General features: G+C 34.5%; 2 protein-coding genes across 2 annotated transcripts; one reads left to right on the top strand and one right to left on the bottom strand.

The window, feature by feature from the left end:
• Positions 1-21,343: 21,343 nt before the first annotated feature.
• LOC131858983 (leucine-rich repeat extensin-like protein 5) lies at positions 21,344-46,169 on the bottom strand. Its single transcript, XM_059212485.1, has 3 exons — positions 46,049-46,169; positions 44,019-44,550; positions 21,344-21,695 (listed from the first exon to the last, which is right to left on the bottom strand). Exons 1-3 carry the CDS (start codon positions 46,167-46,169, stop codon positions 21,344-21,346), a joined length of 1,005 nt encoding a protein of 334 aa, XP_059068468.1.
• Positions 46,170-46,202: 33 nt separating this feature from the next.
• On the top strand, positions 46,203-46,911 carry LOC131051689 (histone H3.2). Its single transcript, XM_057986289.2, has one exon. The coding sequence runs from the start codon at positions 46,267-46,269 to the stop codon at positions 46,675-46,677; it is 411 nt and encodes a 136-aa protein (XP_057842272.1). The 5' UTR covers positions 46,203-46,266; the 3' UTR covers positions 46,678-46,911.
• Positions 46,912-72,089: the final 25,178 nt, after the last annotated feature.

Below are 72,089 nucleotides of genomic sequence, written 5' to 3'. Positions count from 1 at the left end.
TTATTTGAAATAGAATTAATTTAATTTCCTTGTTTGTTTGTTTTTTAAATAGAAAGGTTGATTTTAATTATTTAAGAAAATCAATTTTAATTAGAAAAGCGAGTTTAGTATATTTTGGATATAGCTTTGAAAGAATGAAAGTGGGGATTTTATTTTAATTAAAAATATTTTACCCTCATTAATATTTTGGAATATAAAGGTTAATTTTATTAAAATTGAGAAAATTAGAAATTAAATGATGAAGAGGCATTTTGATTTTTTCCCAAATTAGAATTAAATTGTGTAAAAGTATTTTTTAATTAGAAATGAGATTTTTGGTCAAAAACTTTGCCATTTAACCTAGGGTTGGAAAAATATTTTGGGAGAAATGATTTTTGGAAAAATATGGCGGGGAGACATTTTGGGAAGATGTTTCTGGATAAATTTTGGGGAAAATATTTTGGAGAAGGATTGCTTGAGCTACAGGTTGGGCTCTTCATCAAATCTTGTCAGGAATGCTAAATGAGGTAGGTTTCTGGTTCAACTCTTTGATTTCTTTGTTTAATGAAGATTGTTTGGTTTTTTGGAAGAAATCTAGTTGTGTTGTTGAAAAATCTCATTTATTTGGGGAAAATGAAAGAGTTATAGTTTAATCTCCAATTCAAACACTCTTTGCTTCTCTTCCAAACCTCAGATTACATTTTTTTTTTTTTGTTCTAATTGGTTTTCAAAATCAAAAAAATTGGGTTGACTGTTTACAATAAAAAATTGTTAAAATTCCAAATAAATGCTTTCAAATCCAGGTTTTAATTTGAGAAATCTGTTTGTTCTTGGTTAAATGGAAATGGAGAATGATTTCCTTGATGTTTTCTGAGTTATCTTGTTGATTTGAGGATTTGTCCTCTCCTTTAAAAAAAAATATAAATAAAAATCATAGAAACCTCTATGTTCCTGTAAATCTTTTCTTTTCTTTTTTCCAAAGAAATGCTTTCAAATTCAGGTTTTAATCTGAGAAATCTGTTTGTGTTTGGTTAAATGGAAATGGAGAATGATTTCCTGGTGTTTTCTGAGTTATCTTGTTGATTTGAGGATTTGTCTTCGCTTTTAAAAAAAAAAAAAAAAAAAATCATAAAAACTTGTATGTTTCTGTAAATCTTTTCTTTTCTTTTTTAGAAATTTCTCAGAAAATTTTGAGTTTGAGGTAGCAAGACTTGGTGTTTTCCATTTCATATAAAAATAAAATTAAAATTAAATGGAAACAAAATGATAGCAACAATTTTTAATTATAGAGGGGGTTGTCGGGGAGACCATGGGCCTCGACCCATGGTTGGGGAGAGTCGTGGCTTCCCCAAACCATGGGAGGGGCCATGGTTGTGGAGACCATGGCGTGGTCTCCACACAGCCCAATTTGTGGGGAGACCACGTCATGGTCCCCACAACAGCCATCCCTTTGAAAGGGAAGCCCACGTGGGGAACCACGTGGGTGGTCTTCCTTATTTTATTTTATTTTTAAAACAAAAAATATATAAATATAAATGTATTTATGATTATATTTTATTTAAAAGTTTTTTATATATATATTAATTTTTTTACAAAAAAGTTTTAATGATAACTTCTATTTATTAAATTATTAATTAATGTATGTGTATAATTAATGAGTAATATATATATATATATATATATATATATATATATATATATATATATATATATATATATATATATATATATATATATATATATATATATATATATATATATATATATATATATATATGTTTAATTTGTATTTTTTTATACATGCAAGGAAGTATCTTATTTGGGAAAAAGATAAAATAATATTTTATTTGGAAAATTTTGAAAATAAAATATATTTATTATTTGGTAAATTTTAAATAATATATTATTCAGGAGTATATTATTTGAGAAATTAAATGATGATAGGTTATCTAGAAATTTTAGAAATGAAATAATATAGTATTTGAGTAATTGGAAAATGGAATATTATATCATTGGGTATTTTGGAAGTTTAAATAATGTATTATTTGGAAATATTGGGAATTAAATAATGTGTTGTTTGGAAATATTAGGAATTAAATAATGTATCGTTTGGAAAATTGGTAAGTAAATGATATTTTCATTTAGTAAAATAAATTGTTTAATTTATATTTTTCTTTGTATTGGGAAATAGGTAAAATTGTACTATTGCAACTGTGGTATTGAATTTACCTTGTAATGGTGATTTTTCTGTTATTATATTTTAAAAACTTAGATCTTTTAGAAAACTGGATCAATTGTTGTGTGTAAACAATAGGAAAGAAGATTGTCTTTTCCAATCTATGCCTATGCATGTTTAATTTCTGTATTCGCATTTGCTTAAGAAATGGCAAGTCTTTGATTTTGTTTAGTTGGACATTGTCGTATGATTGAGTTTGGGTATCTACTTATGTCCTCGATCTCGAGTCTTGACTGTTTTCTTGTAATGGTGTTGTAACTGGTCATGTCCTTTATGTGGGTGTCGAATGTTGATTCGTGGTTGACCATAACTGGTTAGGTCTCTAGTTAGAGTACCGTCAGTCAGTGCACATCGTATGAAGTCTTGTTTGACCAAGTAGGTATTACTACTGTGTTGAACTCTGTTTGCTTGACCTTGTGTATGCCTTGGTTTAGGAGATCGTTGAGTATAGTTTAGTGTCATTTGGGAAAGTGGCTTTCGATAGGGGGTCGTGCCCAAAGTGGTTGTTGGGTAACCCATCGAAAGTGTGTCTGAATAAGTGATAACCTAATAGCATATTAGAGAGTTAGTTAAAGAATCACTAATTAAGATAGTTGTGCCTCACGTATGGGATGAGTGCTAGTACAAGCTCGACATGCAGTGAGAAGGCCTGAAATGGCAAACCATCAACCTTGTCTTCACGAAAGGTTGTGTTGGGTCCACATGAAGCTTGGACGGGCCGGAGGTTCGGAATAGATTGCCAGGGTAAACCAGTGGTGGGGTCGGAACCTATGAAGACCTGCCATGGTAACCGTACCAAGTTATGTGATGACACTTGTCCCTTATGTTCGCTAGTGTGTTGATTTGTTGTCTTTGATAGGAGCATTGGTGTGGAGTCATCCTGATGTTACTGCGCTTGTGAGAACCTAATATCATGTTAGACCTTGGGTTGCGAATAATTAGTTTCACGGATGCTCAAGTTGATCTTTTGTTATTGCTTCTTATTATGTTCAGTTGGATCCTTTCCTATTCAGGGATCATTCATGTATTTATTGACCAATGTGGTCGTATGCATTGTTGGTTATGTTCACCTTGATGGCAGGATTGTAAATGATGTGAACCTTATGTAGTATTCCCTATTATTTATCAGAGGGGTCTTGTAGTTGAGCAGACCCGGAGATGTAGCCCACCAGGGGTGAACTCCGAGATCATTTCGGTGTTATGTGGTGTTTTTACATTCTTATGTTTCCTTTTAATTTAGCATATATGGATGGCATTATGTTAGTATGTATAATGTAGATTAGATAAAGTTAATCTTAAATGCATGTAAGTAGTTATCATATTAAATGCAGAAATTTGGATCATGAAATAATGTAGATTTGTATAATGGAATGTATTCATTTATTGATAATGCAATGTAAGTATGCATGGAAAGTATTCATTAGTTTTTGATGAAGTTCAAGTACGTTATGAATTTAGATGCATGACATATGTTTAATGTAAGATTGAACGTAATGAATGGTTAAGTTATCTAAATTTTAACTCTAATGGATGAACTTCTTTAAGTTATCTATATTTTAACTCTAATGGATGAATTTCTTCATGTTATCTATGTTTTAACTTTAATTGGTGAACTTCCTCATGTTAGCTACATTATCAACCATAATGGATGAACTTGTCCTATTAGCTATAATTTTAATTTACCGAGCGAATGATATCCTTGTTTAAAGTAATAACATGTAATTAAGTTAATTTGCTTAATTGGATTAATTGTCGTGAGTTGAGTTATATGTTAAGTTAAGTAGTCACGTTGGGAAACTCTTTAGGTATTGTTTAGTCTTCCGTTGTGTCATCTGATCTCATGATAACTCATTATATCATTATGTGGTGTTTAATTTGTTTTTTTTAAATTATCAGCACTCTATTCTTGTGTTTTAGCTTAATCCTTTCGAGGTTTCTAGGTGGGGCATTACATGATTGAGCGCTTTGGAATGCATGCATAAATTAGTGGGGTCGGTTTGTCATGTTTTGTTATCCTAGGAATGATCGCCTACCTCCTAGTGATCATTTGCTTTTAGTTTCATTTCATTTGGTTAAGAATTGGGTGAGTTGTGAGTGTTTTAGTGGGAATTGGTGTTGCTGGTTTGTGTGTTTTTAGTGTGTTAGGGCTATATCAAAATTAGAGTTTTTGGTGTTTAGAGTTGGTTTTGGGGTGTGTAAGTTCATTGGTGTGAAGAGAAAGGACTTGGTTTCATTTGCAGTTGTTGGTCATGTTATTGCACTTGGTTCATCACTCTTATATATGCTATGATTCATATTGCAATGCTGGTAGTAGTACTAACAACAGTTTCTATTGTTCTTTCTTGTCCCATTACATAAGTGGAAGAGGTTGGCCTTGCCACCTATATTTGGAATAGTGATTTCCCTTAAATTGTAATCCATATTGTGCATTGTAAAGCCAGTTAGTAGTACTAGCAACTATCTAATTGGATTATTGCTCTTAGTCCCACAGCATAAGTGGAAGAGGTTGGCTTTGCCGCCTATTTTGAATATTGTAATACTATCCTCCCGCTATATAAGCGGTAGAGTTGATTGTAATTTCATTTCTAGTCCTCTCGCTGAACAAGCGGTTGAGTGATTGCATTCTTCAGTTCTTTAGCTTGTCCTTGGTTGGTTTACCGTCAAATGATTGCATTGTTTTCATTATCCCCCTGTATAAGCAGAAGGGGTTGGCTTACCTCCCAAAGATTGTAATCATTTTCAATTATTGGCATCTAACAATCCCCTTGACATTGTATTCTCTCACCCTTCCAGATTGGGCTCTCAGTGATCAAAAAGTGAAGGGTTACTTTTAGCAGCATTTGGTTTTCATTTCCTAACCATAACAAGTGTTGTGTTGAATGTAATTATGGAAAAAACTAAGGGGAATATTACAGATTGCTTCTCAGGTTGATGAGGGTTGAACCTCTCATTGTGGAAATCTGCATCTTTACTATATTCGCAAATGTCGAAGACCACCTGTTTGTCTCTGTTCAACCTTCTTAGCCATTGAAGGGACAACTAGTTGGGCATCGAGAATTTGTGTTGAGCTTTTATGTTATGTTGCCAGGGTTTTTTGGAAGGATGGGGAAGGGAGAGGGAAATGCCTGTTGGAGCTCGAAGAAAAGGGAGAATTGTCTAAATGTAAAGACGTTAATTTAGGATCTAACCCTAAACTACGCTTTATTCATAAATAAACTTAAAATTTCAATCTCTAAGCATATTTTATACAAGATATAAGCAAACATCGAATATATCATAATAATGCACATGAATGATATAATATCCAATACAAAGAAGTTCTTATTTCCTACTTAGGCTTCCAAATAGCCTTAAGAATATACAAGAAGATGCATCCGTTGATCTTTAGTCTGAGTCACTTCCTTCTGTCTTTCGAATGCAAACGAGAACAAGAATCAGGTGCTTTTTCTGCCCAACCTTGAAGCTTACGCTTCCCCAGAATTCTTGGTCAATCAAGAATACCCGACCCTACACGAATTGGTTTAACCAAAGAATTCGAAAGCAAGAGGGAATATGGTGCATGCCTAGATAATATATGCATTTTCATTTTTCCTAGTTCATTCTAAGAAACAAGCATTCGCTATCATACTAGGATGTGGTAGAGAGTATAAATAAGGAATTTCCATCTTTTTCTATGGATAATTCAAACAATAACTCGGCTGAGTATATGCCATGCATAGCAAAATAATAGCTAGAAAAAGCAACTATTCTCCCTAAAGCATCCACATTCGGCACCCGTCCCGAAAGGTAAATTTTTCCAACTCAAGCTTAACCCTAGCTTGATTCTCTCAAACACAAATTCTTTTGAGAATACAATCTTTCTTTTAAAACAAAAATAGAGATATCATTTTTGTTGCTTACTAATCATTACTTGTCTAATATATCTTTCGAAGACAATCTTTCATAAAAACAATAAACCTTTATAAGCAATAATCTTAAAATCAATCCTTCGTCTAAAATAAAGTACACACAATAGAAGGTGTTAAAAATGTATGAAATTAATCTCATATGTAAACAAAAGTACCCAAACACATTCTAAAATAGAATTAAAACTAATTATTTTTGTGCAAAATACGATATTAACAACCTCTTTTCTCTAAATTCTTTTCTTTTATTCCACAATGGTTTATAAAGCATTTCAAATATAATATTAATAATCGATACCCTTTTGGAGGTACATATCTATTATCTAAACTTCCTTTTCAACACATTTTATACCAAATTTAACAAATAAAATAAAACATAAACAAAAGATTCTAACCTCTTGGAAACTTAGAGTGGATTGTAAGCTTTTGACCTTGTCGTTCTTCGTCAAATGATTCGACTCCTTGATCGCAAGCCTCTCTTTCTCTCCAACTATTCTTATCTCTATCCAACTATCTCTCTATCGCTCAATCTCCACGATATTATCCAACTATTCTTCCTCTACATCCAACTATTCTTCTTCTATCTCAAACTATTCTTCTTCTCTATCTCAAACTATTCTTCTTCTCTATCAAACTATTCTAACTCTCTATCAATCTATTCTAACTCTCCCTTCAAGAAATTATCGCTCTTCTAATCTCGTTTGAGAAAGAATGAATAAAATGAGTGTGTGCATATGTCTATTTATTCAAATCTGTGGCTATGTTTGCTGCTATCCTCTGGGTCTTATTTACTGTTTCACTATGTGGTTGTAACTATCATCTCCACGCAGTCTTATGGATTAAATATCCTCCTTGTTAAGTGGCAAGTTCAAGTCTTTTTGTTTAAAACCTCCAGACGTTTCAGTTGGAGCTTGATTGCTGCATCAGTCAATCATGGAATCTGTCGACTTCTTATCCATCGAAGAGACATGTTGCATGCCAAGTCACCCCAAGGGGTCATGGGAGTGTTAAAGTTTCCATCGTGCTCTAGTCTACGTAATTGTTTTAACAGCGACCACCATGGATGGAGGGAGTGATTTACACATTGTTTATGTTTGATAGTGGTAGTGGTGGTAGGCGGTGGTCTCTCCCTTAAGCTACGCCCACCTAAACAACTTTGCCTCCACGTTGACCTGTGTTTAAAGTTTTAACAACAACTACCGAGGGTGGAGGAAGACTGTTAGCAAACCTATCAAAGCGGCTACCATGGGTGGAGGAGTTTGTTTACACCGACCAAAGCGGCTCTTGCTTCAAACGGTCGATCACCTTTTTCAACCCGCCACCCTATATTATTATGTTTAATATTATATTTATAATATGGTATGTTTAATAAAGTGATAATATTAAATGACTCTTCTTTTAACATTGACATTAAACTTTGTTTTTAATTAACCCTTTCGTTGATAAGGAAATATATATATATCGGATTTTCATTTCCTAAGTTAATTTCATACATACATATTCAATATTTACAAATAGATGAAATTATTATTATTAGACAAATTTCGTATGAATAGACAAAACAATTATTAGACAAATTTCGTATGAATAGACAAAACAATTTGATGAAGTCAAATTTCACGATAATTGGTTATTGATATATGTATATGATTGAACAAATTTCTCATATATATATATATATATATATCAGACTATTATTCAATTTACAAAATTTAAACTCGTAAGTACTCTTTTCATACATTTACATACCTGAACAAGAAGGACATAAAAACCTAGGGCCGATATTCGTTTTCGAATTGTCTACACATTTTATCTCTTTTAACCATAAAACATAATATTTCACAATTACTCAGACAACTTATATTTATTTCAAACACTACTCACATCATGCAATTAATGCACATATGTAAACATTTAAATCAATCTACCTCTTATTCCAAATTCATCATTTCAGTTTAAACAAACACTCCATAAGATCATTTAAATCATCCACATTTTCAAGATGCAAATTATAAATCCTAATGTGGTGTGTGAAAGATTCCCTTTTCTATCAAAGTCGTTCAGTTAAAAGCAATTCTACCTGATTCGTGTTCTCGCCTTCGACCTCCTTCACCTCATCCCGCATTACTTGCACTCAAAATTTTATCAGCATTGACAAACCCAAAAGAATATTGAATTTCATATCATTTGCAAGAGTAAAAAGCATATTATATTTCTTCATACTAGATTATGAATGATCTAATCTATTTTTAATTTCAAAATCACATTACATCTTTAAATTGCACAATATTAAATAAAACGATTCGTGACATCTTTCCTTGCAAAAGTGTCATTTCCCTACCAGTGATATCCCAGATCCTAGTTACGGAAGTTGCTCAAATGTCTTTGTAAAAATTTTGCGGACCGCAAAGGGATGTCATCCAGGAACAAAAGAGGGTTTTGAGGCTTGAATCTACAAGAACCATTTCCTTTGAAACCTTGAACCCCATTTCCTTCATGAAAACCGTTATACCAACCACCCTCTGACGTCGGTTGATCCTTCTATGAACTTTGCAAATGGTTTTTGAATTTTTTCCTCACTCGAAGTTATCTGCCTTACACAGAGCCCATAGAGATTGATGTAGCTATATAAATATGTTTTAAGTACATTTATAATTTTATATTATAAACTTAGTAATTATAATTAAAAACGTATAATAATGTTATTAATTGTAATATCTATAAGAAGTATAATATTAAAATTAATTATGATTTAATAAACAACAAAAAAGTTGTTTTAAGATTGAGGTCGCGGTTAGTGTCATGAGCAACGTTAGGTTCAAGGTTAGGACTAGATTCTGGATTAGGATTACATTTACATTTAGGGTCAGGGTCAGGGTTAGGATTATGGTTTACATCATTGTTAGGGTTATTCTTAGGGTTAGGGTTAGAGTTAGGGTTAGGATTAGGGTTACAGGTATATTTAGGGTTGGGGTTGGGGTTAGGGTTAGGGTTTATATCATGGTTAGGGTTAGGTTTGGGGTTAGAGATATAATTATTTTTAGGGTTGGTATCATCACTATTAGGTTAAGTTTAGGGTTAGGTTTTGTGTTATAGATATAATTGTGTTTAGGGTCATCATTTGGTTAGGTTTATAGTTAGAGATATAGTTTGTAATGCCCTACCAATGAACCCTAGAGGATAAGAGCTAATTTCACAAGAAATGCATGAATATATATATATATATATATATATATATATATATAGAGAGAGAGAGAGAGAGAGAGAGAGAGAGAGAGAGCTAAGAGGGGGGGCGGTGAATCAATTATCTATTAATTTCAATCCAAATATAACTTAATCAAACTTGATGCATAATGCCGGTAAACCAAACTTAATGTTAGTTGATAGTTTAACAGTTAATAACAATATCTGTGAAGCTTAATGCATGAAATAGAAAGAGAAATGATATCCACAACACATAACACAGATATTTGTATGTGGAAACCTTGGAAGGGGAAAAACCACGGTGGGAAACCTTACCTACAATCGGATGATACTGTAGAAGTTGAGAAAGCCAACTTCACAAACCCCGAAGATCACCTGCATGCAAATAACCTGTCACAGAAAGAAGAGATGGAGACAAACAAGCAAGGGTGCTCTGAAAGCTGAAAAATGTATTCATCCAAAAGAGAGATAAATTACAATGATGAATCCTTATAAAAGGATATTGTGCAACCCTAAAAGAAACCCTAATAGGTAGACATTTAATAATTAATATAATTATTAAATGTCACAAATGCAAACTAAAGTGAAATCTTAAGAGAGGAATAAAGGTAATTTAATCAACATGATTAAATTAAAACCTTTACTCTAACACCCCCCCTTAAGATGAGCAAAAGTGCAGTTACAAACATGTGCAAGAAAGCAAAGGTAACTACAATGCAAGAAAGTAAACTTGGGTCCCGGCAACAAGGCCTGATCAGGTACCCAATTACAACCAAATCTCTGTAAAGTGGAGAAATAGAGAAAACCTCATGGGAAAAACTCTACTCCAAAAAGAGATGAAAGAAATAAATGCACTAATAACAGAAGGATAGGAGGTGGATAACATGATACCCCCCATAGACAACTTCTATCATATAAGTACATATACAATGGTCTCCATAGGAGAAAAAGAAAGAGACTAGAAGCCCCCCCCACAATGAAGAAACTCCTGTCGCACATATGGATGCCTGAGGTAGAATCCAAAAAGAGATCCTGAAGCGGCATATAATATTCCTCCCCTTGGGAAGAAATGGATCCAAAGGACGAAGATGAAGAAACCCTGTGAAGAGAGAAGAATCAATCTGTCTCAAGATGTGTGCCATAATAGGATGCTGAAGAATCCCTCTGTCTGAACTGAAACAAAAGATGTCAAATCCAAACTGAACTGAAGACTCAAAAACTGCAACCTCTGAATGCACAGATGATGGTGGGCTAACAGCTGGAATATGGCTGTCAACAAAGAGGAGCTGAAAATCCTCAAAGTAATCCTCCAAGTCTGCAATATAGGACTCTACAAACAAAGACGAAATGCCTGCAAGATAAGAATCCCAAGTAGCCATGTCTGAAAGATGTATGATGTCCTGCTTAGCTGAATCAATAGGAGCCAAAGAAGAGGCAATATCAAACTGATCAGGAACAAAAAGAGATGATGTTGATACATGTATAATCTCAGTCTGAAGAGTAGGAACTGTGAGACAATCCTCTGATTCATCGGAATATGTAAGGGTGTCTAAATATTGAAGTTCCTTTAAAATATCATGATCAAAAGGTGTGTTATCTCTCCAACCAATGGGTACAAGACAATCTGAAGCAGGATCCTTTGGGAATGGAGAAAGACTGGGGTCTCCATAGATCTCCCAAAGACGTGTCCAAAGTGAGTGAGGACAATCAATGCTCGATATAGCCCACACAGTGTCAGAATCAACACTAGACAAAATAATTCCTACTATGTGATTTCTAATGATATCCCAAGCTAGTGTTCTCTCTAAAGTTGCTGGTTCAGGTATGAGATCATACAAATAAGGCAAAATATTAAGCCACCTACAGTGTGTAAGTATGCCCGTTGCCCATGACTCATAATTACCCCGTTCTAGAAATACAACTGAAGGGTGAGTAGAAAAAAACCCATGATAACTCTTCAAATTAACAAATCTGAGACTAAATGACTTTAATACTGATAAAGCAGATCAAATAAAGCCATCCCATGCAAACAAATCATTTCCAAGTCTGAAACGTCCAAGTAAGTGACAGATGTGTGAAAACAAAAAGTACTGAATAAAATGTACCTGGTGTAGATTCTGAAAAAATAAATGATAGATCTGGAAAGAGCACAGAAACCCCTTTCCAACGCCTATTCGTTTGCGAAAAACGGAGTCCGTATGCAAAAGATATGGCTCCTGGAGTGCAAAAAACTTGTTCTGACTTTGACTGACAAAAAACACTATAAAACGGCAAAATCAGAAAAAAAGATCTTCATCTTTTATATCGGGCTCGGAACCAGCTTTCCAACGTCTATTTTCATTCGAAAATCCGAGCTAAAATGCCTGAGTTATACCCAATTTAGTAAAACTGCTCCAAAAGAGCCCAAATAGGCCCTTTAAGCCCTCAAGGGCTTAAAAAAAATAAGCCCTTGGTCCTCTGGGCGACCAGGGGCGGGCGCAGGGGGCGGCGGCGTGGGGGCGGCGCAGTGGCGGCGGCGGTGGCACTTGGGCAAGGCGCGGGCTGGGCGCGGGCGGCGGAGCGCGGGTGGCGCGGCGGCTGCGGGCGTCGCCTGCGGCGTGGCGGGAGCTGCCTGGCCGCGACCGGTGGTGACCGCCGGCGGCGGCGGCCGGGCAGTGGCCGCTGGGCGGCGCTGCGTTTTAAACTAGCTGCGCCCGCCGTTAAACACAAACAGAATTTTTTTTTTTGGATTTGCCTCGGTCTGCGTGCCCTGGGCCGTACGGCCTTGGGGCATAAAAAAAATTTGCCTTCTGGTGCAACTGTGTCCAAATCGGATGAATTTTATATGGAAATAGGGGTTTTTGGGCGCTACGAGCTCAACGGTGAGGTCCGTTTGGGCTCAAAGTGCACCGAAAAAAAAATACCCCTATTCCAAAATAAAAAACAGAAGACACACAGATCTGATGCAACCAAAACCGGAAAATCAGATCTAACCCTCGTAGCTCCAAATTCTTCAGAAGACGAACAGGAAGCAGCAGGTCTGGGGCTCTGATACCATGTAGAAGTTGAGAAAGCCAACTTCACAAACCCCGAAGATCACCTGCATGCAAATAACCTGTCACAGAAAGAAGAGATGGAGACAAACAAGCAAGGGTGCTCTGAAAGCTGAAAAATGTATTCATCCAAAAGAGAGATAAATTACAATGATGAATCCTTATAAAAGGATATTGTGCAACCCTAAAAGAAACCCTAATAGGTAGACATTTAATAATTAATATAATTATTAAATGTCACAAATGCAAACTAAAGTGAAATCTTAAGAGAGGAATAAAGGTAATTTAATCAACATGATTAAATTAAAACCTTTACTCTAACAGATACTACTATAGATATAGAATATAGAATGGTTAAATCCTAGATAATGTACTGCTCAAAATAACATCTTCATATGTTGGATTCAGTACCAGTTAGGCTCAGATTATCTCCTTCATACCTTCCTTGAATCTTCAAATGATGTCTGTGTGAGTAGCTCTACTTATATTCGCATATACCTTATTACATTCCTCTACCACATAATCTCACAAATGAGATCTTACATATATACCAAAATCTAAGACCAAGTGTGTAGGTCGGCTCACTAAGAATATTACAGTTAAATCAATTATAAATAAATCAATATGTGATGCATCATGTCGGCTCAATGCATTTACAATAATAACCAATCAATAAATCATCTCCATAATGTGTTGTGCTGATCTAGAATAGATAACACATATTGGTCCATAACCTAGACCAATTTTCCGGTAACAACAAATATGCCAACTTGATTAGACCAATAACCAAATCACCAAAACCAAGTGTCCAAACCATGTCTTCAACAAAACCAAGTAATCTTCGGATGATAAAAAGTCATCCTCTATGCCAGTGAATAATATAACCTGCCGGTGAACCAGATACCGGTGACTGTGCATAAGTCACTGAACATGTCGGTGAACATAACCAAAGATCTCCAGAAAGATAGGTGTTGATAAGTGTTGACAAGTGTTTACATCGATGACAAAACCAATACAACACATCCATAATACCAACAATCTCCCCCTTTGGTATTGATGGTAACACAAGATGGAAAAACCATCTAAGTGCCAAAGCATAAATGCCAAAAAACAACAATCTCCGAAGAGATCAATTACCATAAATCAAAATACAAAATATCTCTCCCCCAATGAGTAATCTCTCCCCAAAAGATAATGTGTTTTCCATAGATATCTCTCCCCCTTTGACATCAAATGGCAAAGCAATACAAAAACCAGATACAACCAGTTCATAGAACTAATTACAAATACCAACTACTCCCCCTGAGAGGTAGCTCTCCTCCATCAAAGCTGGAAAAAGGTTTCTCTGTAAATTATGTCGGTCTGATGTCATTTTTCAACTGTCTAAGTCTCTACCGGTGAGGGTATTACCCCAAGCTGCTCTCTGAGATATTCAAAAGTTTCCTTAGACAAAGGCTTTGTAAAGATATCTGCAGTTTGCTCTTTAGTATTCACATAAAACAGTTTCACTTCTTTTGCTTCAACATTCTCTTTCAGAAAATTGAATTTGATAGAAACATGTTTAGTTTTAGAGTGAAATATCAGATTCTTAGATATATCAATTGTTGTCATATTATCATAGTAAATAATTATAGGTTCTTTGCATTTTACCTTTATGTCCTTCAACATTTGTTTAATCCATAATACCTGAGTACAATTAGTTGTTGTTGCAACATATTATGATTTTGTTGTTGATAATGATGTGCAACTTTGTTTCTTGCTCAACCATGAAATCAATCTGCTACCAAGAAAGAATGCTCCACCGATGGTGCTCTTTTTATCATCTACATCTCCTGCCCAATTAGCATCGGTGTATGCACATAAATCAAAATTTTCATCTTTAGGATACCATAAATAATATAGTAAACCTCCAATCATAGATTTATATCAGGTCTTGTTTGTGTCAAATACAGTAAACCTCCAATCATAGATTTATATCTTGTCGGATTAACAGGAGCTGAATCATCCTTCAATGATATTTTGTCAGTTGTAGTCATAGGAGTACTTACCGGTTTAGAGTTTTCCATACCAAATTTCTTTAGTAGTTCCTTCAAGTACTTATATTGACACATGAATATACCTTTATCAGTCTGTGAAATCTACAATCCTAAAAAAAAAATTATCTCCTCAATCATAGACATTTCAAACTCTTCCTGGATCTTATTAGAAAAGTCTTTACACATTCCATCTTCTCCTCCAAAAATTATATCATCAACAAAAACTTCAATAACCAAGATGTCATCATTAGTCACTTTGAAATATAAGTTATTGTCAACATTACCTTTAGTGTAACCAAGCTTCAAAAGCTATTTGTCCAATCTAGCATACCAAGCTGTAGGAGCTTGCTTTACTCCATATAAAGCTTTCCTTAACCTGTAAACCATATATTTGTCATTTGTCAAATAAAATCCATCAGGTTGCTCAATGTAAACTTCTTCTTCAATATCATCATTCATAAATGCACATTTAACATCCATTTGATATACTTTATAGTTCTTGTGTGCAGCAAATGCTAGGAATAGTCTAACTGCCTTAATTCTAGCTACCAGTGTAAAGGTTTCATTGTAATCAATTCCCTCTTTGTTTCTAATTACCTTACCATCTTCATTTAGTTTATTTCTGAATACCCATTTAGTTCCAATTACATTTTTGTTTTTAGGCCAAGGAACCAATGTCCATGTGTTATTCTTTTCAATTTGTTCCAATTCATCTTCCATAGCCTTAATCCAATGTTTATCTTCACATGCCTCATTAATTGATGCTGGTTCAATCTGAGAAATTAAACATACCTCTTCATTTGTCAGTCTTCCTCTTATCATAAATCCTTGATACTTATTCCCAATTATCTGACTTTCAGAGTGATTCAATCTTACATATCTGGGTGTATTCACTTATTGTTGTTGTTCTTCAGTCACTGTGGAATTCTCTAATGATGCCGGTGTGACTGGATCAACATTTTGTACCGGTGCATTCTATATAGGTTCATTTGTGATTATCTCAACTATCGATTCAAAGTCCATAGACCTTGAATCTCTTCTAAAGTGTTCATCAATCTTCACATTTGCATGCTCAATGATTTTCTGCAATCTTTTATTAAAACATCTATATGCCTTGCTCTTAGATGAATAACCAAGAAATATTCCTTCATCACTTCTAGGATCAAATTTACCAATATACTCATCTCTCCTAATATAACATTTGCTTCCAAATATTCTGAAATATTTAAGAGTAGGAGTATTACCAAACCATAGTTCATGAGGGGTCTTACCAGTTTCACCTTTGATGTGAACTCTGTTGAATGTGTAACTGTTGTATTCACTGCTTCTCTCCAATACACATGAGGTAGGTTTGCTTCTGATATCATGCTTCTAGTTGCATCCAAAATAGTTTTGTTCTTCCTTTCCACAACTCCATTCAGTTGGGGTGTCTGAGGTGCTAATAGTTGTCTTTTGATTCCATTCACTTCACAAAATGTATTAAATTCCTTAGATGTGAATTCACCTCCTTGATCTGATCTTAAACATTTGATTTTCTTACCGGTTTCATTCTCTACCATTGCCTTGAATAGTTTGAATTTCCCAAAAGATTTTGATTTCTTCCTGAGAAAAGTAACCCAACACATTCTAGAATAATCATCAATGATTAGCATAAAATATCTATATCCTTGTAGACTTCTAGTTCTTGCCAGACCACATAAGTCAGTATGAATTAAATCAAGAACATTATCGGATTTCTCTAGAATACTCTTGAAATTTCTTCTAACTTGCTTTCCAAGTTGACATTCCTTACATACCAGATTGTGAGGTTTTACAATCTTAGGTAAATCCCTTACTGCCTTAGTTGTATAGATCTTTACAATGCAATCAAAATTCACATGACAAAGTCTCTTATGCCATAACCAACTTTCATCAATACGTGCAATCAAGCATGTCTTCTCATTGTTATTCAAGTGAAAGATATTACCTCTAGTTTGATTACCGGTTGCAATTTCCAAACCAATTCTATTCATGATTTTGCATTTACCATTCTTGAATTGTAACTAAAATCCTTTTTCAACTAATTGACCAGCACTCAAAAGATTGTGCTTCAAAACTTCAACATAATAAATGTTGTTAGTATTGTGCTTACCATCAAAAGATATAGTGCCTTTTCCTCTGATCAAACAAGCTTTATCATCCCCAAATATTACTAGACCTCCATTGTATTCCTGAAAAGTTAAGCATTTACTTTTATCACCAGTCATATGATGTGAACATCCAGAATCAATGATCCATTCATCCTTTTCTTCAATTTTAGCTTCCAGGGCCTGCTCTACTGGTTATACAGTAGGTGTCAGTTGATCTTTTGTTATTGCAACAAAAGTCCATCCATTATCTGTCAGTTCCTCATCAAAATCATTAGTAACTCCTTCATCAACATAGTAACATGATTTGTCTCTATTCTTCTTAAATCTGTATCTCTGATATTCAGGGTTAGGCTTATATGTTCTTTTAGCTTCTTCTCTCAATCTTGCATGTCTGTCAAGACATCTAGATGCCATGTGACCAATTTTATTGCAGTTAAAACATTTAAATGGTGTTTTACCTTCATACTTACTTCCAATTAGACCTTTAGGCATTTTTCTTGCAAATAGTGCTTCAAGCTCTTCCAATTCTTCATTCTCCTTCCTGATGTCTTCAAGTTCTCTTGCATAAAGTGTTTTCCAATCAGATTTCTTAGATGATGATGATGCTATAGATGATGATGATGCTTTGAAAGCTAGATCTGTTTTAATTGTAGCAACAAGACCAAATTCCTCAAGCTCAAAAGCTAAAAGTTTTCCAACCAAGGTATCTCTAGATGCTGATGTATTAGGCATTGTTCTTAATTCATTGATAGCAGTTACTTTCATTTTCTATGTTGGTAACAATTCTCTTAAAACTTTAGAAATGATCTCATCTTCACTTAAGGATCCTCCACAACATTGTATACCCAAAACAATTTCATTAACCCTTTTCATAAAAGCATAAATTCTTTCATCTTCTTCCATTTTCAGATTTTTATACCTGACCCGGAAGCATTCCAGTTTTACAATTTTGATAGTGGTATCACCTTCATTCAATGTCTCCAATTTATCCCAAATAGCTTTAGCAGTAGATCGGTCTGATAATCCCATGATTTGTTGATCTGGCAATGCGCTCAAAAGTGCTTCTCTTGCTTTGCAATCATTCTTCTAATCTTTAGCCAAGTTTGGTGGATTAGGTTGACTCTGTGTAGGACCAACATAACCATTCTTTGTAACATCCCATATGTCTCTTCCAATGCAATTCGGACGTCTCTCCATTCTGATCTTCCATATACCATAGTTAGTTCCATCAAGTTTCAGACTGTCCTTCCTGAAATAGTTAGTTGCCATAGAATCTCCTCAAGTTGTTAAACTTCTGCAAAAAGAGAACTTAGCTCTAATACCAATTGTTAGGACCCGGAGGCAATTGAGAGGGGGGGGTGAATCAGTTGTCTATTAATTTCAACCCAAATATAACTTAATCAAACTTGATGCATAATACCGATAAACCAAACTTAATGTCGGTTGACAGTTTAAGAGTTAATAACAATACCGGTGAAGCTTAATGCATGAAACAGAAAGAGAAATGATATCCACAACACAACACAAATATTTGTAGGTGGAAACCCTAGAAGGGGAAAACCCACGGTGGGAAACCTTACCCACAATCAGATGATACTACTATAGATAGTATGTGTGTACAAATAGGGTCTGCACATGCAGAAAGGCCAACTGCCTAGAGCTCACTGCTCAATCACAAAATGAGAGTCACATTGACTACAATAGGATGGTTAAATCCTAGATAATGTACTGCTCAAAATAGTATCTTCATATGCTGGATTCAGTACCAGTTAGGCTTAGATTATCTCCTTCATACCTTCCTTGAATTTTCAAATGATATTTGCGTGAGTAGCTCTGCTTATATTCGCATATACCTTATTACATTCCTCTACCACATAATCTCACAAATGTAATCTTACATATATACCAAAAGCTAAGACCAAGTGTGTAGGTCGGCTCACTAAGAATATTGCAATTAAATCAATTATAAATAAATCAATATGTGATGCATCATGTCAGCTCAATGCATTTACAATAATAACCAATCAATAAATCATCTCCATAACATGTTGTGTTGATCTGGAATAGATAACGCATACCGGTCCATAACCTAGACCAATTTGCCAGTAACAACAAATATGCCAACTCGATTGGACCAATAACAAGATCACCAAAACCAAGTGTCCAAGCCAAGTCTTCGACATAACCAAGTAATCTCCAGATGATAACAAGTCATCCTCTGTGTCGGTGAACAATATAATCTGTCGGTGAACCAGATACCGGTGACTGTGCATAAGTCACTGAACATGCTGATGAACATAACCAAAGATCTCCAGAAAGATAGGTGTTGATAAGTGTTGACAAGTGTTGAAATCAATGACAAAACCAATGCAACACATCCATAACACCAACAATATTAAGTAACAAGTGTCATCTTGCATAACATATACAAGTGTAACGCTCAACCTCAAGGTAAAGTTAGCTAATTGATAACTCTCAAACTCCAATCGAGTTAACTCAAATCACCTATGAGAGTCCATTAACGTCACTACCAAGCAACACATCCAAAACTAGCCTAGAACTCGAGACCAACTAGGAGATGACTAAATCAACCTTCAATACTATAAGAGATACGTTTGTGTTCATTTTAAATCACCAATGGAAATGTTCCTATGGTAACAACATGAATAGAGAACGTACAAGATCGTTTTTGTGGTTGATTCCAACACTGGTCCACATAAAGATACATCAATTCTTTACAATACATTACAAATTACATTAAAATCCTCTTGGAGTGTTTAATACATATAAATCATCTATAAATACAATGCTTGATACCATATTACAATGGTTACACTTGCAAGAAATGAGAGAAGGAAAACAAAACGTTAAGGAGGAAGAACTTCTACTAGTTGCACATGATCCAAGTACTCTGATCCCCAACGATGGTTGGAAACACCTTATTGGTTCCCAAATCAACAAATCCCCAAACACTAAGGATTTAGCCACTTTCCTATCTATAGGTTCAAGGTTGGATTTGGCCAACCAACAAGATTCAGTCCCTTGAGACTGCAACCTTTTGCACTTTTGGCTCTACAAAACAAAGTTGGGTATACCTTAACAATGCCTAATAATTTTTAGACCTAGTCATGGGCTGACACTATTACATAAAAGCAGACATCTCAATGAAAATGTACCGAGGAAAAGAAAATAAACCTTCAGATTTGGCTTCAACCTCAGTTTATACCTTATATGCTTGCATTGAGATAGATGATCTAAGCTAAAACTACTCCTATTGCATAAATATAAAAGATGAAATAAGAATATAAAAGGTGAAATAAGAATGATTTTGAAAGCTAAAACTTGATCAGTGCCTTGCCTAGGGTGAACAGAGTCCAATCTGCAGAACATCAACACTCAAAATGAAACACCTTTAACACCCATTTGAACATACTATAACTTGCATAATATGTTCAAAAAACCATAACTAAATGACCAATACCTTTCAATCAAACACATATTGCATTAGTTTGAAAACAAAATTTAACTCTTTCTTTGAAAGAGACCCACATTCAACCACACATTCCTACTACAGAAAGACAAACCCATATATCATTGATATAAAAGCTCATAAAACACATGGATAGAAAATATGAGGCAATCAGGGAATGATCTTCATTCCATTAATCATCAAAATAAGAGTTTACATTCAAGTGGAAATTTGTAGAAATGAAATATTCATATATAACTTGTATTCCTTTTGGCCTATGTACATACTACTTAGCATAGTTTTCAGAATTTGAATATCAACAACCTTCACAATGGCCATGGATTCTCTCTTATAATACCAAGAGAGCAAACAAGCTTCGGGCTGATTGTGACATTTGTCAAAATCCTAACTACCATGTTTTACAAAATGCTACTAAGTAGCTCAAATCTTTCTTGCGTATCAAAACTTTAGAGTCCATTAACTGCAACTGCTTGTAGAGATCCGATATGATGCCTAGAGTCGCACTCTTAATGAAATTTGTCAAGTATCTCATCTACACTTGTATTAGTTGTAGTTAAGATAAAAAAATCTTGAAGTTGAATCTGATATACTTCAACCGGTAGGAGGTGGTCGAGCATTTATATCAGTTTGCCAAAAATACCAATCTACAAGGGGAAAAACAAAGAATGAATGCAATCTCACCTACTCTTCCTCCTCTAGTTGTTATTCCTCCAAAGAGAAATATTTATTATGCCAAATATCTACATCATTAGGTAGCCAAACAAAATATTTCAGGCCCTGCAATTTATTGATTGTTTCTTTTACTCTTGGAGAGGGCATAGTTATAATTTCCAATGAAAACTTACTATAAAGAATCTACATCAATAATTTTATCAATGATCGGGAGGTAGACATTCTCTTGATTTGGTTCGTCTACCAACCCATCCATAACCTTATTAACTGCAGTCACAAAATCCTCTCTCCACCTGGCAAGATCTTTTATTTGTCCCTCGTATGTCAGAATCAAAGGAATGTCCCACTTTTATAGACCTCTAATTGATCTAATCTTCTTTGTCAGAGCCTTCTTATCCTCTTCCACGTAGGGGAGTTATTTAATCAATAAATTAAAATTCTTCCACGTGGTTCCCACAAGTTAAGGTGCCTTAGGGTCATTTTTTATTGCTAAAATAATTTCTTTCAATTGTAGTCCTAATTGGTTGAAAGAATGAAAGAATATTGTCAACCTGTTCACACAACTGTGATGACAAAGAATAAGAGGCGTGGAACTCATCCAGGTGGCCCAGGATCTTGTTTGAAATTTGCAAAATGGTTGATTTCCTTATGTCCAAAATTTTATTTTTCAGCCTCTTCTCTTGTCTTTTGGATTTCTTCTCTCATTTTTTCCAGCTCCTCAAGCCTAGGACCTACTGCAGATGTTGAATCCTGCATAGCTAAGTCATTTTTCAACTTAGCATTTTCAATAAAAATCCTTTTATGATCAACAATTAATGCTACATGTAAAGCTTTAAGTTCATGTTGCTTCTCTTGTTCTTCCACAACTAACTTAGAAAAATGTGTAGCATGCATAGATACAGTAGCTGCCTCTGATGCAAATGTATCAGATAGAGTCCTGACTATTGCTTCACCTATTTTATGCTCCATTCCTTTCAAAACAACAGGATTGTATGTACTAGGAGCCTTAGACCTTATAGCAAATGTTGTTATGCTCAGGTTAACTCCAGACCCATGCTCTCCAAATTATTGTGCATATATTGGGTCTTCCTGCCTCATTATTTGATCTAGGACAAAAAAATTCTCAATGTCCAATCCTGGTACCAGGAGAATGCCACTATTCTTTACTAATTATCTCCCTTCTTCAGGAGTGCATTTTATGCTACTCTTATCAAAAAAATTGATTTCTACTTGAGATAGATCCTTGAGTTTCTTCCTTAGCCAAAAAGATTTAAACTCATCTGTATTAACAAAATTGTCATCTAACATGAAAATTTTAGAGGCAATAACCCTCTCATTCGTGACTTCTTCCTCAAGGATCACACTGAGGATGATTGCCCTATCCAAGTCCACTAAAACTTATGCAACTTCATCTTCTTTGAATGCATCATGAGGGGATGGTGGTGGCACATTGATGTCATCTTCTTCCATTGTGATATCAACAAAGTCAAAGATCTTTGATTTCCCCTTTTCCACCTTCCTGATTATTTTGGGATCTAGTTGCTTTGCTCCTTGTGGTCCTTGTTGTAGTGCATCATTTGAAGATTCTCCCCTCAAAACTTATTTTCCCTTATATTTCATTGAGGGATCAGATGTGGGCCTTTCCTCTTCTACCCTGCCAAGTTGTTTGGCTTGCCTCTAAGCCAACTCATCTTCAATCAATTTATCAAACATTATGACTTTGCAAGACATCCTAGCAAAGTCATTGAGGATGTTGACACAAAATCCCTGAAATTCAGGGTCCTCTTCTTTCCTCTCTCTCCAATTTGCTCAAACAATTCTATTTCCTTCTTCTCTACAATGCCTCAAAGGGGTATGCATTTTTTATCAAGCCTTCCCTCTCATAAAAATGGTGATTGAAGCCCTTCACCCTCAACTTATTTGTTCTTACATCATTTATGTAGCCTTCAGGATCATAGTGCCTTGCTTGACCCATCTTGAGTCTGTAATTATTTACCAGGAATTCCTGCACTTTATCAAGGGTGTCACACCCTACATTGAATTCAGTATGTCTTATCATTCGGGGGAGATGTTGCCCCTTATTTTTTGTTCTTACTTGTTCCTTCTCTAACCACAACATTTACCAAATAAATTCAATGAATGCCAGTCGTGGTGTGACTGTGATGGGCAATACATGAGGAGATTGGTTGCATCCATAGACCCTTATTAATGTATAGTTGGAGTAGAAGAAGAAATCCCCAAAATTATGGGTGAAGGCACCCTCGGGATACTTTATGTACTCAGACCTGGCACTCTTGACCCTTAAAACCTGTATAATGTCCTTTGGGAGCCTAGTTAGTTTAGCTCCCATCATCATCAAAACTCTCATGACAAAACAATCAAAAAATGCACAGTAATGTGAATATTTGGACCCCTTATCCCATGTTTGGGTCCATCTCTGTACTGCCCAACTTCTATGTGTGTTTGGCTCAAAAAGGTTTACCTTGAAGGATTCTTCCCATCTAATTATGTTATGGTAGAGAATTAAGTGGCATAACAATAAATAATGTTTGAATTTCAAACCTTCCTTGAGGTTCCTTGCTTTAATCAATCCCTCATGCAAATTGTCCTAAATAATCTCAGTGAAATCATATAGCTCATTGTAATCAGCATGTTGGATTCTTATTGTCATCATCATATAATCTACTGGCATCACTGTTGATCCACACTCTTCTCCCAAAACTTGACAAAGGGCATAGTAATTTTTTGTGAAATAGTCTTCAAAAAGAGTGAGGTCAACTAGAGGCTCCATCTCTGAGTTCACAAGGTAGCTCTTTCCTCCTTTATACAATTTTCTTAAAAAGAGGGGCAAAATATTTTGCTTTTATAAGTCCCTCTTAGCATGGTATTCTTTCCTCAACCCGTCATTGTTTATTCTCCTCGGAGCACTCCTATCCAAATCAAAACACTCAATGATAGCCTCCTTTGACACATCCACCAATCCATGGCTTGTGGCCATTTTAACTGTCATGCTTTGATGATGATGATTTTTAGCCAATTGTTTGACTAGCATTGGCTCCACAAAAACATTAGGGACCACCAATTTACCCAGATTCAGCCTCCATGGGTTTGAGACTGGGATATACTTATCCCTATTTTCATAAAAGTTTTAAAATATGTCCCATCCTCTATTATTGGTGTGGGCATCTTTGCATCCATACTCATTGTCACCAAATGCAACATTCATACCTTCCTGCATTGTAAAGCCTTGAAACAACTCCAAGAGATCCTGGTGGAGGTTCCTTCCCTCTCTTTTCTTCCTTTGATCCATTTCCTCCAATTGTTCCTCCACTTCCTTCTCAACTTCTTCTATTGTCTTTACTGGAGCCAATGGAACTGAAGCTTCTACAATCTGCTTAGATTGAGAGGGAGCTTGTTCATCTTCTAGAGAAGTCTATTTTGTTTTCTTAGGAGCTCTAGTTGTGGCCTTCTTAATAGGGGTTTTCCTCTTTTTAGGCTTTGATGCCTCACAATGTGGGTTTGATGTTTTTGTTGGTGTGATCTAGGTAGATGAGGCTTCTGCAGATGGTGCTTGAGCAGGGGGCTTTGTAGTTGGCTTTCTCCTCTTTTGAGTGGGTTTCCTAGTTTTTGAGGAGGGGTAGGGTTTTCTGATGATTCATCATCGATTGAAACTACAACTATTTTAGCTACCCTCTTCCTTGAAGAACACAAATGGACACTGAGAGCGGGGGTTGAATCGGTGTATTTTAAAACTTTGTTAAGTGTTTAGATTATAAGGATGTAATGCAAACATAAACACACACACACACACAAGAGAATATCACATAACACCAAATGTACGAGGAAAACTCAATGTGGGAAAAAAACTCAGTGAGAATAGCTACTGGAGTCTACTGCTGCAATCTAGCCTCACAGGTAAATTTAAGTACAATATGTTTTAGGGTACCAATCCAAGGAGCACCAACCCCTGATATTCTGAGCACCAACTCAAGGAGCACCAACCCCTAGTTTAATGAGAACCTACTCAAAGGAGCACCTACCCCTACTCTAAGAACCCACTCAGAGAATACAACGAGTGTAAATTTCAAATACAAATCAGGTACCTTGTTGCAAATGAGGTTTTGCAACTAACTTTTGTTCTGCTCTCTCTGAACTTTGTTTTCAATCTCTGCTCTCTGCCTTCTGTCCTTTTCTCCTCTCTGCAACTAGTTCTCTGCTCTTCTTCTATGTTCTTTACTCTTTGTCTTCCTTTTCTACCTCACACAGTGTACATAACTCACTACGTTATCTGCCCTGGCTCTGTTTTTTTTAATATATAATCTTTGGTTCTTGTTGCTCTCTAACTCTTCGTCTCTACTAATTATCTCTCTCTTACTGCAATTGCTTCCACTCTCTAACTCCCTCTATCTACTCTATTCAATAATGCACACCTTTTTAGCACTTCACCTCACACTATCAATCGACTTCTAGAGTTGTCTTTATTTCCACCACTATCTCTATCTCATCTACTCATGTCAAATCACATCAAATTACCTTTGCCTGCAGTCAGCTCTATGTATCAACAAGATTTTATTTTGTCTTCAGTATGATCTCAGACTATCTGTTCACATTAAATGTATTTAATCTATCTTCAATTCATTCTGTACATAGATTACCAAACTTAGTAATCTTAATCTGCTCTTCAAGGATACGATCCACAGTAGATTATATTTCCCTCCTTGGATCAACCACTTGCATTGAATGACCCTACTCTGTTTTCTTCCCTTTGTCTAGCTCTGTTTGGTTCACTTTCTATACTGGGTTGCTATTTTTAGCAAGCTTGATATGTTCAACAAATCTGATCCTACCTCTGTCAATCATCTCGATCTCATCAAAAAACTACAATAGGTTCGCCATTAATGAGATTATTATCCTCTATTGACCTACCCAGATAGGATCGACAACTACCATATTGAGATCCATGGTCACCGACTTCTACATATCTAATTTGTTATGTCCACCAAGGAGCCACATGTCTTCATATTATTCATCTAGATTAGATGGTCAAGGTCGGTCAAATTCCATGTTGACAATCGGGCTGCTCAGATCAGTTAATCTTCATGTTGTGACTAACCTTTGTGTTATACGAACATGTTGCATGTATTAGGTTGATAATAACACTTATCCTGATCTACTCTGTCAAGTGGACTTTTCTTTCCTCATGTTCACCGTCATAGTTATCTTGAACAAGAACCTCTAGATCAGATGACCACATACCAGAATTACCATTAACTATCAACATAGGAAAATCATGTTGAAACGACAGTATAAGTCATTCTGATGACATACTGTCAACCTCCCTTTATTGGCATAGGTATTCCAAAACTCAAACTCCATGGTGACAAACTTCATTAGCATAGGTTACTCCGATGAGAACCTCACCTTTGATTTCCCTTATCGCCATAAGCTATCCTGAAACACAATCTCCATGTTGACACACCTTATCGGCATAAGTTACCCTGAACACAACCCCATCAAAACAACCAACACTATCAGATTAACATTCGGACACTAACTCGTCAATACAAACTTATTTCGATGACCCATCATAAACAAGCATCGACATAGCTATTCCAAAATCGCATACCCACAGTCCTTCAACATATCAGCATATGTTATTCTGATAAACTTACTAAGGGATCTTCTCTTCATTTTCCTCTATCGAAATAGTTTGGTCTATCGCCATAGTGGGAATTTGTCATTCCGCCTTCAATAGCTACTTTGATACACATCCTCGATCTCTTGGTCGACATAGCTATTCCGATACAATGATGTCAAAGTAGTTTGTTTTATTGATTTTACACAAAATTACTACTTCGCCTATGTTCAGCTATTCTGATAAGATAACTTCACCTGCACAACACTTGATCGGCTGAGTTATCCTGATATGATAACTTCACCTGCACAACACTTGATTGGCTGAGTTATCCCAATATGATCACTCTGCAACCTGCAACACTTGTTTCTTTGCATCCTCCAACACTCGTTTCTATGCAACCTCTTGGCATCCCTGCAACACTTGTTGACATGTCATGAACCGTATTTTCGATAATGTTTTATTAGGAGAAATAATGTAGGTTTTTATTTTGGAATTGAAATTGAAACAAATATGAACATTCGTTTTGATGATAATGTAGTTTGTATGCAAATATTAAGAAATGATGTATGCATTTTACTCATGCAATATGTAATTAGATAGCTAGTATTATCTTAATTGGGGATCATCATTACTAATGAACTATTGAGTGCAAGTGATGCAGGGACAAGTGAACTAAGATGAAGGCGAGAACAGGACTCGGGTAGAGTTGTTTTTAGCTTATGACTTCGGGTAGAGTAGAGGAATCTCACACACCACAATAGAAAAATTGTTTGTATTATGACTTCGTCGATGCATTATTTTAAATTGAAATGATTTGAGTAAAAGTAGTCCTTACATTGATTTCATATATATAAATGACTATTAGTTGAAAAAATAGAGTTAATAAATTAGCGACTTAACATTCCTATTAAATATGATTTAGAATGCAAATTTTATGATGATATGATTGCAACTGTATTTAGTTGATTATTGTTTTATAAGTTATTTTTCATTGGAAAATGAGAATAATGGTCTCGTCGATTTAAGTAATAGTTTACACGTATAAATTTCATATTTAATTTAATGAAATCGATCAATATATATATATATTAGAAGTTTATTAATATCATAGAAAATCAAATTAGAATTTAACTATTAATGATTAAACTACAAGTGTTAATTATAAATATGTTATCGGTAACATTAATGTTTATTTTACCAAAGGTGGCGGATGTTTGTTTCACAAAAGGTGGCGGCGGCGGTTTATTGGTCGACTAGTAGAAGTCGACAAAGTTGACTTCCCCCACCAACTTGCAATTACACCCCATGAATGGCAGATCACTCCTCTTGGATTGTCGAACAACCATTGTTAATGGCTTGTGAGTGATGGGGGAGGGAGTAAATGGGCATGTAGTGCCATGGCGTTATGAGTATGCAGATCTTCCATGATCCACAAAGGCAGTTGGAAGACTGTAGTCTCCACGATGATGGTGGAGAAGACCAACCACCCTTCCATGATCCAAGGAAAATCACTTTAGAAAACATCACTTGGCCTCCCACCACTCCAAGACGTGTCGACAAGAGCGACAGAGAGAACTGGAAATACTTTGGGAAGGAGAAAACATGGAGTAGTTAAGTATCAGACCTGTCTATAATGCAACCAAGATTACAATTTCATAACAATAACTGAGCCTTAGACATAGCAGATTTCATAGAAGAAAAATAGTATATATAGAGGCATAGGCTCGATAGTTGGAGTGAGGAAAAAGATATAGAGAAAGATAACAAATAACAAGCTGGAGCAGAGAGAAAGATAGTAAAGTTAGAAGAGAGATTAGAGAGAGAGCACTTTAGAGTAGAGATAGAAGGAAAATAGATAGGTGTTTGGAGGAAGATCTGGTAGAGAACTCTTGAACCATCGAGGAAGAAGTAGGCCAATCTAGAGGAGGCACGAAAGAGTTCACTCCAAGCCAGTATCAAAGCGTAAGGAGGTAGGATCTTCATTTTGTTTTGGTTATTTTGCACTAAGAAATGATAGTGAAATAGAGCTTTGGTTGTAGCATAAGATTTTATTTATGATATTCCATGTTTATATTGAATTTATTTTATTATTCTTTGGATAGACATAGAGGGAAAATATTAGGTGGTACATGGAATGAAATAGCTAAGAAATGCAGTTATATTGTTTAAGAATGGTAAATAATGCTAATGGGTTAGAAAAGATATTCATTTAAAGAATGTGTACTCAAAGCTAACTCATTTATATGAAAATAATCATACTTGCGTTACACCTTATTCGTATTTTTATACTTATTTGATTTATTTGATGCAATATGTTTGCTTCTCAAAATTGTGAAATTGTTATTCTGTGAAAGATTGTTTGCAAATAGGTGAAAGTAATCAAATAGTGCTTTATTTATGAAATTATTAGGAAATATGTTAATCCTTTTAGTCAAAAGATTGTATTCTTTATGGAAATGTATTCTTGTTTTATGAGAACTGAGCTAGATAGGCTTGTGTAAGGAAAGTTACCTTCCAGGACGGGTGCCAAATATAGAATTTTAGAGAGAATAGTTGCTTTTTTCAAACTATCTATTTTTTCTATGCATGGCATTATACTCGGACGAGTAATGAATTGAATAATCCATTGAAATAGATGAAATTCTTTTATTTATGTTCTCTACAATATCCTTGATTGATATTGCTTGTTTCTTAAAAGAATTAGAAAAATGAAAATGCTTATATCATCTAGGCACACACCAGATTCCATATTGTCTTTCGAATTCTTTTGTTAAAGCAATTCGTGCAGGGTCGGGTATTCTTGATTGACCAAGAATTATGGGGAAGCGTAAGCTTCAAGGTTGGGCGGAAAAAGCGTCTGAATCTTGTTCTCGTCTTCATTCGATGGACTAAAAGGAAGTGACTCAGATTGTAGATCAACGAATGTATCTTGCTTTCTTTATGTTTGTTTAAAACTTAAGGCATTAGAAAGCCTAAGTATGATATAATGATATGTAATGAGAAATTTGTACCTTCCATTGTATATGAAAATTTTATTTAACTCCTGGATATCTATGATTGTTATATCAATTTATTAAACTTGTTTTATATTATGTATGAAATAGACTTCTTGATTGATTTATGAGTTTATTTACGAAATTAGAGTAGATTATGTCATATAGAGTAATTTACGTCTTTACATGACATCAATGACAATAATGCCAACATTCCTCTTTGGCTTAGGAGGGTTCTCCTTAGGTGGGGCACTTGGTTCAAGCTCAGGGACAATACTAGTAGCAGCAGGAGGGTAGGGTTAATAGCAGGCACATTTGCAATCATTGGCAAGGAGTGGTTGTAGTTAGTGGGACAACATGGATAATTTCAAGAGCAGAGGAGCTTGTGCCTTTGAAGCAAATGAGGTGGGAGCACTAGGGGAGGATGCCATCTTAATTCTTCAAAACAAGGAAAGAGCACAATTCAAACTAACAAGAGATTCTCGTAACTAGGAAAATTAACACAATTTTATCTTAAAAACACCCCTCGAATAACAAGACACAACCTTTCAGAATGGAAATGTATGGTTCTAACAGTTACTTACTGGTTTCAGGACGCAATTTGGTGGCTCTGGTTGCACTGGTCCGCTCTTCGATCACCTTGAAATCACTTTGGTCACTCTATGAATGTTGTGTGCTTTTTAAATGACCTTTGAATTTTTATTTTATGGTACATACATTTGTCACCATTAATTCATACATGTATGGCATTTTGGGTTAGTGACTTGAAATTTGAATTTGACCATTGATTGCACAGATGAACGATCGAGATTACCCCCTATTTGTCCTTTCACTATTGACATGGCATGTAATAAATCATCTTTGTTCACCTTTGCGAATTCTGAGAGTTCAAAAAATTTCATTCTCTAAAGTTTTCCTCTCGCGGGATAGCAAGGAGAACTATGCTCTTCCTTTTTGATTACCCTGCATCACCTTCCTGAAATGGATTATTCTCCTGCGGGAAAAAATCCTTTCACAATCACTACACATCCTATTGTCTCATGATGTAGCATCTTCTTTCTTAGGAGGACCCATCGCCCTTTGTTCTTTGTTCCATATCCTATCGCTGCAAGATAGTGGGGGCAACTATTCCTATATATCCCCCTTATCCTACATCACACTTCACGGACCTCACTTAGCCTTGTGGGGTAGCACTCTTCCATCTTTCACACATTCTCTTTTGTCCCACAAGTTCCCTTGTTCAACTTAATCTGCTTCAGCTCCTATCTTCATCGTTGTGGGGTGGCGAGGAGTATTGAATTCCTTAGCTTTTACATTCCGCACCACATTTCTTATTCATGTCAAGATCCTACGGGGTATGAACTTCCTTTGATCGCCTTTGTTCCCACTGTCCTGCATGGGCATCAATCTTCTATTCTTTGTCTGTAAAGGAATCTTGACTGTCATTTTTTCTATCACCACGGGATAGCAGGAAGAACACACTAGACCAACACCCCCTTCCCCGCGTTGATACTTCTCTTCATCTTTTAACCTTGCAGGATAGAAACTTTCACTAATCCCTATTGTTCTTGCCAACCGCATGGGAATTGCATTTCAGTGAAGGACATATTGGCATTGTACTTTATTGTTGTCGCGGGATGGCGGGGAGTACACACTTAATTTATCATTTCTCACCTCGCGTCACCCTTTGCTGGGTCTTTTCAATCATGTGGGATAGAAAGATTATTAAAACCTCACCCTTCCAGCTACCCCACATGGGGCTTTTGTATTCTCTTTCCTTTACTCCTGGTATAAAATCATTGTTGGTCCCACGAGATGGCGGGGACCATCAAACTTCTTTTAATACTTAACCCGCAATGCATATCTTTCCTTTTTGAATCCCCACAAGATAAAGATAACCTCACCTTTTCTAAGGATCATGCGGGATAGTGGGGAGAACTACGTTCTTCCCTCATGCTTAGCCCGTAGCATTTATGAATGCAATCCATGAGCTTTGCGGGGCAAACACCTCAACAAAATTCCCTAGTTCCTGTTGTCCCATAGGGTGATCCAAGTACCTTTTCAATTCTATCAAAATAGCACCATGTGGGGTAAGTATTTCCTTTGTTTCCAACTTGATTTATTAACCCACATGGACAAATTTCCTAATATGGTGGTTGAGCAGGATAAGCTTTGTTGTTAGTGGTAACACTTCCCACTATCCTGCGCGACCTGAGACCATGACTTACAACTATCGCGGGGTAGAGCCCTTGGCACCAGAGTGTAGATCCCACTATCCCACACGATCAAACATATAGGGGTTGTTACTTAAGTGAATTTTAGTGCACGTGGAGACTTGTGAAGGGTAAAAGGGGTCATGGCCTAGGTATATACTAGGGAATTTTAAACATTGATACCTAGGCATTGAGGGCAAAATATAGAACATGAAACATAGATATATTTGAATGACCAACCTGATAAGGAGACTAGGCACACAAGGCCGGTAAATTGATGATATGGACCCTTCAAGTGACAACTTAAATCATAAACACCAGCTATCAATGGTCAACTGCAGAATATAACAGGGTCTGGGAAAAACAAAAACATTAACATACTTTCAAAACCCATGTAAAGCCTTGAATCCCTAGGCTTAAAACACACTTAGAGGGTCCCTAAAGGCAAAACTTTGATACCTCCAACACACCACTCGACAATATGGAACCCTTAGGTCCACCCCACCATGCTCATGGAGATAGTCACGTGGCCCAAACAATCATACACATGTGCGGGGGAAGTAATAGGCTCACACAAAAGCAAACATAGAGTCAACACTCAACATCAATCACAACAACAAAGTAAGAATCATAATGCCATAACAAGGTTGAAACACCAACAATGCATCACCAATAACATAAAATAATAGTCAAGAAAGAATGGGTTCCTAAGCAACAATAAACAATATCAAAGGAGAGGAAGCATCCTCAATCGACAACAATAAAGTCAAGAAGGCACCACCAAGAGCAACACTAAACTTGCCATCCGATATACATCACAACAAGAGAATCCAATTTCCTGGCAACAATAATTCACAAGGCACTACTCACATCTACAAGGCTAGGTACATGTAGAACAAGAGTGGCCCAAAGTATCATTGCATAGCTCAAAGGGATGGGTCACACGGAATTGAGTAGTCCTCTCATATGGATGAGGGGACTCGATCATGCCAGATCAACGCCCCATGGACAATCGGGCCTTCCCAACTCATCCTTAGTCCATACAAGCACTCAAGCCCATGGGAGGTGCATACACTCAATCTTATTTAATGTATTGTCCCTTTTGAACACACAACACGACTAAGAGGGGGGTGAATCAGTCTAGATCTTAAACACAACTTTATATATTATATGTAGGCACCTAAAATTGTCCTAGCCTAATTAAATAAAAAAATTATATTTATTTAAATTATCCTTTCCCTAAATTAAATAAATATTTTTATCTATTTAATTGGTCCCACTTCCTCTATTAATTAAATAAAATTTTATTTATTTAATTAATTCATTAGCTTTTTCCCTCCACGACGCTTGTCATTTATCTCTTAACTTTATCCTAACTACCTTTCTAATATTATATCATTTTCCCTACCTACCCTTTAATCCTAGTAGACCATTTATCCTTTCACCTCTTAATCTTATCCCTCCATTTTCTAAGGTGTTCTCTATATAAGGGGATTCCTTCATCCTTTCATAATCCTAAGCTAATCAGTGATCAATCAATCTTCATGCGATCAAGCAACTTCGCAACCACAATCCGTTCTTTGTTTAGATCTTGTGCACACATAAAATTTGAGAGCAATAATATCAAACAAGATGAATGGAGATAGGAAACAATGAAGATCAAACCCTACCAAGCATGTGAATGGTACAATCTTTCTATTTTGTTGTGATTTGCATGTTTTAGGTTCTTCCTTCGTGTATGGTGGATTCTTAATTGTAGAAATAGGGTTTTATGTGGTTGGATCTTTGTTGGTTTTACAATAGTTTAATCTTCCAAATTTCATCGTATACATCATCTATTCAACTTGAAACCATAGCTAACATGTTACTTTAATGAAATCATGAAAGCACAAAACACAATCAACTCATGAACACCATATTTGCGTGAAAAAACATAAGACGGAAAAAACCATGGTGAGAATCACACTCATAATATAGATATAAATGATTACAATGATCACACCACAGGGTAGAGAGCTCACATCTTCAGATTTGCTAGCTAAGGTGCACGACCTTAGGACAAGATACAAAGAACTTGCACAATTGAAATTCACTGCTTCAGGGCAAGATACAAAAAACTTCTAAGAGAGACACATTGTCTTCCAATAGGAATAGTTGAACTAAGAATAAATAGGATCTCCTGATCATGATATTGACCTTGAACCTCTATGTCAAGTTTCTAATATCATGATAAATACATCTAACCCCAAACTATGTTACAGAACACTACCAAAGCTCTTCTCAACTAACTTTATACACCTTTTCCATCAAACTTGTCTACATACCATTCACATCCACATCACATAATTTTAAACACATCCCACTATTTTGTATGATTGAACATATAAATTTAATCATCCTTATATACAAATATATTCATTAAAATTCTCAACTTGGTCAGCCCAAAACAAAGTATATAAAATTACACGTACTGGGTCATCTAGACCAATAATATATAATGAAGTCCACTCCAGAGAAAGAGAGGACCCAAAATAAACACCAAAAATCCTTCTAAATTGGTTCCAATGAACCACATACCCCAACACATCTTCCAAAGCAGATTACAAAAGAAACATGTAGATATAAAATAAAACTCAACAACCAGTCAGCCCAAAAGCATCTTTTAATGCAAATTACCTAATGCAGATCTCCACACATCACAATGAGACCCAAAACAATATTATAACTCAACCTTTAATGCATATTTAAACCAAAAAATAACGATCCAAACAAGATAATCCATCCAGACACGCTTAGACCCAACACAACTAACCATACCAAGCACAAACCAACATAACTCACTTGTGGAATAAAAACAATACCAAATATTTGAATTGGAACATTGCACAAACCAGATAAGCATTTCCTCCATACTACAACATTTTAACTCAATATCCAAAAGCCACCAAGCAAAATTTCAGACTAGTTTCATAGATACTCATTGTCAAAGAACAACCAAAGAACCTGCAAACTTGATAGTACACCACACAAAAAGTTAACATTATATAGAAATTTTCACATGATACTCTTCACAATCCAAAACAAAATATTGTTCCACTCGGGCATTAAATACTCTTCCCTACATATTGAAACCTGTGCTACATTGATCTTCCACGAACTCCTCATGTGAGCACAACATCTTCACCAAACAATATGACAACGTCTAAACACTCAATACCAGACCAAATATACCACTGAACATCTATCACCAACTGTAGTTTACACGACACAAAGAACATATCAAAACCAAACCACATTCAAACAAACAAGTTTGACATCAATGACAACATAATTGAGATTTACAACAATCTCCCCCTTTGTCATTAATGAAAGTACCATCTTCTACTAAAATCTCTCCCACTTTGACATCAAAGACAAAGGGTGCACATTTGAAAATAGTCACTTTCTTTTAGAGCTCTCTCCCCCTTTGCAATACTCCTCTTAACTCTATTATCCTGACACATTATCTTTCTCTGATGCATGTAATACTCTCCCCAATAGGGACAACTCCCATAACTGGAACACTACATTCATCACTGCTTCCCTAAGAGTAGCCACAACATAAATCTAGAAGACAAAAGATAAGCCTTGAATCTCCTCCTAGAAAGATGCACCACATCTATGCATCTAGGCAGGGAAAGGAGGGGCAATAACCCCTAACTTCAACCTAAGATATTCAAATGTGTCTTTCACCAACGCTTTAGTAAATATATTTGCAATTTTTTTTTTTTAGGTACATACTCTAATGTAACCTCTTTCTCTACAACCTTCTCTCTCAAGAACCGATACTAGTTAGAAATGTGTTTAGTTCTTGAATGCATTATCAGGTTCTTTGAAATGTTTGTAGCACTAGCATTGTCACACATAATGGGAATTGCTTCATCATACATTACTTTGATATCTCTATGAGTCTACTTCAACCACATAACTTGAGTACAATAAGTACAACAAGGTGTTGCTGAAATATATTATGCTTATGTAGCAGATAATGAAACTGAATCTTGTTTCTTTTCTTACTTAACCAAGAGACCAACCCATCTCTCGAGAAAAATGCACCTCCACTTGTGCTTCTCCTGTCATCTACACATTCAACCTAATCAACATCTATATATGCCTTTAGTGTGAAGTCACAATTCTTTTTATACCATAATCCATAATCTGAAGTTGCCTTAAAATATTTGAATATTGTTTTTACTACTTGATCATGTGATTGCTTCATATTAGCCTGAAATCTTGCAACTAGACAAACAACCTACATAATGTCTAGTCTAGACGCAGTCAAATACAATAGCCACCAATCATAGGTCTATACTTCTTTTGATCAATATCTAGAGATTTATCATCCTTACTTAACTTACAACTAGTAGTCATAGGGGTTGCAATTGTTTTATTGTTCTCCATATCAAACTTCTTTAACATTTCTTTAACATACTTGGTTTGAGATATAAAAAGTCCATTTTCTAATTGAGTAACTTGCAAACCAATAAAGAAAGACAACTCACCAATCATAGACATTTTGAATTCCTTCTACATTTCTTTAGCAAATATCCTACACATGCTATCCTCACCTCCAAAGATAATGTCATCAACATACACAATAACAATCAACAACTTAACACCTTCAACTTTGAAATAAAGATTGTTGTTTGTAGTACTTTTTTGAATAAATGCCACAACAAGTACTTATCCAACCTAGCGTACCAAGCCCTAGGGGCTTGCTTAAGTCCATATAATGCCTTCTTTAATTTTCAAATCATATCTAAAAATTCTGACAACTTGAACCCACATGGTTTTTCAATATAAACTTCTTCTTCAAGCTCTCCATTCAGAAGGCTGATTTGGCATCCATCTGATACACCTTAAAAAAATTATAAGTAGAAAATGCAAGAAATATTCTTATGGCTTCCGTCCTAGCTACCAGAGAAAATGTCTCCTCAAAATCTACACCTTCTACTTGGGAATAGCCTTTACATACCAGTCTTCCCTTGTTCTTTGTGACTTGTCCATCCTCATTCAACTTATTTAGGAACCCACTTAGTTCCTATCACATTTTTGTCCACTGGTCTAGGTACCAGTTCCCATGTATGATTCTTCTCTATTTGATTCAGTTCCCCTTCCATCGCCTTTATCCAAATTTTATCTTTTCTTGCTTCTTCACAAGACTCTAGTTCCATCTGAGATAAGAAAGAATAATTTTCCTACTCATTAGCTTCTACAACTTTCCTTCTAGTTTGAACACCATTGTTCTTGTCTCTGATGATCTAATCCTCTAAGTGGTTCTTTCGCACATACTTAGCTGGTGTCCTAGGTACTTGCTCATGTTCTCCTTCTTATTCAGTGCTTGTCTCGTCTTTGTCTTCAACTTCCAAATCATCTTTTTCTTTTGTAACACTCAATGCCAAACCAAATATACCATTGACCATTTGTCACCAACAATAGTTTTCACGATACAAGACCATATCTGGATAAGACCACATCCAAACCAACAAGTTTGACATCAATTACAACATAACTCAAATTTCCAACGATCCCAACCCTAATTTTAATCAATATTTTTACTTATTGCCAAAATGCCCAATGAGTTATCCTAGCAGCCCCTTTGTGCCCCATTGGACACCAGTCCCCTTATTGACCCTATTACCTACCCTGGGCTCAAAGAAATCCAATCCACGAAACCAAATGATGAAGATACCAATATGCAAGACAGTTGTTTCATCAATTGAGCTCAACGATCCTAAATAAACATTAAATAATCATAGTTACATTTCTATTTCGCATAAATAAAATTATATTTAAAACCACAAATTCCACCTTTTTACCAATTCAATTTGCTGGACTAAAACCATTCATAGAGACCATCTGCCATTGATGGACCTTCAAAAGGCTTCAAAATTCAAATTCAATCAATCAAAAATTCGAGAAAACCCAATGATCTATAAGTACATAACACTCCAAAAATGCAATAAAAATCACATTTCATCTATCCATCAAAATTTCGGCAGAGTTTCCCCATCTCAACCATAGTTTTCAAACTTGAAAGCATATTAATTCTAAAATCAAACAATAAATTCAATTACTCAATGAAAGACTAAATTGAAATGATGGAAGGGTTCTAAATCATATCATAAACCATTTTCAAGAAGATTTAAGCACTCAAACTGAAGAACGATGGAGAAAATAAGAACTCATAACTTCAACTTGGAGAAAACATCAAAACTAAATTTAAAGCTAAACACAATGAAATAGGCCACAAAAATCGGACAGCTTGTAGAGCTCACCCACACAAATATTTTGAGCCTCTACCCACAAAAATCCATCAAAAAAATATCCTCCAATCATCAATTCAAAATCTCGTGTAGGCTTTTTTTTTTTAGAGCAAAATGAGAGAAAAAAAATCAAGTGTAAAAAATCAACACCTTTCCCATATAAAACCCAATTGGCTTTTGAAATGAAAATGACAAAATAAGTAAATAATTAAAGAAAACTTTAATTCCCACATTCATAAACTCGCCTCAATAAATTACATAATAAAATAGCGTAAATAAGCCCTGTAAAAATATTCCAAAAATATCAAATAACCATTAAACAATTAAAATTCAAATAAATAAATTAAAAATTAAATATAAATTCTCCAAAAGTCCAAATTTAAACCCCAAAAGTCATCCATATGCCCAATGGGGTAAATGCAATTAAAACGAATATTCATAAGGCATGTTTCACATTTAAATATTAAATAAATGTAGTAATATCAAAATACTATTAATGCATGCACATCAAATGATGACAATTCATGTATGATCAACTATGCACAAACAATCCTTACTAGTCATTCATGAGTATTCATTGGGGTAACCTGACATTATCAAAATGGTAACTGGAGGTATAATCACATGAATTAAGGTAAATTGTCTAGATTAGGAATGACGGTATAGATAACTAAAATGCATTGTTAAGCATTCCCCAATTGGGGTCACATAATAACATTGTTAGTGACACGATATCTCATCAATCGATGTAACATCATTAAATGGAGCATGCCCAATCATTGCATCTAACATCGTTTTCACCATTAATTAAAACATAAAAATAACAATCTTCATTTTAATTAATTGCATTAAATAACAACATCAATATTATTTCATTGCATAAATAAATATATAATTAGCTCCCAAATAGTTAGCATCATAACATCATCTTCATCATATCCATCCACTAAATCTAACATGGAAGTCATCAATTATATCGATACACATTTAATCCTTTAACAAAATAAAATAACATAAACATAATTTGTTATTTTTATTCAACCAATTGGGTTAACATCACTTGTCACATTTCAATAGTTAATTGAACCATCGTTACTATCAACATCTCTCAAAATGCAGTATTGAATCACTGCATTAGTCTATCATAATCATCAAAGGCACAATAGGTCATCACACATCTCAATGCAACTCCATAATCATAGATCACCACAATTGATTGGAGATACAATTATAGTGAATGAATGAATACTTATAAAAGGATGAATGAAAGCTTAGGTGCAAAACCCTAATGCTAAAATTAGGAGAACTAAAGAAATGCAAAGTAGGAGCTAAATTAAGCTCATCAACAGGTACAGTTTAGCAAATTCTATATAACAAAAAAACACCTAAGTTTAACTTAACTAAAAAAGTAATAAAGGACCTAAATAATAATAAAATAGATAAATGTCCTAATTACTCCAATAATCTTGCATCATTCTTAGAATTGAAATTAACATTCCATCGTAGAAGAGCATAGAATCTTATTACAAGGGCAACCAAAACTTCTTAGTTGTGAATAAACTTGTTAAACATGAGGACACAACAGCTATACCATGTTTGTGTATGCACATAGAGTGTAGTGTTAGCACGTATGCGTATGCACATAGTGTAAATTGCTAGCATATATGTGCATGTAGATAGGGTGTAGTGATAACACACAAGTTTATGTATGTGGAGTGTGGAGGTGGCACCTATTCGGTGCATGTTGCAAAGAGGATAATCTACTCAGCCCTATACCTACCAATTTTATTTCTTGCAAGAAATGTTAATGCATGTTGGAGAGGCTAAACTGAAATGAATATTGCATTGTTTGGAATTGGAAAACAACAACATTGAATTTAATTTCATGAAGATCGGATTGGGTCAACGTTACCTAATGCTATGGTAAATAATGTCTCAAACCATAAGTAATATCCCAACTACGAGCACTCAACTTTTCTCATTCGCCAATGTAAAGGAAAATGGAGCCAATTTAGTTTTGTTATCCTTAACTAGATTGTGAATGATTTATCTATCCTATTCTTGTTAGAATCATTCTAACTATCAAGAACAGTAAACACGTAATGCATGGCCTTAAGCCACTTGTTAAACTTAAACAAATGGTCAATTAAGACCATTAAGTGTTTGTGAGTCTCAAGTCAAGTAAGGATGGGTGGACAAATGACTACACATATGACATGCTTTGTAAGCCTAAACAAAACCTTTGGCCAAGGTGGCACAAATTTCTGCTTGCGCTAGTTAGTTCACCAAAACTGGATATATTAGCTAGTCAGTGGGTCATACAAGTTAGTAGAAGTCTATTGTGTGTGACCAATTATAACTATGTAGGTATCTAAACGCCAGGCTTAGATGGCAACTAGATCTAGTCACGTGTCTGCACCCTTGTGAAGGGTAGGGCTAGTTCCAAAAGGAAGCTGTGTGGGGGACTGTTGGGTCCATGGTTAGAGGAAAGACACTTTAATGATGCTCTCCTTTACACAAAATATGTTGAGACTTGATTGGATTTTAGAACTATCAAGAAGATTATTGTAAACTCTAAACCCTACCTTGTTTTCTTACTTATGATCTTAAAAAAACAATTTGTTTATGAAAGAAGTAATAAAAGATAGATTCATTTACTTTCATATTATCAATTCAACAAGAATTTAATCCTTTACTCTATCCTTGTTATTATTGGCTAGCATGTTTGAGTATGCTAGAAGTAAAGTTCATGAAAGATTCTCTTACATTCATGTTTACATTTCATTTATTTCACAAAGCTAAAAAGTAAATTCACGGCTACTTCGATGATTCATGTTAAAAGTAAAACTATCATGCAATTTTTGTTAGCTTCTTCTTTTTGTTAATGTATGCAAAGTGTATATTTTCTTGTTGGTAAGAAGGTTACTGTCATGTATGGTATCAAAGGATAAAGTAAAGCATTAAATTATAAAATAACTATTAAATAACTGTACTAAAAAAGTCACACACAAATAATTAATATTCTAAATGCACTTTATGATCATAGTCTTCAGCCTCATCTTGAAGAATAAGAGCAATAACATAAATGTGGACAACATTATTAAGAACACCAGGTTCAATAAATTGAGCCTTTCAAGGATTTAGATGAGGATTCCTTCTCAAGGAAATGTTTGGATCCGAATGTGATATTAGCACACAAATAACTTGCAAAAGTCTTAAAGACCAACATATAGAAAAAGAAAGCAAGCAGCTTGGTTAACACAAAAATAATCAAATGAAAACCCCATCGACACAAAATAAGGTTAGGTTGGTGGGTGAAAACAATTTAACATAAGAAAGTACAAAACTATAAACATGTGTATATCTACAAAGAACAAATCGACCTTGAATCTAAACCCCAATAAGATCTAAAAACAAGATGATATAATAAAAAAAACAGATATATCTAAAACTCAATGAAATAATGATAAACCCCAAGGCAAAATCATAGATTTTGTAAGAAAGGTTCACAAATACACGAGGGAAATAACATGCCACTTGCATAAAATATCCAGATTAATTAAATATTGAGTCAAATAAATAAATAATCTGCCTAGACAAGGAAGCTATAACTAGAAATAATAATTACTAATATTAAATTTAAAAAATTAAATCACGATAGTTGGATTTTGGAGATGAAAAGCAATGCTAAGGATGAAGTAGGATTTGATTCACCATAGTATTGGATTTTAAAGCCTTGCTCAAATGGATGCTCAAGCATACGCAAACCAACTATAAGTTGACCTAGTTGAGATTCGTGCTCACAAACTCCACATTGACACTTGTAAAACTAATATCTAAACTTGCATCCATGTATTTTTTAAAATATTTTTTTACCATTGAATGTTTATCACCCCAATCTTTTGATATTCAATAAGTGTAAAAATTGGTGGTGTTCAGGGACACCTTTAGGGATTTGCTACATTAGGAGTGTCACATTCTTTGGATCAAGCCTACAACTTAGAGAGAAAATATCGAAGACAACAAGCAAGTGTGCAATGGATCTAGGATGATATGATGACATGTGTTGATGTCATTCTCTAATAAGTGCTCTATTCTAAAATATTTTCTAATAACTATTTTTGCATTCTTATATGATTCTTGGATTTCAAATGAATGAATGTTTGCACTTAAATACAAAAATCAAGAACACAAATGTGCACTAGGTTAGCTGGTAATGGCTAGTAGGAGGGATCCTACATGATTCATCTTGAATTCAAATTCTAAGAGTTAATGATTTAAACTCGTGTTTGTGGAAGTGACCTTAGAGATCAAGCCCATACTCAAATATTTGATTTAGGGTAATGAATATGGAATCTAAGGATCTTTACTAAATCTATGGAGATGAGTGATGATAAACTTGAGATATGGAGATACCATGTGTTAGATAATTGTAAGAATATGATAGGTTTGTAAACTTATTATTGCATCTAAAACAATTTAATCAAAGCAAACCCAAATCACAAGGAAAAAAGGTACGAGTAAACAACTTCTACCATTACATTTTTGTTTAAGATAGACTAAAAATATACATTAATTTCAATTTCTTAGCCAAAATTAGAATTTCATCTATATTTCTCAACACACCTCACTACTTTTAACAATTCAAGAGACTTGAAATAGACTCATAGAATTCCAAAAATAAAAAGGGCCACATATATTATAGGAGTTGAGAAAACACAACACCATAGGAGCCCAAATAATCTCTGCAAGCTGAAAAACCTGTTACAAGGAGAAGTAATGAAGCAAATCACAAAATGAAAGAATACACAGGAAAAATATGCTCCAAAAGATGAGAGCTCAATAATCTTCAAAATGTATTGTCAATAATAATCCTTCTTCATACAATGAAAAGAAAGAACTCAACCTTTAATAGGTCAAGAAACCCTAAAAGGAAAAACCTAGGTTTGCACATAACAATTAATTAAAACAATTAATTATATGCACCTAAAGTTAGCTTGAGTGTAAAAGAGATAAAGGGAAATCAAGTAAATACCCGAATACTCTAACACCCCCCCTTAAGCTAGACTTACGGAGAAGCTAAAACCTAGAACAACTACTGAAAGCATGAAAGATGGGTCCCGACAACAAGGCCTGATCAGGTACCCAAATACAATGAAATCTCTATGAACTGGAGAAATAGAGAAAACCACGTGGGAACAAAACTCTACTCCAAAAAGAGATAAAAAGAATATCACCGAAGCATGAAGAACATGCAAACTCTGTCGAAGAATAACTGTTGATCTGAAGAACATCCACTGAAATAGAACATGACCAGGTAGAGAAGACTATAATCTGTATGAGTGCCCTCAAATGACACTACTCGATTCAGGAGGCAAACAAGGCAAAACAACTGAAATCGAAGATACAGATGGCATGAGAAACCAAAGCTTGAAGAGCTGATCAATCGAACCACGGAAGCATTAGAATCAACAGGATAAACCTCCCCATAATGCGGAAGTGGGAGAGGGACAAGAACACTGAAAAGGACAGCCAAAAACAACTGCATGACGAAGAACCAAGAACATCAAAGGTGTTGAGACACATCATCATGAGGTGAATGTCGTGGAAGGAACACTCACTCGATAAAGGAAGATGGCAAACAACAGGCAAACATCAACCCCCTCATGACACTTGATCAATAGTGCATGTACAATAAGACACAAGATATGCAAGATTCCAAGTAAACAATGCATGATGGCACTTTATCTCAGTGCGTTTGCATAATTACAAGCTACAATGATAAGAAGACTGGAAATAGAAACTAGAATCAAAACAGAGACACCCTACTCAGAAAAGAGATCCTAGGACCTCAAACAACCACGATATCCACCAGAGTGTTGAAAAGCAAAAAATTGAATAAAATATGCATGGAGCAGAAGCTGGAAAAAAAAACTCATATTTCTGGAAAGTACACAGAACACGCTTTTCGAAAATATAAAGTTTTCAAAAAATGGAGGTCGGATGCTCATTCTACGTCCCTCGGAGTGCAAAAAAGAGATCTCACTATGATTGCAAAAAAACACAGTCAAGCAACAAAATTGGAAAAAATTACCAACACCATGAGGTCGACCTTGGAACCAGCTTTCCGACACCTATTTGTTTTCGAAAAAATGACTCCGTATGCCCAAGATAGGGCCAAAAAACCAAATCCCCCCCGAAAGAGCCAAAAAAGGGGTTTGGTGGCCAGTGGGTAGTCTGGTGGCCAAGGAGCGGTGCTCCGGTGGCTGGGCAGAGCATTCCTGGTGGTTGGGCGGAGCGGGTTGGGGTCGGGCAGCGCGGCGATCGGGCGTGGGCGATGGGCTGGGGAGCTGAGCGGCGGCTAGGGACTGAGCGACGACCAGGAGCTGCAGGGTGGCGGCTGGGGAGAGGAGCAGCGGCCGGGAGCTGAGCGGCGGGGGCCAGGGCAGAGGCCGCAGGCAGGTGGGGGCCGCAGGTGGCGGCGGCGGTGTAGAAGGCGGCGGGCGCAGGGAGTAGTGGCGGCCGGGGAGGCGGGGCTGTTGGGAAGTGGCGATCGAAGAGCAGCAAGGCCGTTGGAGGATGCCGGGCGACAAGGAGAAGACATCGGCGGCAGGGGCCGGAAACCGGAGGCGCAAGGTGTTAGAAAAGGATGGAGGGGCCGTCGGTGGGGCTGCAGGGGCCGGACTGATAGGTCTGACAGGCTTGTTAGTTTGGTACCCTGCGGTACCCAAAAAACTTTTTCCCAATTTTTTCTTTTAAAAAACCTTTTTTTTTGCTTCTTTTTTTTTTAATTAAAAAAGCAAAAATCCGGCCTGTATGCCGTAAAAAGGCAATTTTTTTTTCATTTTTTCTCGATTTGCGTGCCAGGGTCGTACGACCTGGATCTAAGAAAAAAATTCACCTAGAGGCTCAGGAACCAAAGTAGGTTGAATTTTATATGACCATAGGGGTTTTCGGGCTTTCTGAGCATGATGGTGAAGTCCGTTTAGGCCCAAAGTGCTCAAAAAAAGGTCAAACCCTAGGTGCATAAAAAACTTTCTGAAACCCCAGATCTGCTTTCAAAGCAAAAAATTCTCAAAACAAGAACATGTAGTTGCAGATCTGAAGCTCTGATACAATATAGGAGTTGAGAAAATACAACACCACAGGAGCCCAAATAATCTCTGCAAGATGAAAAACCTGTTACAAGGAGAAGCAATGAAGCAAATCATAGAAGGAAAGAATACACAGGAAAAATATGCTCCAAAAGATGAGAGCTCAATAATCTCCAAAATGTATTGTCAATAATAATACTTCTTCATACAATGAAAAGAAAGAACTCAACCTTTAATGGGTCAAGAAACCCTAAAAGAGAAAACCTAGGTTTGCACATAGTAATTAATTAAAACAATTAATTATATGCACTTAAAGTTAGCTTAAGTGTATAAGAGATAAAGGGAACTTAAATAATTAAACAAATAATATTTAATTAATCAAGTAAATACTCGAATACTCTAACATATATAGTGATTTTAAAAAGAACTCATATTCCTCAACCAAATTGAAGACTTTTACGTTTAGATAATATTTTTTTTCTCCAACAATTTGTAAACAAAATCTATTTACATTAAGTTTCTCATTTTAAATTGTTCATTTTCATAATAATTAGGAGTAAGGATGTGATTCTATGAAGGGCATTACGAAACTATTTCCATGGATTAGAGGTTTTAAGAGACAATTGTTTTATTATATTAAAATAATTTAAAAGATCTTATATATAAATAGAAATCCTTGCTTTTCAGTTTTCATATTTAAAGAGGGAACTCTTAGAATGAAATTAAAATTTTTAGAAGATTTTATCATTAAATTTAGATTCCTACAAATTAATTTAAGAAACAAATTTAAAAGAAAAAAATTCTTATTTAATAAACTCCCAAATTTTCTTAACTAGATTATTAAGTTCATCAAGATATATAACTTATGAAACTTAAAATTTAACGTTTATTCAATATTATAAAATAAATAAAATCACCTCCTTGAAATTCTCTTAAAAAACTGAAGAGCACCACTTGAATTTTTTTGGGTTTTAGGAAGCTCCCTTCCATGGGACCGCGGCTTAAGATCCCTTAAAAAAAAAAGCTTCATATATTTTCTTCAGACATTCCCCGCTCGATACAACGAAGTGAAGGCACCATGGGACACGTGGAGAAGAATAAATGGTGGATGTTAAAATGCACGGCCCGGATCAAGTAAAACCACGGGGAGCCGTCGATAACGCAAAAAAATCGGAGGGCGGAGAATTGTTCCTTTTCCCGCCCCTAAAATTTGAAATGGAACGGAGAAACGCGTCGGATTCATTTGCTTACCATATATATTCACAAGCAATAACTTCAATAACATACCAATCGTTCATATTTGCATCAGAGGAAACTGTCTGTATTTCGCAGGAATATCAATGGCGCGTACAAAGCAAACCGCAAGGAAGTCGACTGGAGGGAAAGCTCCTCGCAAGCAGCTGGCAACAAAGGCTGCGAGAAAGAGCGCCCCTGCCACAGGTGGAGTGAAGAAGCCTCATCGATTCAGGCCCGGAACAGTTGCTCTTCGAGAGATCCGCAAGTATCAGAAGAGTACAGAGCTGCTCATAAGGAAGCTACCATTCCAGAGGCTTGTTAGAGAGATTGCACAGGACTTTAAGACGGATCTGCGCTTCCAGAGCTCTGCCGTTTCGGCATTGCAGGAGGCCTCAGAGGCGTATCTGGTAGGGCTTTTTGAGGATACAAACTTGTGCGCCATTCATGCCAAGAGGGTTACTATCATGCCCAAGGATATTCAGCTCGCTCGCCGCATCAGAGGCGAGAGGGCTTAGATCTGTTTGTTTTTTTCCTCTATTTTAACGGTGTGTTTTCACACCACTGATTATTGGTTTTTGTTGCTCGACTCTTGGAGATGATTTTTACTGGTCTTGCTCTCGGACATCTGCCCTCAATGCGTTGATATTTGATAGATGATGTTTAAGGAATGGCGGTTTAATTTTACACACTTGTCTCTTCTGTAATCCAAACTGTTATGAAATCGTTAAATGGCCGCAATTTTGTTGTGAGATCATTGTAGTAGATTATTTTAGGTTCTTGCATTGACTTTTGCGTTGCATTAATAGGGCATTATTCTTATGGGAAAATATATTATTTATGTTATACATCAGTTACTGTTATTTAATGTTTACTATTAGTTATTCTGAATTTGAGAGCTTCATGGTAGGATTCTTGAATTGATGGAGAAAGTGCTACCTGCATAGAGATTTGCGAATGTGATTGCATATTCTTTGTGTTCGTTGCTTCAATGCTTTTCAAGAACAAGATGAGATTAGAGTGCTGTGAATTGTTTCCATGTATTTAGGATGAATTGTGTCGGTGAATAGCTTGGGCTATGATGCGGAATAGTCTGTGTATACCCTTGTGCGTCATATTTATTATGATTTTTGGAAGTTCAGTATTGCAAAACTCATTGTGCAAATTCAAATCTTGTGTAAAATTTGTAAGGTGCGAGTGTTCTTTTGTAGACAATTTTATATGTGGAAAATCAAAGATTTTATAAAATTTGACTGTTCAAAATAGTGTATAATATGGATCCGTTAGATTTGTAGGTTCCATCATTAGAAGATTTTAATTTATGGTAGTTATAATTTTTAGTCACTGCCTTTAATCTATGTTCTGGAAAGAGAGCCAGCAGAGGTGGCAGTCTTGCAACATTAAACGTGCCTTGTTTGTTCTTCCACATTTTGCATACACGTTTAACAGAGATATCAATGTCAACATCCTGTGCTGATCTAGCTTCTGTTCGAAAATGGATGGAGCAGTTAAGAATGCTGCGGCAAATATATCCACATGGGTGCACTTTAGCCCTATAATGGCATTGCAAATTCTCTTTCTCATTGTGAAATGTGATGCCCCTTTATTTTTTTTTTATCTCACGGTAATATGCTATTATTGCTAACTTCTGCATTTACCCATCATTTTCTCTTTTTGTTAAAGTATTTTGTTAATTGTCGTTCTTACTCCCGGCTTCTGCTTCATGAATTTATCCCCATACATTTGTCTATTAATACAAGCTATATGGTACCCAATGCAGTTCAATTTACAGGTTATTAAAACTAGTAAGTTGCAGCAATTTTCTAATTCTTTTATCAATTCGAGCAAAACACAATTTATTAGTGATAAAAGATTTAGGCTTTATTTAAATTGTCTGGACCTAATTCCAAATCTAGTGACCAATTCAGCAATGCCTCTTCCACTTTCTATGATGCTCTGTTGTGCTTGTGTTCTTCCTTTTGCTCTGTTTTCAATGGTTCTTGACTGCAGATATGCCTCTTACGCAGCTTCACTGCCCAAGCAAGTCTGGTTTCACACTCTTATCGCAACCATATACCCATTCCCCTACACATTAAGCTCTTTGACAGCCATTGAAAGGAGCAGTTCCTGTAGTATGCCCTACGTGTGGCCTCGCACAAACAATGTTCTGCTTCCTTCACTTCAACTCGCCTTTCTTCTCTGCATACGCACACTCAGTATTTCCACGCCTCTCCTCACATTTGTGCAGTCTCTGAATTCCCTTTCTCTGTTTGTATATCTCGCCAGCGCATCAAGAAGAAAAGCTTATTCTTAGCTCTTTCCACCTACTATTCGCAGGGGTTACTTTCTCTCCCTAGCGTAGGCCTGCCCAGTCTCTTCATCATGCCTATTCTCAGACTTTTTGATTTCGTATTTGGCATTCTCTAAGACCATTCCACTTCCCGGAGTGGTGATATTAGATGAAGCCTTGTCTATGCTTGCACATTTTGGATACATGTTTACCAGGGCAATTGCGACTACATGGAACTACTGTTTCTGGTTTACTAGTGCTCAGAACAAGTGCACAGTTAGATCCCTATCTGGATTCTGAATAGCACATATCACCTCCACCGCAGTTTATATGAACAGGCTGCCTTATATTATTAACATTGGCAAAAGTTATGTAGTTTGGCCTAACACCTCCCAGTTGCATTTGCTTGAAAGCTTTTTCAACATGCATTTTGATCCGATACACCTACAATTCATTGGAATGGAATGGGCAAATGCTATTCTGACTCCATCCTGTTCTTTCAGCTTTTATTAAGCAAATTAGCAGAGCATGAAGCTCAATGATTGTTCTGGTTTTATTTTTGTTCGTTCAGTTTTCTTGATTATTGTTCTCTGTTTTATTTCTATTTTAAATAACTAAACAATACATACAAAGTATTACAGCCCATGCCATCAAAATTAGCTCACCTGAAGACAATCGAAACACTGATGTAATTGAGTTGGGCAACTCTAAATTTTTTAGGCAACTCTAAATTTTTTAGAGTAACTGACAGCATTATTAGTGCAGGTTTATCTTTCATCTGTCATATACAAATTGTCCTAATAATGAAGGCTGTAGAGTATTTCATTGTCTGACAAAGCAGGAGAAGGAATTTCGCATACGGTCTAGGCCTTGGTATAAGGTAGCTTTTGGTGCATGTGAATTATTTTTTTGGGGAGTATTTTCTTAATTTGATTTATTAAAAATGTAATAATTTTTGGGTGTTGATTTATATTGATTCATATTCTATATCTAATAGCTCAGAAAATTCATTTTTGTAGTTTATTTTAAAAATGTAAATGTTTAGTCCAATAAAACAGAACAACAGAGTAATAAACATTAAAACAGGGCATTAAAGGAGAATAAATAGTTAAAAACAAATTAATTATTTATTATATATAATCCAATCCATAATACCCAAAATGAATAGTCATATGTTTATACTTTAATTTTTTTTTAGATTCTAAAATCTAATAATTTCATTTCAAAATATAGAATTTTATTTTCACTCAATAAATAAATTATTTACTACTTATAATCCAATTCATAATGCTGCCATGGTTTGTGGAATGAATGGTCATATCTTGATTCTTTTATTTATTTTTAGATTCTAAAATCTGATTGTTTCATTTCAAAATATAAAATTTTATTTTCACTCAATATATAAATTATTTATTACATATAATCCAATCCATAATGCTGCTACGTGTGGAATGAATAGTCATATCTTTATTCTTTTATTTTTTTAAGATTCTACAATCTAATTGTTTCATTTCAAAACAAAGAATTTTATTTTCACTAAAAAATTGTATAAGAGATAATAGGCAATCTTATCTTTTGCAGAAAAAGTCATGGCATACAATTTTCCTTCTATTTACAAATCGGCATTGTCTATCTTGCCTTGCAGTTTGGAAGCTTAAGGAAATCCAACTCAGTAGCCAATGTTTCTAATGAAACAGTAGAGGGCGCTAAGTTGACAGAACAATGAATGGAGCACGAATCAAAACATGCAGGCACTTTATAGTCATAACCTAATACACATCTATTTAATTGTGATGGTCCCTATGATTGTCTAATAGGGTGGTCCAGGCACTATAAGCCATATAAAGTTTAAGAATGTTGGAATGGTATATGTGAACAACCCAATTATAATTGATCAATACTACTGTGGAAGTTTGACACCAATTCCTTGCACAAATCAGGAATGTCAAGCTTCACTTGCTGTAATTCCTTTCTGTCTAGCTGAATTGTCTGTATTGTACTTTCAGACCTCTGCAGTTCAAATCGGTAATGTTAGATTTGAAAACATTTATGGTATATCATCAACACTAGCAGCAGTGAAACTTGCATTCAGCAACACTTTAGAACATATTCTCTAGTGATATATTCTTGAAACTTGAATCACATGGAGAGGATCAGAGGATCAAATTTTCAGTTTTTCAGTAAGTCAGTTCCATTTGATTAGTTTTTAAATTTTAGATGTAGATCAGCAACTAATATATTTTTATTGAATTTATCAGTATCAGAGGATCTTGATTTTCGATAGACTCATATTCTTGAAACTTGAATGATTATAGATGATATGTAACAAAGTCAAAACTTTCTTTTTAAGAGTTGTCCTCATCAAAACAGGAACTTTATAATTGAGTTTGTAAAGCTAAGAGACAGCTATTTTAAACCTCTTATGTTATATTCTTTTCTAGTGATAGTGTCTGCATAAGATTAAGAAAGGTATATTCAGCCGTCAAGTATACATAGTTATTAATCTTAATACGTAAAATTGAGGTGATTTTCTCTTGCTATGTGGAATTTCTCCTGTTATGTGGAATTTCTCCACAATCCTTATTGAAAACTTATTCAACTAATATTGAATTCAATCAAGTTGTAGACTTCACACAAAAAAGTTAGTAAAATGACAATTAATATGAAACCTTTGACCCAAGTAACTTTCATAGCCCACAATCAATTATTTATAACAAGGTAATAAGAGTCAATGCATATTAGTATAACAGAGAAATTACAACATCACCTTTCCATAATAGGCTGTTTTGCTTGTCTTGCAAGCATGAACAGAAAACAAGGTCGTTTTCCAACAAAAATTCAGATGGCTACTAAAGGTAGTCTATTTGAGTTTTGGGAGCATAAAAAAAATTGTCCCCAGTCCATTGCCAACAATTTTCATAGCCAAAAATATAATGCTGGCGTTCATGGCGGTGATTTGAAATTTCACAATTGATAACTAGAACATAGACTATGGTTTTTTAAACATTAATAGCAGCCATAGAAATTTCATTTGGAAATACATAAAAAGTATAACAAGTGCACATGCTAGCTGGAATTGAGCTAGCAGCTTGAGCTTCTTATCTCATATTTCTCACATCAGGGCTACCATTGGAGTAGATGAATCAACAACCATACCTCTTCATTTTAGTGGCACTGTCTTAAACAACCCATATTATCATTACCATTCACTGTTCCACTGCCATGGATTCCATGGTAAGTGTGTAGCCCGACATAATAGGGCTATACCTAAGATGTTTATGACATTTAAAAGTGGTCTATCTTGAATCAGGAGAAACATGGATCTTATTAAAATTATACAGCACAAGACAAAGCTAATTGAAAATGTGCAAAAACTCCTGCACTCCCTTGCTCCGCCGCTCCAGCATTGCTAAAAATTTCCAATCCCCAGCCAATGGCAGGGACTCCAGTTGCATTGCAGCTCTTGTTTTTATATGTTTACAATTGTTTTTAATTCATTTAATTTGAATTAAATTATAGCATTTAGAGAATTCAACAAGTTTAAAAGCATTAAAATTGTTAAATTGAAATAATAAAATATCATTTAAGTAAAATTATAGATTTTGATTAAAAACATTGTAACACCATATTTTCCATAAACATGAATTTGTGTTGTTCAATTTTTTAATGTGTGTGTGTTTAATAGGGAATTTTGTTTTATACGAAATTAGAGAAATTACAAATTTTGAATGTTTCAAAATAGCCTATTATATGATTACATCAAATTTAGAGAAATTACAAATTTTGTGTGAGTGTTTAATAGAGAATTTTGTTTTATACGAAATTAGAGAAATTACAAATTTTGAATGTTTCAAAATAGCCTATTATATGGTTACATCAAATTTAGAGAAATTACAAATTTTGAATGTGCCAAAATAGTGTATTATATGGATCCATCAAATTTGCAAATTCAATCATAAGAAGACACAATTTGACATTATTAATATTTTTTCACATCTACAAAATCATACATTTTGATAATAACTTACAAAACCATCATTGTGATATGAATTTAATTGCTAAATTGAAATAATTAAATATTAGTTTTAAATAAAGTTATAAATCTTGATTACACATTTATAACACCATACTTCCAAATGTGAATTTGTATCATGCAAGTGCAACCGTCTTCTAGGGCCAAGAGGTGGCTTAAAACTTAGGCCACGAGGAGACTATTCACACAATTGTTACAATGTAAATCCATATAATGGAACACATATAAAGGCACTTGTATGTTTCAAGAGCACTTGTATGTTTCAATGTAAATCCATATAATGGAACACATATAAAGGCACTTGTATGTTTCAAGAGTTTACAATAGGCGCCTCGAGAAGGATATCTCTTGGCTTATTCTATATATATTATTAAATATATATAAGCTAGTAGCAGTCACAACGTTTAATCGAAGACATGACATAAAATAATTTTAAATAGTTATATATTTTGGATTGGTACAGTGTTAGATTTGGGATTCCATTTGGTTCAATTCTAATCTAGAATTAATTAAACGCATGACATAAAATAATTTTAAATAGTTATATATTTTGGATTGGTGCAGTGTTAGATTTGGGATTCCATTTGGTTCAATTCTAGATTTAGAATTATAGTTAGATTGGGATCAAAATGGTAGCCCTAAATCAATAAGGATTAGGGTTCATTTTGGTTTACTATTAGGGTTAGGATTTGATTCGGTTCAAAATAGTAGGCCTAATTCAATAAGGATTAGGGTTCATTTTGGTTTCTATTAGGGTTAGGATTTGATTTGGTTCAAAATAGTAGGCCTAATTCAATAAGGATTAGGGTTCGTTTTGGGTTGCTATTAGGGTTAGGATTTGATTTGGTTCAAAATAGTAGGCCTAATTCAATAAGGAATAGGGTTCATTTTGGTTTTCTATTATGGTTAGGGTTTAATTTGGTTTAGAGTTACAGTTCAATTAATTAGGTTAATTCTAAGAGCTAGTGTAGTTTAATTTAGTGACCAAATTTTGAGGTGATAAAAATAATTTATAGATAGTTAGGGTTATAGTTAGGGTTTACATCATTGTTAGGGTTAAGTTAATTGTTAGGGTTTGGATTTACATCATGATTAGGGTTAGGGTTAAGGTTGTGGTTAGGATTAGGATTTACGATTATGGTTAGTTTTATGTCTAGGCTTAGGGTTTATGTCACAGGGTTAGGGTTAGAATTAGGATTACAGTTAGGGTTTACATCATTGTTAGGATTAGGTTAATGGTTAGGGTTTGGTTAAGTGTAAGATTGTGGTTAGGCTTAATATTTATAATTATTATTAGGGTTATGTCTAGTGTTATGGTTTATATCATAGGGTTAGGGTTAGGGTTAGGATTATAGATAGATTTTACGTCATTGTTAGGGTTAGGTTAATGGTTAGGGTCAGGGTCACGTTAGGGTTAGGGTTAGGATTTTGTTTAGGCTTAGGATTTATGGTTATGGTTAGGATTATGTGTAGGGTTAGGGTTTATATCATAGGGTTAGAATTAGGGTTAAGGGTTAGAGTCAGGGTTATAGTTATGGTTCGTATCACTTTTAGGGTTAGGTTAATGGTTAGGGTTTTCATTTACATCATGGTTAGGGTTAAGATTGTGGTTACACTTAGGATTTAGGGATATGGTTAGGATTATTCCTAGGGTTAAGGGTTAGGGTTAGGATTATGGTTAGGGTTAAGTTAATGTCTAGGGTTTGGATTTACATCATGGTTAGGGTTAGGGTTTATATTGGAGGTTTGGGGTTAGGCTTAAGGGTTAAGGTTTATATTGGAGGGTTAGGGTTAGGGTTAGGGTTTAACGTTGTTTAGTATTAGGGTTAGGGTTCAATTAGGTTTACGATCTTGCTTCAATTTGCTTTAGTGTTAGGGTAAGGATTTGATTTAGTTTAAGGTTATGATTTAGTTCAATTATATTTATAATTTGGGTTTGATTTGATTTAGTGAACATAGGGCTAGGGTTCAATTTCAAGTGTCAAGCTTAAAGTGCAATAGGCCTCAAGAAGGATATCTCTCAACTTATTAAGCTACGATGTAGGGTTTAATAAAATTGAAATTAATGTTCAATTAGGGTTAGGTTATGATATAAGAATGGTTCAGGTTTAATTAGGGTTCGGGTTAGGGTTTAATTAGTTTCAGGGATAAGTTAGGGTTAGATGTAGGGTTCATTTAGGGTTAGGGTTACAAATAGTACTTTGTAAGAGTTAGGTTAGAGTTTAATAAGGGTTATAGGAAAAATCTTTGATTTTTGGCTAGGGTTAAAAAAAGGTTAGAGTTATAATTCAATTAGCATTATGTATCAAGCATAGTTAGGGCTAATGTTAAGGTTAGGTCAGGATTGGGGTTCAATTAGTTTTAGTTATAATTGGGGTTACGGTTACAATTATGATTACTATTAATTTGAGAATTGAAGTTATTAAAAGGGTTATAATATAATTATTATTAAAATAAGTATAGTCTTTCATAATGTTAATCTTGATTTTAGAATTAAGAATAGATTTATTATGTTTTATGCTAACCTTTATAATTTAATTTAATTTTTTTCATTTGAACTATCTAAAAAGTCCCTAAAATTTTGCATCCTCTTTTTATGGTTAGGGTTAGGTTCAATTATGATTTGATAATGTTTAGGTTAATTAGGGTTAGGGTTTAGTTAGTTTTTGGGATAAGTTAGGGTTAGATGTAGGGTTCATCTAGGGTTAGGGTTTAATAAGGGTTATAGGTTTTTTTTTTTAGCAAGCGCTTTTGACTGGAGCTATGAACCAATGAGCACAAGGATGACCTCATTTCTGAATCGAGGGCCAAGGCATCCTCTTTGAAGCATCCTACACAGCCTGAGAGCACAACTGTCAATTTCCTAGCCAACGAACAAAGGGCAATCAACCAACGAGCATCAGGGGGACCAAGAGCACACTCCAAATTTATCAATCACTCCTCAGCATGCACCAACAACGAACTACCTCTTCGACCAAAGCAAACCTTTGTCTACCAAGTTAGCAGACTGGTATAATGACAGACGATGTGAAACGACGGGGGCAGAGAGGGGCCAAGCCCCGTGCATCGAACTCACGACCTCCATTGAGGGAGGCTCGCAGCAGTACCGTTGCGCTATGGGGTGAACCCCTATAGGAAAAATCCTTGATTTATGGCTAGGGTTTAAAAAATGTTAGAATTGCCAATAGTGGCATGTTGCGAGGGTTAAGTTGTTGTGTTGTTGTTCTTGCCATCAAGGTTCAAGCCTTACCGGTTGAAAGAAAAAACAAGGTTAGAATTATAATTCAATTAGCATTACTATTAATTTGACAATTGAAGTTAGGGAAAGGGTTAATGATTTTTATTTTTATTTTATTTTTTTTCATTTGAACTATGATTAGATAATGTTTGGGTTTAGGTATGGGGTTTCAACTAAGTCTATGATAATACATGAGATTAGGTATGGGGTTTAAATTTTGAATTAAGTATAAAGACTAAAATCTTGGTATAATATAATAAGTGGTGTCTTCCAAACCATTAAACCTTATATACAATTAAATTAATTTAATTTTGATAATCACATATTTAAATTCTATTTTGATAATCATTTAAATAAAATGATTACATTTCTCTTTTTACTTTCTTAAACATTATGGATTTTTACATATTAGTGTGAGTATCAAGGTTAGGATTTCAGTTAGAATTACTATTATTAATTTTAGAATCAAGCTTAGGGTTAAAATTAGTTTTAGTTAGAAAATGGGTTAGGGTTACAATTAAGATTACTATTAATTTGAGAATTGAAGTAATGATTATTAAAATAAGTATAGTCTTTTATAATGTTATTATAATAATAATGCATCCTCGCCTTCAACTTTATTTTAAATTAATATGTAAGAAGTATCAATCATATAAGACTTGTCAAATTGTAAATAGAATACTATTTTGATTTACAATTAATTTGATTAGCTCCTTAATAGACCATTAATAATTTTTTAATTTAATTTAATTTTTTTCATTTGAACTATCTAAAAAGTGTCCAAAATTCTCCATCCTTTGTTTTATGCAAAAATGTAGAATTTTTGTGTTGCACTCCATGCACAATCTTTAATCGACATAAATTATTAACAAACTATACCTCCAATACAAAAAGAGAAGCCTCATTAGCAGGTGTAGAGGAAGCAAACTTATCATCCAAAACAATTTCATCAAACTTTTCTCTCTGTGAATATGACTAATGATATAGATATAAAAAATAAAATAAAAATGAAATGGTTGTTACTGTTTACTGTTTAATGTAATTAGGTTTATGGTTAGTCTTCAACTTGGTTTAGGGTTAGGATTATTGTTACTGTTTACAAAGATAAGGGACATAATTAAAAAAATAATAAACAACTGATTGAACATTGCTATATATCACATGAACCAAATGATAAACATAAAAAAATAATAAACAATTGAATGAACATTGCAATATATACCTATAAAAGTTGGACAAAACCCTATTATCAAAAGCATTATTTCAAAACATTAAGAGTTAGGTTTGAATTTGGGTTTCTATTAGGGTTAGGGTTGAATTTGGTTTGGAGTTAGGTTTGAATTTTGTTTCATGTCCACTTAGGTTTAGGGCTAAGATTATTGTTACTAATGAAAATTCATTTCTTTCTAAGTGAACTAATTCTATTTTACATTTAGCAATGGATTTTACTCAATAATAAGAAGTTAATATGGTAATCATATATTTTAAAATAACTTTGTATAAACAACTGAATAAAAATTACAATATATACCTATAAAAGTTGGGCAAAACCCTATTATCAAAAGCATTATTTGAAAACATTAAATTTCATGTACCACATTAGTCATCCAAATAACTTTACTATATGAACCAAATCCAACAAAATGAACCTAGAATCAATTGCCAACAAAACTATATAATATAATAATAAAAATTAAGTGAAAACGTCTTTGATTGGTTGGGAAGTTGGATGCTTCCTGCACGCTTAACATAACAAAGGCTGGGGCGTGGTTTCTAGCTCCCACGAACAATGGATAACGAAGGAGCAAACCTTGTACGCATAAGGGGGCAAAGCCAAGAGGTTCTTGCCTTAAGAATAAATCAATAAAATTAGAACCCATGTAAGTATAGGGGGTTACAAAGATAAGTGACATAATCCAAGGAAACATTTGAATTTTATTGGAATAGCTACTTAGATTGTATAAAATATTAATTATTTATATAAATTAATCATTATCTCAGGAATTAGACGTTCTAATTGTTTATATGTTTGATTAAAATCCCTAAAACATCATATTTATTATATAATAAAAGAACACAATTTAAATCTAATTGTTCAGATCATACATGATATATCTCTTTTCCGATCCTAATTATTTAATAACCTTTTCAATCACCCAAAATTATTTACTAAAATAGTGTATTTTTACAGAAAATCATATAGGAGATATCGACAATGAAAACAAAACGAAGTTTCAATGATTGTGTACATGCAATGAAGAACAAATCCAGGTAGCTTTCCAAAAGTTGAATATTATATGATGATTCTTCAATTATTCTCAAATAAAATAGACTCGTTAATTCATATTCAACAAACCTACAATATGAAAACAATATGAAATCTATAAAACAATATCACATACCTCTATCTCACATTGAAACTGCACAACCGATCCCTTCTCTATCTGGAAATTACTTTTGCCAATGACACGATTACAATTCGAAGAATGGTGCATTATCGTTTTTGCAATTTTTAATTATCGAATCAAGTGAAACTATCTCATAACCGTTTTGAAAATCAAATCTATTAATCTATCAATTATTTTACATTGTATATTAATTAATTATTATTTTCAGTCTTAAATAATTGAAAACCAAATGACCATCAAAATAATTGAAAACCCCCAAATGTTGACGCATAAATTTGTTGCCATTGTAGAAGCCTCTCGGCTTAATAAAGGAACTTGTATGTTTCAAGAGCTTCCAATTCAGTAAAAAAATAACTCCACAACCTATTATTATCAAATGCTTTTTCAATGTCAAGAGCTAAATCCAAGTAACTAATTTAACCATAAAGTTTCGAATCATAACAACTAAAATATTTCCATGTGGTTAGCAAAAAGTAACTGATATTTTATACAATTTTTTTTTTGGCATATGACAAAATGATGAAAAAATGTAGCCATTGTATGAGAGGGTTGTTCCATACTATTAAATAACTCTAGTCAAGCAGTACATTAGTACATAATAACAACTTGAAAATGCTCTATCAACTACAAGATTAACACATAAACATGGAGTAATATCACAAGGAGAAACTTCCAAAAATTAGGTTAAATTACAATATGTAAGCACATGTAAATACATATGTAAACCATGCGTGGACATGCAAACTTATTCAAGTATGTGTAACTCACATGAAATTGACAACCACCTAGTCTTTACACATGAAATTGACAACCACCTAGGCTTTACACATGAAATTGACAACCACCTAGGCTCTAATATCAAATTTATGTATCTTTACTACCAATAAGGTTTACTAAATAAAAAGATGATACAAGTGGAATCAAACTATGCTTAAATTGCAAATATGATAAATATTTATTTCCCAATTTAATTTAATGTGGAGAGAAATGTAGGTATTAGATTTGTAAAAAAATCAATACCATAATGACATTCAAATCAACAATTTGGAATGTAGCTTAGTTGTTAAATTTCAAAGGAGCAAGGGCGTTTTGTTGTTGGTAGACAAATTTTGGATGGGGTTGTTACAATAGAGGCTATAAATTTTATGATAATTTCCAAAGAGAAGGGCATGTTTATCAAGCTTGACATGTTTATCAAGCTTGACATGGCCAAAAAATATGACCTTTCCAATTGGATTATTTGTAAAAAGTTTGTTAAGCTTTTGGGTTGGATAGAAAGTGGATCAAGTGGGTCATGAGTCATGAGATGGGTGTCTTGTTTTATGATAGGCAAGTCTTAATGGTTAGGCACCGAGTTATATAACCTCCTATATAGCAAGTGGATCAAGTGGGTCATGAGTCATGAGAAGGGTGTCTTGTTTTATGATAGGCAAGTCTTAATGGTTAGGTCCTGGTGACTAAGCTTTATTGGAGGTATTGCTGTCATTAATACTAGGATTGGGATATGATTCTTACTTCAAAGTATTTGAGAGGATTGGATAGTAATGATGTTACTCATAGCCTTGAGGACAAAGGCTCTATGATTTGGAGCACTATCAAAAGAAGTGCTAAATTAATCAAGCAAGGGCTATTTTGGATAGGCAATAGAGGCTTTGAGGCTTTATTTTGACATGATTCTTGGGATGGGTCCCCTCTTATCATATCCATGCATTTGCATTTGAGGTCTTTGTGTAAAATTTTTCTAGAGGTAGGTTGGAGTAAGGTGGAAGGTTACAAAACTTCTCAGTTTTTGGGTCAATTAGAAGTGTTTAGATGGAAAGAGCCTCATGAGTGGCCTTTAGGAGGCTTTGAGGAGGATCGCCAATAGCTTGGAAATCTTTTGGCATGTAGAGTTTGTAGCTCCTTGGAGGGGAGATATATTCTTGTGTGGTGTCAATTTGAAAGAAAAATTCTTGATTGTCTCGAGATATCAAGAGTTGGATAGGCAAATTCACTGGAGAATAGGAGTTCTTGGGTGGAAACAAGTGCGAAGCAAGTTTACTTGGTCCAAATGCTACTTTTTTATGTGGCTAGTTGTGTTGGCATTATACACTCTTATGAGAATAGTTGATGTTGTCATTGATGGCAACCGTCTGGCAACCATCTGGCAACCAACCGACAGATAGCGACACTGGCAATAGACTTCTACATACACCGGCAGACACCAGCATCGACAGGCACTTCACCGACATCGACAACAATGCATACTGGCACTCATGCCGACATGGAATAAACTTTTGTTTATTGTATTTTTTAATGTAAATATCTTTTGTAAGCCGACATGGTACATTGTAATAGACATATATGTATGAGATCTTATAGGTCATTCTATAGATAGAGAGGTATAGAGATGGATGAGAAGTATAAGGCAAATTTTGTATAAGGTGATATAGTTGACATCGAAGGTTTTGGTTATTGTGTGAGCTTAAACCGGTATTGAACCTGGCATATGAGATGCTATTTTGAGCAGTACATTGTATTGGATTTTGATAATCCATTTTATAGTCAGTGTGACTCCTATTTTGTGATTGAGCAGTGAGCTCTAGGCAGTTGGCCTCCTTGCATGTGCAGGCCCCTCATTGTAAGTAGTATTTATTCATTGGCCAGTGAGTAAATATTGTGGGTCACAAATCCCACCGAGGTTTTTCCCACACCGGGTTTCCTCGTTAAATATCTTGTGTTATGGTGCGTTCTCTATGCTGTCTCTGTTATTCTTATTTGTTGCATTAATTCTTATTTACCGGTACACTGTTTTGGGATGCAAAGTTATTAATAAGTTTAAATATTCCTCAAACCAGTTAGACACTGATTCACCCCCCCCCCCCCAGTGTCTTTGGGACTGTCATTGAATCTAACAAGTTGTTCAAAATAGGTGCCTCAAAATGTGTTTTATGAAATAACAATAAGGAATGCTCTTCACACATTTTCTTTGTGTACCCCTTCTCCAGGAAAATTTTGCATTGCTATTGGGGGTTTTGGAATAAAGCTCGTGTCCATGCTTCCTCCTCGGTTGAGTTTGGGAGTCTTCTAGGGAATTTCCCAACTAAGACTTCTATTCTACACATTGCTTGGAATATAGGCCCTCATTTTATTCTTTGGCAAATTTGGTTTGAAAGAAACAAAAGGATTTTTTAGGATAAAATGTTGAGCCATCAATAATGGATGAGAATTATTAATGCTCTTTAGGAGACCTTATCAACAAAATGTGATCTGTCCACCCCTATGGATCTAGGTGATTTGGTTGTCATTTAGAGGTTCAGTTTGGCTAGTTGTGTTATGAGGGTCTCCTCTTCCAGGGCAGGTCAACAGGCTAAGAGTAAGGTCCATGGAGATGGCTGTTGGTCGCCCCCTCCTCACAATGTGCTAAAGATAAATACTAATGGTTCTTTCATAGGTAATCCTTGGCATGTTGGGATTGGGGTTGGTAGAGATAATTTGGGGGTTCTCCATTTCTCCTTCTCTTTATATAAAAGTCAACATACTAATAATTCTATGGAAGTTTTTGGTATCCCTTATGCTTTTGGAGAGAAGTTGTGCTCTTGGTTGAAGAAAGATCATTTATGAATCTGATTAACAAATAATACTTGATATGTCGACTATGCAACAAGTGGAGGGAATGAATTAACAACTGGCTTTGGTGGTCAATCAGATTATGAGACTTTTTCAAATCTTTGGATTCTATTACCTTTTGTCACATTCCTCGAGAATGGAACGAGGTAGCATAAGTAGATGGGGATGTGGAATGTTGGAGACTGGGGACACTTGTCCACAAAGTATTATCTCATTTTAGAAGATCTTGTTATGGAGAATATGAAAGATTATTTGAGGGTTTTGAGAGAGCCTTGATTGATTGGTTGTTTTCTTTCTTGTTGTTTGGCCTGTTGTTGTGCAGGTTGGCTCTTGCTGCTTTGTACTGATATTTGCTAATTATTAATTTTTTACCCCCTTTTTAAAAAAAAAATTCACCATTTTGGAAACAAGAATAAGAAAATAATATAAAAAACACGAGAGACCAATATGTATAGGGAAAACCATTAAAAAAAAATGTTAGAAAAGGTGTTTCAACATGTATCCTAATCTTCATATTCATTAATCATCTGTATCCATTGATTATTTTGTTCTTTCACATAAGAAAGAGGGCATTCCACTTTAAGTTGACAATCTTTGCTACATCATTTATATTTTATAAAGTGCAAAAACTTGTAATAGCATCCAATGTCGTCATGATGTGTAAGAATATCTTATGACATTGTGAGATGGGAATTAATTATGATAGATTCTATGACACATAATAAAATAAAAGAGGGGGGTTACATTGGAATATTAATTACAATTATGATAGTATAGGTTGTCTCACATAAGACATCTTTGCATGGGTTTTAATGTCAAAATGGAACACCCAAATTGAAGGGTTACATATGATAAATTCTATGACACACTATGATACCTGTAATAGCATATTCTATTTTTGACCTAGAAGATTATGACCAACTTGAGTGTTGGGATTTAGAGAAAATATGGTGGCATTATTGTGTTGTTTTGGTAAATTACACGTGGTTTATGGTTTGACATTTGCCTGTTTATTTGATGCTAGGGATGGAGGTTTTAATTTGGGTTTTGTAGGCATTTTTTTATGCTACTAAAATTGCTCTAGATCCATGTTGGAGATACTCATGTAAAGAATTAGATTATGCAAGTATATTGTAATTGTGTTGTTCATTGAATAATACATTAAATTGCTTTGGAGTCTTGCTAATAATATATCTTTGGAGCTACATAGGCTAGTCTATAATTATGTTTATGGCTAATTATCATAATTGTTGCAAAGATCTCTCAAATTATTTGAAAAATCTTTTTATAATAACATATGGGGTCTTTGATCAACTATGAACTATTATACCGTGGATTATTCAAGTAGACATAATAATTGATCTAATTTAAATAAATAAATAAATAGTATCAAATCCTTCTATATTTAATACATAATCCATTATCTGTAGTATAGTTTAGTTAATGTCCTACTAGTCTACATAAATTAGTATTGCTTGCTCTTTCAAACACCTTTTGAGTATGAACTTATCTTTTATCTTTAGAGGGTTATGCATTTTTATATTACAAGGACCATGCTATAATATAGGAAATTTGATTGTCAAAAGGAAAACATAGTTCCTTTGAGAGTAGACTTCACTACATACACTCAATTTAGATTAATTAATTAATATACTTATATAGAATTAAACTAATAAAAATATGTAAAAATAGATAAATAAAATTAACTTTTTAACTATCGAAATGGAAAGTATAGATATAGCAGAGAGCCTTTGGTAATATTTTGAGCATCTTGGCCAAGGGTACCTACACATAGTGTAGATGTCCATGCCTAATGATATTGTTTCATACAAATTGCAAATAGAAACTACCCAAAAGTAAAGAAGACTTCTCAACAATTTAGCAAACTAACAAAACCCAAAAAATTAAAAAAAACATGAACAAATTATATACAACAATGATATAAAGAAATAAACTAAGAATAAGATATGAATTCTTAAATAGAAGAAATGAATGGGAACCAAGCACATGAAAACCATTGTATGGTTGAATGTCCTCAATAAACTTGCACACATAAAGGAAAAGAAAAATATTTGGGGGTTGTTTCGGCCCTACAAATTATCAAGCTTTACTAACTAAAGCCAAAAATAGTAGTGTAGAACTATTGAGATCTTTAATTAAAAAAACAATAAATTGGGTTCTCAAATAAAATTTTAAGGCCTTCAAAAGTTTTGGGTGAAAATTTTGTGAACTCGAGGAAGCTTACAAAATGTGGATTTTCACCATAGTGTGTGAGACAGTACCTCTCAGAAGGCAAGGTACAATCTCTCCTATTTACAAGGGAAGGCTCCCCTTTTCTATTGCAAACTAAATTTTATACTATTATTTCTGCTAACTTTATACTAATCCAAGATGATACAATTATTTTACTCTCTTTTTTTAGAGTAAGCATCTACCTGATTCTCTATTTAGAATAGAGCAACAAAATTATTTTAACTTGCAATAATCTTAAGAATCTATGCTAATTGGAAGCAAAGTGTCCATAAGAGTACAAAGCCTCTCGTTGCTCCCTTTTTCTAAAAATAACTTTGGGATGGGAAAGTAATAATAAAGCTCAATGTCTTCTTTTTACACTATCCTATCAACCTTTACAAATAGATGACTCTTTCTTACAATAAAATTTCAAGTACAACTAGACATAATCAACCAAGAAGCTCATGGAAGCTCAAAGACCATAAGATTGTGTTTAAATATCTTTCAAAAAACACCACAATACTCATAATCAACTCTGAATAATGTCGTCACATTACAACTTGATCCAACACAAAGATTGAGAGCAACTTGTCTCCTTTATTGATTGTAATTTGATTTACATCTAAAAACAAAGTTTTAGAGTGCTTCCCAAGTCAACCGAGTTTTGTTGCATTGCTAAAAGATCATCTTTAATTACAATAAGCACCCTCATATATATAGAGGAGGTGCACTGAGAAAAAATAGGAAAAAATCAACTAACTATGACTAAGTCAAAAGTAGAGTTCGATTTAACTTAGGACACATGCAATCCTATATATGCACTAGTGCATACATAGAATGACACTTGAGGTGTTGATTGGAATTACAAAATTCCACTAAGAATACATTAAAATGACTAAGTGCCTAGAGACACATCTTTATTATGATCATCCTTGTAATTCCCACCAAAATACCCTAGAGAAATATATCCATCTAACATGCTATTTTATATATATATATATATATATATATATATTATTTAAAAACATTAAACCAATGTAACACACACAACTCAATAATCATTTACATCTACTTAAACATCCACTAACGATGCACAAAATCTACTTAAGGCATGATCATAAGAATATAATACGCAAGCAAAAATAAGTATCATCTCATCAACTAGCTTTCCATAGGGCATCTCAACGCCATTACCTAATATAACTCTAAGCACATGATCATAACTAACATCATAGAATACCATCACATTCCAATGTCTTCATTAACCCTAACACTCATTCCTAAAATTTATTCCTTCCTACAACATAAGGAATTATCCATTAATGAGCTCACTTCATTATACTCCAATTACCATTTATTCCCCTTACATTCATTTTAATACACCAATTCCAAATGTTCCTAATCCCCTCATTTACATATTTCACTGTACAACATCATTAATCCATAACTAACTTCACTTATAACATATCTAATCCATTGCCATCAATAACCATACATCCCAACATAATACCAAATGCATAAACCATATCCATAAGATGGGAACATTAAGAGAATGCCTTCCATTACTCAACAAATACCACAATCGCTAATATTGAGGGAAATCATCTCATTACACGACATATCCTACAAGAATTATTTAACCATCTTCATACAAGATTACAATGCCATTTCACATTAAGACACATAATGTCCAATCTATAATACAACTATCTCATAAATCCTAATATAATAAATTCCACATGTATCATATTACAACATTGGCTTATACTCTAAAGATGTATACAACAATCTACTCCAAGAAGTCAATCATAAGCTGAAGAGATAAAGAATCCACATCCACACACATGAGCATCCAACGAAGAACATCCCAATGGAAGAAGGCATCAAACCACCCGACCATGTGGAGCCAATATGGAACCACCCCCATGCTTTGGAGAATGACACAAGGTCCCACACACACACACGACCTAGGCTAACACCCAACAACCAAAAGAAATAAGCACAACAATATCCATAACTGAAAAGCAACCACAGAACACTATTCCAATCATATCACGAGGTTGAATCAAAAGCATAAAACTCCTAGAGGCTAATAAAAAAAAATGGCATAAGGAACAATGACACATGTAGGGAAGCGTGTCATTACATTCTACCCTCACAAAGAAGGGAATTCCACACCCCTGATAGACATGCGAAACCGCCTCCGCCTATGTGAGAATCAAGGGAGTACAGTTTTCCATCCTCATGGCCTTCCCAACCATCTTGAGCCTACACTAGCACTCTAGGCATGAGTTGGGGCCCAACACCAATTTATTATCTTGATTAGATGAATCCTAAATACCCAACCATCTAATTAATTATTAAGGTTATCACTTCATTAAATAAGGAAAACTTTTAATGAGATCTTGTAAGTCTAGACCCACAAGCATCCTTGCAAGGAACCTCTCGGTGGCCTATTTTCACATGACCCTGGTCAACTCACAAAAGCCCAATCCCCCTAACCATGTCCCAAGACCTTAGGGTAACAACAATACAAAAACAAGGAGGCTCATTCTAGTTCACATAATAACATCCATATATAAATCAATATGAAATAATAGCCAACATGCCATAATGGCAAATCACATAATGTAACCAAGAGCCTCATAACAACCAATAATCATATAAATCACAACAGGGTATGATTCTTCCTTCTGGAACCATAAAATACCAATAAATTCACAATAATATACTTCTAACCACAAGTACAAATATGAAACAACATAAGGAATCTTGAAAACAACTTTTGGAGTAAAACACAGATTGATAGCACATACACCAAATACTACGACACATATGAAAGGTAAAACAATGCATATAAGCACTTTTGTAGTGCATATAATCAACAATTTAGTGCATTAATCAGACTCTGCAACTCTTATGATAGTTTCTGCAACACATATGGAATATTCTGCAACATTTCTAAGACACATTGTAGCGCATGTGCATAATAGCACAACACATTTAACAACTTATTTAACACATATACTCAATAAAATAACACTTTGACTCTAGACTTAGAAAACGGAAATGAGTATTTTGGTAATGCCCAGAAATACTTTAAGTATACAAAATGATGTGAAAACCAACCCAAAATGGGCACAACATGATACCAAAACCAAGAAATACATAGCTTAAAGGAAATAACCAAAGGTAAGGCACAACAAGACTCCCCAGAACTATCACATAAGCATCTCCAACAACATAGGAAATAATACGATAGTCTCCATTAGAAAACAACAAGGTTTATTAATCAAGATAAATCAATAGGCCATAGTCCAAATACACAGGTATCACAATAAGAGAAGAATCCAGAATATTCAAGGGCTCCCTTCATCCAGCGAACAAAAAACTCATGGCAATACTCAGGAAAGAGAAATGAAATCCATTCACGACAATACACTAGTAAATGAATCTATATGATAGAATAGCCCCAAATATTATTATGACTATAAAACTATATAAATGATCTCACAACAATTCCCAAATTTCTCCCGCAAGCAATCTTTTCATAGGCAAGCTTTTCCAAAAACCAAAATGCAAGAAGCTAGTTTTTCAACCAACCTGGAAATATTGAAGTTACATACAAGATTTGAAGAAGAGAAATCCAATCCACAATCTAGCCAAGCTAAGCTCCCAAAATCCAAAATCTTCAAAACAATGCAAAATTTCTCTAGCAAGCCAACCCAGACTAATTCTCAGGAGACCCAATAAATAAAATTTCATTAAAAAACTATGCAATATCTCCACCAATCAAAATAATCGAAAATATAATATATCATACCTACCATGCCCCAAATCAAGATAGGAAAATATAAAATAATATTATTTAAACCTCCCAAATCTCTCAACCAATCATAAAATAGGGTAGGTAGAGTAAATAATAATTTATTAACCCAAATGGGTAAAAAAGAAATTAAATAATAAAAATACCCCAAATAATTAAATAAACCATGAGCATAGTAAATATAAATGCTCAATTAACTATAAATCTATGAAACCAATAATATAAAATCAACATAATTAAACAATAGTAAATAAATAATAAACCTAATAACTCGAAAGCTCAAATAATAATTAACAAAATAAACATTAAACCATAAAATAATGATAATATAAAATCACGAATAAAATATAAATCCATAAAATAAACAATAAACAATAATAATTCCCCAATAATAATAATCACACATTAATATTAAATATTAATGCCATCCATTAATTTAATTTTAATACTTAATAAATTATATGAATCAACTATTAACTAACTAAATAAACAATCCCAACTCACAAGGCAACCTGACAAAGGGTTGGACAACATGCCACAAGACACTTAACATGACATCACATGCCAAGACAGTAATTGACAAGGACATCAACTTAAGCCTAGAGTGTGTAGAAGGAACTCATGTCATCTCCGATCAACTTTCCATTGGCATAAAGACACACTTAGACCTGTGAGACCAGGTGGAGTCGATGTTTAGTACCTGCAATCCTGCATCCACCAATATCCACGAGACAACATATATATTGCATATATCATAAATAATTAGACAAGTGAAGAGAATCACCATCATATCATGCTTGTAATAGGTGATATGATGTCGTCTCTATCACGAATACGGTAGCAAGCAATCACAACAACCATAACATCTACTCATCCAATATAATCATGAAATGGGGTTAGCACTAGCAAGATGCCATCATATCATCGTAAACAATATAATCCATCCATGAATAATGAGTGCATATAGATCGTCAAATGTAAGTTCAACCATCATAATAATCCAGGATATAACATTATCCACATAAATCATAATGTATCATATGCTCATATAGAATGTCTAGCATCATCTATAAGCATCCGAAATATAAATAAATCCATAAGTAAATCAAAACACCATCAAAGAGTCTAAGCAAGTCTATTGATGCCCAAAAAAAGGATGAATCAGGGAGGGACACTACAATCCTTCTTTATAAAATCTTCATATTATTGCCAGGTAGCCTATAATTCAGATTCATCTGGTGTTTGCAATATTTGATGCCACTAAGGATGAGAGGAAGAGGAGATAAGAGGCTTGCTTCTTGAAATTCATTATTTTTTCTTGGAGATGGTTTTGACATTTGAATAACATTGTAGCATTGGGAAAACATCAACACTTGCAAGGAGCAACTCATCAACCATCTTGATCATTTATATTGAAGAGGATCATGCATTACATATGCCAAATTTAATTTCATTAGGGTTTCCAAAACCCCCGTTGTATCGTGGTAGAACAAGTGTAAATTGGGTCTACGACCCTGATTTACACGTGTGTGTATTTGGTGTAATTCAGGTTCATAGATTTGATTTACACAAAGAGGCTAAGTGTGGATCAAAAGTGTAGTTCAGTTTCATAGACCCGAACCACACCTTAGAAATGGGAAGAGAAAAACTAGGTGTAGTTCGAACCTACAGACCCAAACTACACTTGGGTAAAACATATCATCAGTGTAGATTGGACTCGTAGGTCCGAACTACACCTGAACAATGCATTTTAATGGAATAGATGTAGGTCGGGTCTATAGATAGACTCGACCTACACCAAAAAGTAAGATCATGGTGTAGGTCGGACCTATAGATCTGAACAACACCAAGAAAGAGTGGAAGTGCAAATTAGGTGTAGTTCGGGTCTACGTATCTGAACTACACCAAAACTAACTACATAAGTGCAGAATTGGATTAGAGACCCAATTTGACACTAGAAACCCCTATAAAAGTGTAAAATCTGGTTTAGGACCCGATTTGGCACCATAATCAACAAAGATGAAATAAAACTAACTCCCAAAAGGCATTTTGCTCAATCTTTAAAATTGACAACTTGTTACTTCAAATCAAGATGATTTCTTGAGGGCCAAGTCATGAATGGAGATAACGAAATTTTACCTCGATCAACATGCTGAGAATACATGGGCTACAAACTAAATAAAATTTGAAGGGGTTATCCCACAATTTTGAGCAAGTAAAAATTGAGGATAACAAAAAGTTAGGCCTCCCACATCAAGAATATAAGAGCATCTGCGACACATAAGAAGAGTTGTACTAGGGAGTTACACATGTTGACCATGAATATTCAATAAATCTATGGTACGTAACTATGACTATCACAAAAATCTATATAGGGTTTGAATAAGAAAAAATGGAGCACTCAAGTTGGGAGGATAACTATGACATGTTATTATAGATTTTTATATAGTTTCTCTTGGGATTTGTGTATTTTAAATTGACTAGGCAATTTTGGCACCATGTTTAAGTGATATTAGCTCATGGTTTTGTATTTATCTTTTAGTAGTTTCATGTATTGGTTTATCAATTATTGGGTTCTTGTGATGGAGTTTATGTAATGCATTTTGTAGTTATTGTTATGTCGGTATTACTCTAGTTTTGAGTGTCAATGACATCTCATATTAAGGCTCCATGCGCAGATTGTACTATAGTTGACATTTTTGTTGACTAATACACTGGTTCAAAATTTGAAGGTTGGGTTTTTCCTAAAAGGGTTTTCCCAATATACATTGGTGTTATGGTAAATGATTTCATTGTGTTATTTCTTTCCTACAAGTTCTTCTAGATCATAATTTATGTTCATCTCTCCCCTTAGATTAATGAAGGAAACATTTTTTATCCTAATCTTCCTTTCATTTGGCATTAGAGACTTATCAACTTGTGTTTTGGGTGGTAAGAATAGGGTTTTTATATTAATCTAGTTCAAGAGGGAGAATATGCAAACAAGATCTTTATTTTGAGGAAGGTGACACACACATCTAGATAGGAGATAGAAAAATTTAGAGGCACTAATTTTGAGCTATGGAAGATCAAGCTAGAGTAGTCTCTCATAGATCAATATGTGTAGTACATTATCCAAATCCAAGGAAACAACAATTCCATCAGATCATTCAAGGGTAATGTTGGAAAATGTTAAAGAAAGTATACCAAGCCAAATCTCTAATTAATAAGTTTTTTCAACAAAATAAGTTGTACTCTTTGAAGTTGGGTGATGGTGATTCTATCACTAATCACCTAAATGAATTCAACATGATTCTAACCCAATTATAATTTATTAGTGTGAATATAGAAGATGAATATTGATGCATGAACCCTCTATATTCTTTTTTAAATTCATGAGATAGCCTAGTTATGAATATTGGACACACTCAAAATTGGTGTTTGATGATATTGTAGTTGCACTTCTCTAATAGGAGATGAGGAGAAAGACTACTAAATATACCAAGGGGACTTGACTATTCATAGGTGATTTGAATAACAATATAATAAGAATGATAAGGGAATAATCAAATCTCATGGTAAATACAATAAAGTCCATAAAACAATATTGAAAATATAGTAAGATGAGGCACTTTAGAAGAGACTACAAAGAGATAAAAAGAAGCAAAAGATTGAAAATGTTGATGTTTTTAATAAATATCATCAAGATGATGTAGGTGCTTCCTTTTTTGTAGCCTTGGTGACACATGAATGTGAGGATGCATACATGTCAAACTTTAGATATTCCACATGAGTCCCCCTTAAGAGTGGTTTAAAAATTAAGAGAAATATTATGGTGGAATGTTACACCTTGATTAAAACTTATATCTTGAAATAATTAGTCATGGGAGAGTCAATATTTGATTCTTTAATTTGAGGTTCCAATAGATTACTAGTCTTGAATACCACTAGTTTGTCACGTACATTGTTTTTTATAGGTAAATGAACAATGCCGTGTGTAATTAGAATTTGGAAATGTCAATTTTAAGACAAACCAAGGAGAAATGGTTAAAACAAAGGGGGATTGAGTTGGTACTCTCTTTCAACTTGATGCATGCATTTACATATAGTACAATAATTCCTCAGTAATTACAATGAAGAGATCTATAGATTCTACACATCAATCAACAAAATATGTAGTGAAGAAATAATATGTATCTAGTTTTGATGTTCATGCATTTTGGGTAAGCACACTTTTACATTAGAAAGAAATTTACATACTAAGAAGATAATGATATGACACCAGAACATGTGTAATTCCCACCAAAATGCTCTA

This window comes from Cryptomeria japonica, chromosome 10, assembly GCF_030272615.1.
Source record: "Cryptomeria japonica chromosome 10, Sugi_1.0, whole genome shotgun sequence".
NCBI classification, from domain to species: Eukaryota; Viridiplantae; Streptophyta; class Pinopsida; order Cupressales; family Cupressaceae; genus Cryptomeria; species Cryptomeria japonica.
The sequence above is the reverse complement of the archived record's forward strand: the minus strand, read 5'-3'. Positions and strand labels throughout refer to the sequence as shown.

Excerpts from the sequence above, each read along its gene's own strand:
- LOC131051689 (XM_057986289.2), top strand. The coding sequence starts at position 46,267 with ATGGCGCGTACAAAGCAAACCGCAAGGAAGTCGACTGGAGGGAAAGCT.
- LOC131858983 (XM_059212485.1), bottom strand. The coding sequence starts at position 46,169 with ATGAATCCGACGCGTTTCTCCGTTCCATTTCAAATTTTAGGGGCGGGA. Across the intron at positions 44,551-46,048 it reads GGTTTTACTTGATCCGGGCC|GGTACCAAACTAACAAGCCT; the intron begins GTGCATTTTAAC and ends TGGGTACCGCAG. Across the intron at positions 21,696-44,018 it reads GCTCTTTCGGGGGGGATTTG|GTCTAAGGCTCCTAGTACAT; the intron begins GTTTTTTGGCCC and ends ATTTGCTATAAG.